Source organism: Dermochelys coriacea, chromosome 12 (assembly GCF_009764565.3).
Source record: "Dermochelys coriacea isolate rDerCor1 chromosome 12, rDerCor1.pri.v4, whole genome shotgun sequence".
NCBI classification, from domain to species: Eukaryota; Metazoa; Chordata; order Testudines; family Dermochelyidae; genus Dermochelys; species Dermochelys coriacea.
This window is the reverse complement of record NC_050079.1, coordinates 38,381,810-38,442,299: the sequence shown is the minus strand read 5'-3', so window position 1 is coordinate 38,442,299 and position 60,490 is coordinate 38,381,810. Positions and strand designations below refer to the sequence as shown.

Below are 60,490 nucleotides of genomic sequence, written 5' to 3'. Positions count from 1 at the left end.
TGTGGCTTTTATCTTGTTGATTTTTAATCACTTGATTAGCAACAGGCTCACTGTTTCACGTACCTGAAAGGAATCTGTTCAGCATTGCTACATAATTCTTAAATATCATTGGTACACACATTTCACAATAATTATGATGACTATTGGGCTAGCCAGTCTCTTGCTAAAGATCTCACATGCCACCCTTTGGTGAACTGCATGTATCTGGCCCACAGGATCCCTGTACAACTCTATGCACAACCTGTGCCCTCTGCCAGTTGGCAGGTCCCAGGGTCACATAACCTGTCTAAACTTACACAAGAAATACTTTGCATTCAAAACCTAGTGTTCAGTAAAGAAACGGCTCTATTTTTCCCAATGCCTACACAAGCTGGCTAATTTTAAATGCACTAGATCAGGGGTGTGCAAACTACGGCCCGGGGGCCACATCAAGCCCTTCAGCCATTTTAATTTGGCCCTCAAGCTCCTGCCGGGAAGCGGGGTCTGTGGTTTACCCAGCTCCACGTGTGCCATGGCTCCATGCAGCTCCCAGAAGCAGCATCCTGTTCCCCCTCTAGCTCCTATGTGTAGGCGCAGAGAGGGGGCTCCGCATGCTGCCTCTGCCACAAGCGCTGCCCCCACAGCTCCCATTGGCCAGCAGCCATGGACAATGGGAGCTGCAGGGGTGGTGCCTGCGGACGGGGCAGTGTGCAGAGCTGCCTGGCCACATCACTACATAGGAGCCGGAGAGGGTACATGCCTCTGCTTCCGGGAGATGCTTGAGGTAAGCACTGCCTGGAGCCTGCACCCTTGACCCCTTCAGTGCCCCAACCCCCTGCCCCAACCCTGATTCCCCTCCCACCCTCCAAACCCCTAGGTCCCACCCTTCTGCACCCCAGAGCCCACAACCCCAGCTGGAGCCCTCCCAGCTGCACCCCTGCCCCAGCCCAGAGCCCCCTCCAGCACCCTGAGCTCCTCATTTTTGCCCCCACCCCAGAGCCTGCACTCCCAGTCAGAACCATCACACCCTCCCGCACACAAACCCCAAATTTTCTGAACATTTATAGCCTGCCATACAATTACCATAGCAGATGTGGCCCTTAAGCCCAAAAGTTTGCCCACCTCTGCACTAGATAGAGCTATATTTCATTTAAAGGTGCAGGTCAATTCAGGTTTTGTTAAAAACAAATTTTTTACAAACAACATTAGTATGAATATCTTCACTCAATTGTTCAGTCCATTTTTATTAGAAATAATGTTTCTCTAGTATTTGCAATCCAATTTTTGCAGCATCCTACTTCTGCATGAAAACTAGAAAGTAAAAATGTTTGTCTTCTATGGTGACGGTAATACATACATAAAATTGTCTATAAACAAAACTAAAAACAGCAAATTTAATTTCATTGTCCAAGGATAATCAAGTGCAAAAATAAACAAACACCACAAATAGTGAAAAATAAATTTGATTTTAAAGTTCTTTGTTTAATAATCTAAGGAAACATTGGTCCAGATTTTTTCAACTGTTACTAAGATTTTCAAAAGTAGCTATTAAATACCTCATTTTTTGAGTAACCAACTTGAAAGAACCTGATTTTCAAAAGGTGATGTGCACCCTTTCACTGGAAATTGAGCCCATGTAAAGTGTTGCAGGTTGCACGTCCAAAATCAAGGCACCCAAAATCAAGTCACCTTTGAAAATCTTTGCCCTTCTTTTAAAAATAATTTGGTGTAACAGTTTTGTATACAGTCAGCAAGTTGGGTCTAACATGATCACTGTAATTTCACTGCAAATTGTGATAGGTGTGTATAAATTAAATGATTCCAGAAGTCTGGCTGGTTCAATGGTAATGTCTTTCTTTCTAATTTTTGTTCTAAATGTCCATAATCAGAGATGTGGGTAAATGCTTGTTTAAATAATTTAAACTTTTTAAAATACTCATATTTCAAAGACCACTAGATGGCACATTCTGATGATACAATATTTTGTTTCTTGTTCCCAGTGGAGATAAACGCTCTAAGAGAATGACGGGGGAAACCATAACACAATGTGAGGGAGAGATCTTGCAAACATTTTTGCAGGTGAGTAACTTGAAACATGTGAGTTGTCCCAATAACAGAAAGAAAAGGAGTACTTGTGGCACCTTAGAGACTAACAAATTTATTTGAGCATAAGCTTTCGTGAGCTACAGCTCACTTCATCGAATGCATTCCTGTAGCTCACGAAAGCTTATGCTCAAATAAATTTGTTAGTCTCTAAGGTGCCCCAAGTCCTCCTTTTCTTTTTGCCAATACAGACTAACACGGCTGCTACTCTGAAACCCAATAACAGAGTTACTCACCCGCACAAGTGTTGAGAGAGTCTGATGTTGAAAGTTGGAAGTTTTATTTAAAAATAAAAGTTAAATAACCTCTCCGGGAAGATGTAGACTTTAGTGGTAGCTAAACTTAGTATCTTACAAGCAAGCCCCTTGAGCATGCGTGTAACAGCACTCGTGAGCAGAGGGCTCTGCCAGGGATTAGGGTAGTGGGGAAACCAAGGTTCAATTCTGTGCTCTGCTAGACTTCTTGTGGGACCTTGGACAAGCTACTTCTCCTTTCTGGAAAAAGAAAAGGAGGACTTGTGGCACCTTAGAGACTAACAAATCTATTTGAGCATAAGCTTTCGTGAGCTACAGCTCACTTCATCGGATGCCATGGGCATTTGTTAGTCTCTAAGGTGCCACAAGTCCTCCTTTTCTTTTGGCGAAGACAGACTAACACGGCTGCTCCTCTGAAACGTCTCCTTTCTGGGTAGGTCTACACAGCCTGCAGCCCTGAAGCTGGTGCTAGCACTCTGAAAACAGCGCTGTAGACCGCTCCTTGAGGGGCTGAGGCTGGATTTTGAGTTCTGAAGCCCCCCCCCCCCCTTAGCTTGGGAGCCTGAGCTCCAACGGCCAAGCCCCCCTCTTTTTAGCGGGCGAGCAGAAGCCCCCCCCAGACGCAAGTCTGTCCCTCCCGGCTGTGGGTAGCTCAGGCTCCGCAGAGCGGTGTCCCTGCCTCAGGGAGGGGGGGGAGGATAAGTCTGGGACAGGTTGGGAGTTGCTCAGACGCTGGTGAGGGGGCCAAATAAGCTGGTAGGGCCACGTCCCGAGCGGGCCGAGGGAGTAAAGCCGGAGGGGTGGGATTAATGCTCGGGGAGCTGAGCAGGGGCCCGGGCCCACAGGAGGACGGGATGGAGCGAGGGGCTCGGCGTGGACACGCTGGAGGAGCAGGGCCGGGGTCGCTCACCTCACAGGGACGCTCTGCCGTGAGCGCAGGGGGCGGCACCGGTCCTTTTTAAGCCCGTGGGTGGGCGGACCGGGCGGCCGGCGGTGGGGTGTCTCCTCCATCCCGCGTCCCGGCGGCTGAGAAACGGGGGCCGCCAGCAGGGCTCGGCGGTTCCCCGGCCGCCCCTCGCGCCGCCCCGCCGCGGCGCCCCTGCCCTGCAGCCCCGCCCGGCCCGGCCCGGAAGTAGCACGTGCTCCCGCGAGCCACAGCGCCCCGGCCCCGCCCCCGCCGCGTGCCAGCCCGGCTCCTCCCGCCGCCTCCGACAAAACGGTGCCGGCGGCGCGCGGGGCGGCCAGTCGCGGGCACCAGCAGCCGCGGCGCGGCCTCGTCTCTCCAGCCCCGGCCTCCCTGCATCGGCCCCCGGCCGCGGGTCCGCCCCACGCGGTAGCGCGCTCCCCGCCTGGGCCGGGGTCCTCAGCCTCCTCCCGGCGGCAGGGGAAGGGGGGGCCCGGCAGCCAGCGCGCAGCGGCGCCCGCCGTCCCCGGCCATGTCGGGCAGCGGCGGGCTGAAGAAGCGGGGCTCGGCCGCCTCGGCGCAGGAGGAGGAGCGGCAGGCGCTGGAGAAGATGCTGGCGCCGGCGGGGCCCGGCGGCGGGGCCCACGAGAACGGCTGCCCCGGGGCGCTGGCCCCGGGCGCCCCGCCGGGCGGGGAGCTGGGCCCCCCGGGCGGCGGGGACGGCGTGGCGCTGAAGCGCTCCATCACCCTGCTCAACGGCGTGGCCATCATCATCGGCACCATCATCGGCTCGGGCATCTTCGTCAGCCCCACCGGGGTGCTGAAGGAGGCCGGCTCCCCGGGGCTCTCGCTGGTGGTGTGGGCCGTCTGCGGGCTCTTCTCCATCGTGGGCGCCCTGTGCTACGCCGAGCTGGGCACCACCATCTCCAAATCCGGGGGAGACTACGCCTACATGCTGGAGGTCTACGGCTCCCTGCCCGCCTTCCTCAAGCTCTGGATCGAGCTGCTCATCATCCGGCCTTCCTCCCAGTACATCGTGGCCCTGGTCTTCGCCACCTACCTGCTCAAGCCCCTCTTCCCCAGCTGCCCGGTGCCTGAGCAAGGGGCCAAGCTGGTGGCCTGCCTCTGCATCCGTGAGTATCCGCAGCGCTCCGGCCGGCTCCGTCGCCTCTGGCCGCAGATGCCCCCTCTAGCGCCGCCCCGAAGCTGCCCCCGTCCGCTAGCTGCCCTTGTATGCTGTGGCCCCATCGGGCTCCTCTCTCTGGCTAGCTCGCTGTCTGCAGCCCCGAGCTCTGTTACACGCCCATGTGGCTTCACCGCACTTAACTGGGTCTTCGGTTGCGTCTCGTTGCTCCCTGGGGGCCAAATTCATCCCAGCGCTCACTTGTGCTGTCTTCTCTTTTGGCACCCTGGCCACGTGCCCTGTCTCCGTTTTGTGGAGAGACACCAACCCCCAGTCTGGTTGGAGCAGAAGGCTCTAATCAAGAGGCTTAAACGGGAAAAGCCACCCCACAGGTCCCTTGGCTGCCTCCTTTCTGAAATGACTTCCAGAAATGGCCTTGGAGTGTGGCATGTAACAGGTGCAATGCACGTCCCATCTGTGCCTAGGGGTGAGAAGTTTTTGGTCTCATCTCGGAGCGTTGTGAGGATAAAATCCATTCATTATGGCAAGGCACTTGGATGCCCTGGGCAATAGAGTGATTTAAGTAAGCACTGAGATACTCTGTGCCAGGAGCATAGGAGTTGGGTGCAGCTGAACTGGTGCTGAAAGTGGTTTCGTGGCAGATGTAGCCAAGAGCAAACTGTTTTCAGCACTATTTCTGAAAGAGTGGTTAAACTCCTCCTTGGCTTCCAGTAGACCTCCCTCACCTGCACCTGATGCTGTCACAAAATGCTTTTTCCTCAGGTAGACAAGGCACATGGGGGGGTAAGGGTGATATCTAACATTCCCCTGCTAAATCTAGGGCCAGTGCTATTCACATTAAAAGCCTAAAGTTTGCCCTACTGCTGAAATCTAGACCATTTCCTCCCCCCCCCCCCATCTTGAAGTCTGCAGCTTTGCCAAAATCTAGGAACACTTCCCGTTGCTCCATTAAATGGGATGTTAACCTGATTTCCATACCTCTGAACTTGGGGCCATTTTCCTCCTTGGTTCCATTGCCACTTGATCAGAGTTTGACCCTCTAGTTCACTTCTAGATCCTCTCCTAATAGTAAGAGGAATATTTGGGTTTATTTTGGAGTAGGTTTTTCTTGCATGTGGGTTTTTTAGGTCTAATAATAGTACCTAGTTCTTATATGCAAAAAGAAAAGGAGTACTTGTGGCACCTTAGAGACTAACAAATTTATTTGAGCATAAGCTTTCGTGCATCCGATAAAGTGAACTGTAGCTCACAAAAGCTTATGCTCAAATAAATTTGTTAGTCTCTAAGGTGCCACAAGTACTCCTTTTCTTTTTTGCAAATACAGACTAACACAGCTGCTACTCTGAAACTAGTTCTTGTATCATGATTTTCATCTCTAGTTCTCAAAGCATTTTACAAATGAAGGTGAGTGACTGACTTTACAATTGGTTTACCTGTGTGGTTTTTTTAAGGGTTTTGGAGAGGATCCTAGTTATTTGGGGTGTCTAAATGGCCCATGTTTCTTCTAGACTTCTTCTAGACTCCTGTACCATTTGAGGATCGCTGGCCATTGAAAGGTGCAGCAGTTGGGCATTATGGGAGGGGACGGTCTCTGTGAATACATTCATGCACAAGCTGCCTTGTTGCTTCACAAGCACCTTGCAAAACTGGCTTGGCTGGCAAGCCAGGCTGTAGATTACGCAAATCAGTTTTTCATGTTGTCTGAACAACGTTTGATATTTCTCAGCTGGTGGCTAAATTGTTAAGAGTGTCGAGGTTAGTGGAAGCCATGGCCACATGCCCCCCTGTCTAATTTTGTAATAAACTAGATTGAAGTATGTACGTCATGGGCAATATAGGTAAAGTGTCACCTCCTTGAGAATGAGAAGCCTCAGACAACAGTTCTGTTGATTTCCTCAAACTTGCATCAGGCATCTTTTGCACTGGTGGCCTTGATGTCCATATGCAATATGTTTTATGCTGCAAATGATACATACCACCGAGAGTGTGTATATGTTGTGTTAAAATTATTTGCTTGCCATAAAATGACAAGCTTTAGAGTAACGTAAATACAGATTCCTTGATTACTTGTGCTGAATCAGTGCAGGGCTGAGAGTTGAGTGCTGAACGTGTACAGGGTTTATTTTTGTGGGGTTTATAATTTCATTTTGGGGGGGTTATTTTTAGCAATTTTTGATTTTTACATAACTGTCCCAAAAACTGAGGTTTTTCGAGACTTTCTCTTTATATATACTGTAATGCAGGGATCTCAAACTCGAATCACCAGGAGGGCTGCATGCGGGCTAGTACATTGGCCCGAGGGCTGCATCACTGACACCCTCTGCCCCCGGCCCCACTCCCACTCCACCCCTTCCCTGCTCTCTTCCAACTCCTTCCCCAAAGTCCATACCCCAACTCCGCCCCTCCCTGCCCCTATTCCAACCCCTTCTCCAAATCCCTGCCCCTGCCATGCCTCTTCTCCGCCTCCTCCCCTGAGCACAAGGCTCCCTTCTCCTCCCCCCTCCCTCCTGGAAAGCGCTAAGCTCCTGGAAGTAGGCAGAGGAGCAGGGGCATGGCACCCTGGGGAGAGCGGGGGGGAGGGGGAACATGGCGGGCTGCAGGAAATAACCCCGCGGGCCATATGTTTGAGATCCCTGCTGTAATGAGTAATCTCTTTGTAATGTTCCATAGTGTGCCAAACAGTACCATGTTAAAGTGCACTAGGGAACCTTTAATGCACACCAGTGGAGTCTGCATGGCTAATTAATGGGCAACACATTGGCGTGCTTTCAATTCATAGATTCCAGAGCCAGAAGGGACCACTGTGGTCTCTCGTCTGACCTCCTGTGTAGCACAGATCATAGAGCTTTCCCAAAATAATTTCTAGAGCAGGTCTTTTAAAACAAAAAAATCTGATCTTGATTTAGAAATCACACCCCCATAGTCCACATTACAGCTCCGTGTAGACTAGCCCTTAGATACTACTAGCCATGACGGGTGTTTTTCTGGTGTTTATTGGGTAAACATGGATTTTTGTGGGGATTTTTTTTTTTAATCGGAGTGAGGGGGTCGTCGTGTGTGTTGTTTAAAAATCTAAAATCAGAAGCCCTACTCGGGTAGTAATACTGCTTAATGTTTCTCATCTTCAAAGCCCTGTACACTAATTAGATCTCCCAGCTCCCTGTGAGCTAAGCTAATGATCCCTATTTTACAGATTGGGAAACAGATGCAAGGAGTGACTTGCCCAAGGCTGCAACCTGTGTTCAGTGACAGAGCGGGGATGGTAACATAGGCTCACCTGACTCCCAATCCTCTAGCCCAGTAGTTCTCAACCTTTCCAGATTACTGTATTCCTTTCAGGAGTCTGATTTGTCTTGTGTACTCATAACACAAGAACTAGGGGTCACCAAATGAAATGAATAGGCAGCAGATTTAAAACAAACAAAAGGAAGTATTTTTTTCCCCACACAACGCAGACAACCTGTGGAATGCCTTGCCTGAGGATGTTGTGAAGGCCAAGACTATAACGGGGTTCAAAAAAGAACTAGATAAATTCATGGAGGATAGGTCAATCAATGGCTATTAGCCAGGATGGGCAGGGATGGTGTCCCTAGCCTCTGTTTGCCAGAAGCTGGGAATGGGTGACAGGGGATGGATCAGCTGATGATTACTTGTTCTGTTCATTCCCTCTGGGCACCTGGCATTGGCCACTGTCGGAAGACAGGCTACTGGGCTAGATGGACCTTTGGTCTGACCCAGTATGGCTGTTCTTAAATACTCCAAGTTTCACCTCACTTAAGAACTACTTCCTTACAAAATCAGACATAAAAATACGCAAGTGTCACAGCACACTGTTACTGAAAAATTGCTGACTTTCTCATTTTTACGATATAATTATAAAATAAATCAATTGGAATAAATATTGTACATACATTTCAGTGGATAGTATATAGAGCAGTATAAACAAATCATTGTATGAAAGTTTAGGTTGTACTGACTTCACTACTGCTTTTTATGTAGCCTGTTGTAAATATTTAGATGAGGTGATGTACTCCCCAGAAGACCTCTGCGTACCCCTTGTTGGGACCCACTGCTCTAGCCTGCTTTGCTTCTCTGATGGGTAATATTAATGTGTTCTAACTGTTCTTACACAGTCATTAGAACTAATGGTTTCCCTGGAGCAGAGTTTGGTCTTGTACATCTAGTACGAAATGTCATGGGAAAGAACTTGCTAGTTTTACAGATCTGCGTTATTTCCATGTGTTCTTCGTTAAGCTTTATTTTCCCCTTAGGGTACTGTTCTGTTTATATGTTGGGTTAAATCCTTGCATATGTCTTTTTTTTTTTTTTTTCCTTTAAAAGATTACTTTGTCATCCAATGCATCGAGTAGCGAACTTTTCTCTCCTGCTAGTTTCTACACCTTTGATTTCTGGAATTGCTTGGTTGCTGTTAAGGTGCCAAAACCTGTAGGTATAACAGAAGGTGGGTTTTATAATTTTGATCTGAGGAATTAACAAGTGAGAGCTACTGTGTGATTTCCTAACAAGCCAGTTTGTTAAATGTTTGCATTGAGAGCTCGGTGTTGCAGTGAGAATTTTTTCAAGAGTTTAGGATATGAGAAATTTGGTCTTCGGACATGCATGTTGGAGATGTTAAAAATAGGTTGTCTTGGGAAGTAAGATAGGCATCCAGGTGCTTGTTCTGAAGTGGTAATGTCTTGCTGTGGAGCTGAAGCCTACTCGCTGGTCTTAAACTGCGTTGGCTCCGAAGACCTTAAACTCATTTTTCATAAAGGTTGCCTTTCAACAGGCAATGAAATTGGCCTTTCACATACTTGTGGCTGGAGGACCTTGATATACTGGTTCTGATCCCCCAGAATCTTCCCCAATCCGAATGTTAGTGGTGGTGAGTAAGGAAGCAGGTAAAACTGTGCTGGAAGGGGAGATGACTCAAGGAACAGTTTTAAATTGGGAGTTCGGTATGTTACTGTCAAGACACTAAACATGCTGTGTAAGGTAGTCACTTTACATATAACTTCACTCTAAATAGAAGAACCCTTGTTTCCCCTACAAACTCCATTCCCAGTTTATATAGCCTGCTGCATATGCTTTATATACTGCTGGTTGTATAAAACAACCTTTTTAACTTCCACTTAAACTATTTTCAACAAAATATTTGAAATTACAATTTTCTGCTCCACTTCTCTTTTGCTGCCGCTGCTTTTATACAGCTTTATTCTTGACCTTGCATGTCAAAACAGTGACTATTTCTTTGGCTTTTAAATTATTTTGTCACTCATTAATTGCCTATGTTAATCTCCTGCTAATAATCCCATGACAAACTCTGCTGCTGCCAAAACTGTAGCAGTCGTCATCTTATATGTAGACTTTTCAAACTCCCTTTCCTCCCCCTGTAAATAACACAGCAGGCATCCCTCATTCAAGCAATCACTGCGAGTTAAATGATCAATTACTTTTCATCTGTCTTTTTTCTGTAAAGAGTCTAATAGTTGAAGAATTTGCAGTAGTCCGTGCAGAGCTGCACTGCATGGGGTGACGCATGGAGTAGATGAGAGGTATGGACATTACTAGCGGCTGTCCTCACAGATGGGCTTAAGAATGAGCATTCTATTAAAAACCCTGTTTCAGCAAAAGATTTAAACACCCTGTTTGCTTTAAGTGCTATGCTGAGTCATGGTCCAAGCCTATAAGAAGGTGAATATTCAATGGCAGCATTTCAGCCGAAAACTATACTTGCTGTGGAACAGGTGTGTTTATATCATTCAAGTGTGATGCTTCGTTAACTTCACTGTAAACAGCAGACCAAATAACCATCTGCTGAATTGCAAACTCATTTGGTATTTGCAGTCAGTGGACAGGCACAAAATAAATATTCCGCTGGTCCATCTTGGGTGGGTATATTCTGCATCACTGATGTTCAGAATTAACCTGCCCCTGCAAGGATGGCTTGATGCTTTGAAGAGTAATATTAGCTACTGATAGCAACAGAGCTGAGACCAGACAGGGCTAGGTACAAAAATGGGAAGAGAGTAGCACCGCTTGCACTTGTTGGCACCTTTGTGACTTGGTTTCCACAAAAATATCCCATTCCATTTTATTGCATTTGAATGCTCTGTGTTTTCTGCAGAGTCCTTCAGGATTTTGATTTCTAAACTTCTCATGAATTGGAATGACTTTTCCAGAGAAACCCACCAGGATCCCTCTCAGCGACTTTAACTAGGGGATTTCAGACATTCCAAGAGTTCCATGGTCAAAATGAGCGTAATGAAGCAGACTGTTGCCAACTAGCATAGGGAGCTGATTCCTGGCTCTTTGCAAGGCAAGCTAAGTAGCATGATTCAGGCCAAAACCTGTTTGGAATTTTTCATAAAGTCCACGACCCTGAATTTGTTGCTTGATGCTACAGTGCAGCCACCTTCCCAAAGATTTCTGCTGAAAATGAGAAATAGCCCAATCTTGAAGATAAAGGTGGTTTTGTAGCTATGGAAATAAAACTGGTGCTTTTAAGAATGGGGTCAGAATGAGGGAAGCATTCAGTTTGAGTAAAACTTTATGAAAACCTGAAGTTTCTCATATCCGATAAAGTGAGCTGTAGCTCACGAAAGCTTATGCTCAAATAAATTTGTTAGTTGCTAAGGTGCCACAAGTACTCCTTTTCTTTTTTGCGAATACAGACTAACACGGCTGCTACTCTGAAGCCTGTCATTTGGTCTGGTTATTGTTTGTTGTCTCCCATCCCTCTTTCTTCTATCCAAACTTCACCTGGCTGAATTTCCAAGCCTGTCCAAAAATTCTTCTGCCATGAATGTACACATCGAAACAAATCAAAGAGGCATACGAGTGATATTTTTGTCTGAAATTGCAAAATGTTTATCTGCATCCAAAGCAGCTATCTTGAATTCCTAATGGCAATAGTGAAAATTGCATGCCAGATGAAACATAACTTTTTCTGGCACATCTGATGCTTCACCCACCTACTTGACGTTTGTTGAGGATCAGGAAGCTAATCCCAACAGAGCACTTTGTACATATAAAACCCTATTAACAATGCTAAGTTGTATTATCTGCCACTTAAACTTTCAAAAAAATTATTCATCTTTTAACTGAAATCAGATCTGCTTTTGTCAAGTTATGTGAGTGTGGAGGATTTTTTTTTCCCCCCCTCCCATCCTTTATGGGTCAGACTCTGCTTTAAGGATAGCCACCTCTTAATCACCTACCACCACCCACTGGAAAAATAAACAAAGTGATTCTCTAACCAGTGAGCCAAACTTTTACAAGGATCAATCAGCTCTAATATTATGCTTCTGTGATACTATATTGCTTTTGTTCTATTCCTAGATGTTACGACGATAGACATTTGTAAATGCACCTAAGATCAAATCTTCAGTTCTGCAAGTTTTGTTGTGTATATATACTGTAGAACTCTTGATCACATTTTTTTCTCTTCAGCAGCATGAACACTGACTGTTGCAGCATGAGCACTTGCTGTGCTGATTTGCCCAGCTCAGAAGATGCTGGAAATATTTTCTTCTTCTTTTCACATAATTATGAAATCCGTGAATGTCCTGAGAAATTATCAGCAGATATTTTCAGTTACACAGGGCATGTGTGTAATACGTGCTTGAATAGTGAGTGAGTACTTGCAGCATGCAGATTGGAAGGCAGCTGTCAGAGTTACTCTGTCCTCTGTTTTAGGATCCATCTCTTGTCAGTGCTGTTAGGTAGTGTGTATTTAAATATGAAGGTGTGACCTCTTTCCAATGTCTGAAGAGATGGAAAGAACGCTTTCAGGAGCTTCTTAACTGCCCCATCACAGCTGCAGATCCGCAGTGCCAGGAGAATGTGAAGAGTCCTGTCACTGCCCCTCAGTGTAATTCAGAAGATGTTACGGTTGAGGAAGTTTGATGTGCACCCTGTAGGATCAAGAATACCCATGCTGCTGGTATTTGTGGCATAGCTGCTGAGTTGATGAAGCATGGTGAGGATTCTGCTTGGAAGGCTGACCCATATTATCAACAAAGTATGGATTCATGAGAAACTACCGGTGATTGGTGCTGTGGGATTATTCTCCCACTTTGGAAAGGGAAGGGTGATGCCCTGGTGTGTTCCAGTCATCACAGCATCACTTTGCTTTCCATTCCAAGCAAACTGTTCATGCTGGCTCTTCTTGAGCATGTTAAGCCCGCCATAATGAATCTACACTGTCTATGGCAAGCCGGGTTTCTGCCCAGTCAATCAATCACAGAGCAGATTTTTACCATTAGATAAATTATTGGAAAAAGCCAAGGAGTTTTGGCACAGGAAGGATGAGGGGCGTATAGGTGTTAGTGATTTACAAACTGCATTTGACTCTGATCATTGTTCCCTTTGGTTCTGCTTGCAAGCTGCTAGTGAGCCTGGAAAAGTCCTCTGCCACCTTGTAGAAATGCACCACTGATGTGAGAACTGTGTCCGCTTACATACTAAGATGTCCAGTTGGTTGGAGTAAAACAGCATGTTGCCTTTTTTTAAAGAAAAACTGCATTTCTGTTTCTTTTAAATGCCTTGTCCTTCCCCCTTCATCTCAGTTTTGTGTCTAAACCAAAAATTTGAATCTTTCTGGTTTTAGGATGTATGTCTGTTGCCATTGCATTGAGTATGACATCACAAATCTGGTCCTGTGAATTCACAGCAGGAGGAGCAATTGGATGAGAGACAGAGGACTGTTTTAAACATCACTATGTTTAACAAGGAGATTAAATGGTGAAGAAAAGCCAGTGATCCATTTCTGATACAAGTGGATCATCTCTGAACTGAAGTATCTGAAAGTTGCTCTTTCCAGTGTACTATTCACTCAGTATTTGTCAATAATTTCCATAGGCTACCCCTGTTTGAATCTCCAGGAATCCATTTCTATTTAAATATCAGTCTGTTGGGACTCTGTTTCCATGGAAGCCATGTCAGTGCCATCTAGGGTGTAAAAACAGAACAAATTCCCTTTATTTACAATTAATGGAGGAGGAAAGAAAAATTAAACTGCATGAAGCCCACTGTTGATAGAATCACTTAACAGGGTGTCTTGTTTGTTTTGTTTGTTTTTTAAACAAGCACCTGTGCCCCACTGGCTGTAGTGCATGCAGTGCTGACCAGGTGAAAGAATAGATCTATTAAATGACAACGCTTTCTTCACCTCAAACTAAAACTCTTCACAGAGCAACAGACTGCTCTCCAGGAAATGAATCCAAGTGAGGACTTACTAGTGTCCATGTTTACCGGAGCTGGGTTTGACTTGGAGAGCAGGTTTCCCCATGTTTACAAAAAATGATGATCTGTATGAAACCATCTCCATTTGGCACTTTCACCTCACCCTAGGTTTGCCCTTCATGCCTGTGATTCCAATCTTGCCAGGTTCCCTCTGTGAATTTGAAGTGCTTGTGTCTGGGCAGCAACATAAGGAGCAGTCAGCATTTATTAGGGAGCATGCTTTCCCTTTTCCCGTTGTCCTCTTTAGCTAGCTCCAGGGATTCAATCCTATCACATCTCTTACCTCCCCCTGCAAGATTTAGCTTTGCTGAAGGCAGACTTTCTCATCTGTGACTAAGCAAGAGTCTTTGTTCCTGATTGGGAAAGTGGGGTGTCTCTATCTCTAACTGTGTGAGTTCTGGTCAAAGGTGCCGGCTTGCCTGCCCCAGAGACTGATTTTCTCTGCCTAAAGAAGGGTAAGAGGACAATCATTGCCAATTCTCTTACATAAGAATGGTCGCATTGGATCAGACCAATGGTCCATCTAGCCCAGAATCTTGTCTTCTGACAGTTGCCAGTGCCAGGTGCTTCAGAGGGAATGAACAAAACAGAGAAATTGAGTGATCCGTGCCCGTCATCCAGGCCAGTCAGTCCAATAAAATATATTACATCACCCACCTTGTCTCTCCAATCCCAGCTTCTGAGACCCAGGAGTTCAGGGACCAGCAGAATGTGAGGTTGCATTCCTGAGCATTTTGGCTAATAGCCACTGATGGACCTATTCTGCATGAACTTATCTAATTCTTTTTTGAACCCACATATACTTTTGGCCTTCATGATATCATCTGGCAACAAGTTCACAGCTGACTGTGTGTTGTGTGAAGAAGTACTTAATTTTGTTTGTTGTAAGCATGCTGCCTATTAATTTCATTGGGGTAACTCCTGGTTCTTGTGTGATGTGAAGGGGTCAAATAATGGTTCCCTGTTCACTTTCTGCACACGTCCTGTTGCTGCTTCATCTTCTCTGTTCTAAGATGAACAGTCCGTCTTTTTAATCTCTCCTCGTGCCCATGCTGTCCCACACCCCTCATTATTTTTGTTGCCCGTCTCATCGTTTCCAGTCCTCACACAGCTTTTTTGAGATGAGGTGACCAGAACAATACGCAGTATTCAAGATGTGAGCGTACCATGGATTTATATAGTGGCATTATGATATTTTCTATTATCTATCCTAATGGTTCCTAATATTAACTTTTTTGATGGCTGCTGCACATCGAACGGATGTTTTCAGAGAACTATCCACAATGATGCCAAGATCTTTTTCTTGCGTGGTAACAGCTAATTTAGACCCCATCATTTTATATGTATAGTTTGGATTATTTTTTTCCAATGTGCATTGCTTTGCGCTTATCAACATTGAATTTCATCTGGACATTTGGTTGTCCAGTTTTGTAATTCTTCAGTCAGCTTTGGACTTAACTATCTTGAGTAATTATCGTCTGCAAACTTTGCCACTTCACTGTTTCCAGATCACTTGTGTATATGTTGACAGCACAAGTCCTACTATAGATCCTTGGGGGACTGCATTATTTACCTCTTTCCATTGTGAAAACTGACCATTCCTACTCTTTGTCCCTTATCTTTTAATCAGTTACTGATTCATGAGAGGACCTTCCCTCTTATCCCATCACTGCATAGTTTGCTTAAGAGTCTTTGGTGAGGGACCTTATCAAAGGCTTTCTGAAAGTCCAAGTACACTATATTGATTGTATCATCCTTGTCCATGTGTTAGTTGACACCCTCAATGAAATCTAATAGATGGGTGAGGCATGATTTCCCTTTACAAAAGCTATGTTGACTCTTCCAAACGTATCGTATTCATCTGTGTGTCTGATAATTCTGTTCTTTACTGTAGTTTCAGCCAATTTGCTTGGCACTGAAGTTAGGCTTACCGCCCTATAACTGCCAGGATCACCTCTGGAGCCTTTTTAAAAAATCAGCATTACATTAGCTACCCTCCAGTCACCTGGTACAGTGTAGGTATGTCTTCTACTTTCCTATCCTGAGATAGCTTGCAGATCTCTGCTCTTTCTTTATTCGCGTTCCTTCTTACGACCCACTCTGACGGGGTATACTGGGCTGGAAGGAGTTAGACGGTACTGGGTCCAGGTACCTCCAGCGTGCTCTGCCTGAGGGATTAAAAGGCATTAGGAAGCTCGGGCAAAGTGTAGAGGACAGGCTGCAGCAGAGAGGAATCCTTCTCAGGAACCCAGACAGATGGTTGAGCCTGAGGGGTCCACAGGGCAGATAAGGCCCACAGGTAGTGTCTTCTCCACCCGCTACCTCCTCTGAGAACTCCTAGATCCAACAGGGCCCTGGGTTGGGACACAGGAAAAGGAGGGCCCGGGTTTCCCTACTATAGCTCCTTAAGGGCCTAGACCTAGATGTGGTTGGAATGCTGAAGATCCCCAGCTTAAGGTCAGAACATTGTACCTTTACCATCCTAACAGAGGGGTATGGGGCTGGAGGATTTGCGGGCTGGGAGCACACCCATCTCCCTATCGCACCTCCTGCCAAGAAATTATACCACCTTGCTGTGTGGTAGCCCTCACTTGAGTAATCTTATATTGGAGTTACCCCTGTCCTTCAGCTCCTGTTCTCCCCATTCTTTCCCTGCTGTCTTCTTTCATCGCTAGTCTTGTCTCTTCTTACACCAACCTTGTGTCATGCTCCTACCCCTAGCCGCGTAGTGTTAGACCCTACAAACAATTCGGTTGTGCAGTGCTGGAGGTGCTACCAGAAACAGACACTGGAGACTACCAGGGGTTACATTACTGTATAACCACACTACTAGTATCGGAGGTCAGAGAGTAGCTGCTCTTGTGTCTACTAGAGGGCTCAGCAGGGTGATGCATCATGTCGCCAAGGGGGTTAAACTTCATGTGGTGGGTCGCTATGTACCTAGGCCTGAGATGAACCCTGCAGGGGACAGCTGGTTGTTCTATCTTCAGTGGGTGGTTCTGCGACTGAGTGCTCTGTGGTTTAAACCACGTCATGCCCTGTGTTTAACAGGGTAATGTACTCCTCTGTTTGTCCCAAATGGAGTGGGGTAACGTAACCTCCCTTTCCATGTAGCAACTGTTTTCCTCCTGTTGGCTGCTTCATTCTTCATCTCCTGGTTCAACTTGTCTTATCTCACCTACGTATTTTGGAACGTGGGTGCGTCATCCCTTCCAGTAAAGCTGTTTTGGCCTCAATCAGCACTTTGTAACAGCAGGAGGAACAGCCTACACTGTAGGATGGGGCTGTGTATAAACACGTTGGAACTGTTTCAGGAGCAGTTGTAGCAAAGGATGAATATAGGCACCAGATGAGAATGACCAAGCGTGGCTTTCCAATTAATGCTCAGTACTTAAAAGCACATTTCCAACGTGAATCCTTGCAACACCTTTGCGTAGTGTTCCAGATGGGGGAGCTAAGGTAGAGAGGCTGTGATTTGCCCTAATTCACTCCCACATAAACCCAGAGTTGGCTCTTTCCTCCCCAAGGAGACCGTATGGTACTCCTGCCTGACCTGACAGATGTGTACATCTTGTTCCTGTGGTCCTGGATGGGTGAGGGGGATGGAGCAGGACGTTACTTTCTGTAGCTCTAAAATGGGGATATTTGGCCACCTCTCATGGAAGTGTAGGATTCATTTAGTTTACATCTTCAAAGCAATGTATGGCTCCTGAGCACAGTGTAAATGTAGGGTATTATGGTAACCACCACAGTCCAAAAACTGAGACTTGTACAACTAATGAAATGTTAGGAGGAAAGAAGTAGCTGGGGGGGGGGCTTCTTTCCTATAGCTCAGGGGTTCTCACACTGGGGGTCAGGACCTCTCAAGGGGTCATGAGGCTGTTACATGGGGGGGGTCGTGAGCTTTCAGCCTCCACCCCAAACCCTGCTTTGCCTCCAGCATTTACAATGGTGTTAAATATTTAAAAACGTGCTGTTAATTTATAAAGGGAGTTGCACTTGGAGGCTTGCTATGTGAAAGTGGTCACCAGTTTAAAAAAAAAAAAGTTTGAGAACGACTGCTATAGCTCCATACTGGGTTACCCATATAGTAAAACAGATGGTCAGTCATTATTTCCAGAGTTCAGCAGTGACTGGTGCACTCAGTGTCTAGTTTCTGTAAACTGTACGAGTCAGAGCAGGCCGGTGAGAATCGGGACTTTCTTTTCCCGCTCTCAGCTCTCCTATTGACTCACTGTGTAACTGTCACATCTGTTTTACATGCAGTTATAATATTTACATACTGGCCCAGGGTCTGGAGATTTTATTCATGTTTAAAAGAGCATTGATTTCCTGACACGAAAGGTGGGCATTAGCGCTTTATGCTTCATGTGCACATATTTAGCAAACCCCCTTCCCTTACAACATCTGTTCTGTGATGGCACATGATCAAATCTGATCTCTTCTCACCCCCCAACCCCATTCCTATGAACAGGGCTAGTATAACAGCCAAAGAGGGCTCTTGGTTTGCTGTTTGCTTGTTTGTGGTGGTGGTGTGTGTTTTGTTTTTTTTTTTAACAATTTTCCCTTGTGGTTGTCCTAACTGCTCTGGCTTTCTGGTCCATATCCAGTATCCATATGTGATGAAGCGGGACTGTTCATCATGTTTCCTCTGAATATTGTGGGGGTGCCTCAGTTTCCCCTATGTAGTTCTTAAGTATCTAGGTGGTGGGATAAGGGTGTATGATCACTGCAGAGCCCTAAGGGCAGGTGTGTGCAGGGGTCTGGACACAGAGAATGGCCGACACCCTGTTTTCTGGTAACTGATGGTGAGAGCTAAAGGGTTGGAGAATAAAGGATTCAGGTGACCTCCTACCCCGGGAAAGGGACAAAGCCCAGAGGAAGAGGGGCTGGAGAGAGTTTCACTTTGGGGCTGGCTGGGGACATGGAGTGAAGTGCAGACGGGGTTGTCTGGCTCACTGCCCCCCAAAATGGACCTGGCTGAGGGGTCCTGTTCTCTGTACCTACAAGCTGGTTTCGACGATGTTCCTGTCGTGTAATAAACCTTCTGTTTTACTGGCTGGCTGAGAGTCATGTCTGACTGCAAAGTTGGGGGGCAGGACCCTCTGGCTTCCCCCGGACCCTGCCTGGGCGGACTTGCTGTGGGAAGTGCACGGAGTGGCAGAGGATGCTGAATGGTCCGAGGTCAGACCCAGGAAAGCGGAAGTCATGTGAGCTTTTTGCCCTGCAGACAGTCTGCTCCCAGAAAGGAGACTTCCCCAGAGTCCTGACTGGCTTCGTAGGGAGCAGTTCCAGAGCATCACCCGGGGACTCTGTGACACCATAGTTCACTAGAATTTACTATGAATTTTCTTGGGTGTGACTGCATTCCTAAGGTGTTGTGTGGCGCTGTAGCTGCCGTGTGTTTGGGTCATGGTGTTTCTGATGCAATTGCCCTCATTTGCCTGCAAGCCAGTATAAGTAATGTCATGTTTGCTTTGGGCAGAGCAATACCTTTGCAGGTTGGACAGACGGACGGATTCTCTGCTCTACAAACACCCAGAGCCTGTGTCCATATGGGCTCTCCTATGCTGGCTGAGCACAGTAATACTCTTTTTAGGCCCTTTTTGAAGGGATTTATTCATGGTGCTGTCAGCTGGTGATCCTGTTTAAAATAAAATCCCTTTGGAATCTGTTTAAAGGAATTTGTTTATAAAAGCTAGTTCCCAGTGGTGGTCAGTTCTAAGTGCTTGTGGGGGTGGGGGGGGGGGAAGGCCCATCACTATATGGTATGGCACACATGAATGAATTTGTCCTCAGTCTCTCGTGTGAGGTTGGACAGTGCTATCCCCATTGTACAGCTGGATAACTGAGGCACAGATTAAGTGACTTGCCCAAGCTCATGCTACGAGACTGGAGCAGAACTGGGAATGTAATCCATAGCCCTTGACTCCCAATCCAATGCCTTAACCACAAGATCACCCTGTCTCTCCTTGAAAGCCTTGGGCTCTAGGGTGTTCCGCCTCTTGCCCTCCAGTTCGTTGTGGAATCTGCTGCCTTTAAAATCTCTTGAGGGGACAATGCAGGAACCTCGTGTTAAGGGCTGAAGAGGTGCATGAACCCTTGTGAGCAGACCCTCCTCTGAGGGGATTTTACAAGAAAATGTTTTCAGTTTGCTTTATCTCCTCTCTTGAGATCAGTGCAGCTTCTTGTTACCCTAGTTCTGTAAAGGTCTTGCAGCAAGACAGGACGGATCAGCTCACTATGTATGTTGAGCATGGGCTGAAATTCTTTCTCAGAATGACCGTGTCTGCTTTGCACCTGTTCCCATTAAAGCAGTGGTGAGCTAGGACTCTGTTTAATGGAGGGGCAACCGCCATGCCACTTGGTTCAGATAGTGATTATCTTAGGACTTGCTGAGTAGGAACTAAAGGGAATGGAAGTTTCCCTGGATAAATATCTTCCACTCAAACCCTGCTTCTAATGCATAGTGTCTCAGATCAAAGGAATAAACCTTTAGGCTTTAAAGAATCCTGTCCCTTTCCACTTGAGATCTCCTAAGAAATGGAATATCACTGAAATTTGTCCTCAAGACTCAGCGAAACTTGCCCAGGTGCTGTTTTATTTAGTATGTCTATACTACAGAAAAAACACCACAGTAGTGAGCCTCAGAGCCACCAGCACAACTGACTTGCTTGTGCTACGGGGCTAGAAATAGGAACGTGGATATGTCCACCTGGCCTGTGCAACCCGGTGAGGGGGGAGAACCTCGAGGCCAGGCTCCAGCCCCAACGGGAATGTCTACATTACTATTTTAGCCCTATAGCATTAGCACTCTGAGCCTGAGTCAGCTGAGCAGGCTCGAAGAGATTCTGCCATGGGGGTGGGTTTTTTTTAGTGTAGACACACCCTTAGGTCTATGATGTATCCATCTCTCTAGTAGATGAGACAATATTACTTAACGCTTTGAATAGCACTTCGAACATTGAAAGCACTTTACATACGTTAAGTTTGCAGCATCCCTGTGCGGTAGGCAAGTATTATTATTCCCGTTTCACAGATGGGGAAACAGAGGCATAAAGAAGTCATGACTTGCCCCAGCCCATAAAATGTGTGAGCCTGGCATAGATTGTAGGATTTCTCAGCCCTGTGAACTGATGCAAGTCATTTCTTTATTAATGCACAGAGTGGTATTTAATATCACAGGGTGGTACTTAAGGTGAATTAAAAAAATGAGATGAATACAAACACTTCCACAACATTTTATGTTTAAGACCAGTGAAGGGTTTTTAGGCAGCCCCTTCCAGTGTCTGTAGCACAACCTTGCTGGTTGGGGTGCAACCAGAGATGCAGAGGGGCCAGAAAGAGATCAGTATTTCGTGTGCAGGCCAAAGGGAATGTCGCAAAGGAAACAAAATGGCTAAATGAATAAAAGTAAATGAATGTTAACACTCCAAGAGCCTGTCTACACTAGGAGAGAAAGGGTGTTTAACTCATGTTTTGAAATCCACATGTAAACAGGGTTAGTTGTTGTATTTTAACACATTTGCTAGCTGAGGTGAATGCTAGGTTCTCCCCAGAATTCACCACAGAGTTGTGTTTTTAAAAGGTGGAAGCTATTGTGTGTTAATGATCATGTTTAAACGCACCTTTTTCCCTAGTGTAGACCTACCCTAAGGTTGCCTTACATACCCAGGTAGGTTTCAGAGTAGCAGCCGTGTTAGTCTGTATTCGCAAAAAGAAAAGGAGTACTTGTGGCACCTTAGAGACTAACAAATTTATTAGAGCATAAGCTTTCGTGAGCTACAGCTCACTACCCAGGTAGGGAGCCATTTTATAGAACAGCAAACTTGACAGTGCCCCTTCTAAGAAAGCATATTGATGTAGATGCTGTGTGTTCACTTGTTACACAATGATAGGTGCTCTGTCTCTTGGCCGTGCTCCTTTTGAGCTGTGATAGTGCTGCCTGCTTCTTTTCTTGCTGAATAACCTCAAAGTCAGACTACTCGGTAGTGTTGTAATGAGCCACGGAGATATGTCTTATCTCCCTTGACCAATATGTAGCAAAGGAGCCATGTTCTATGGGTTTTAATTGCCGTGGAGGGGTGGGGGGAAGGGTTTTTCAGCTTGCCACAGCGCCTTCAGTTCCCAATCCTATGCTCTCTCCTATACATTTGTCATAAATATAAAGGGAAGGGTAACCACCTTTCTGTATACAGTGCTATAAAATCCCTCCTGGCCGGAGGCAAAATCCTTTCAACTGTAAAGGGTTAAGAAGCTAAGGTAACCTTGCTGCGCCTGACCCAAATGGCCAATGAAGGGACAAGATTCTTTCAAATCTGGAGGGGGGGGAAAGGCTTTTGTCTCTGTCTGTCTGTGAGATACCTTTGCTGGAAATAGATCAAGGATGCCAGCTCTGCAACTCCTGTAGAGTTAGTTAGTAATCTAGCTAGAAAATGCTTTAGGTTTTCTTTATGTTTTGGCTTGTAAATTTGCTGGAGGGAATGTGTATTCCTCTTTTTGTGTCTTTTTGTAACTTAAGGTTTTGCCTAGATGGATTCTCTGTTTTGAATCTGATTACCCTGTTAAATATTTACCATCCTGATTTTACAGAGGGGATTCTTTTACCTTTTCTTTAAATAAAATTCTTCTTTTAAGAACCTGATTTTTCATTGTTCTTAAGATCCAAGGGTTTGGGTCTGTGTTCACCTGTACCAATTAGTGAGGATTCTTAACAAGCCTTCCCCAGGAAAGGGGGTGTAGGGCTTGGGGGGATATTTTGGGGGAAGACATCTCCAAGTGGGCTCTTTTCCCTGTTCTTTGTTTAAATCGCTTGGTGGTGGCCGCGTATCAGGTTTTTAACCTAAGCTGGTTCCCAAGGCAAGAAAGAAATCTGTGCCTTGGGGAAGCTTTAACCTAAGCTGGTAAGAATAAGCTTAGGTTTTTTTCATGCAGGTCCCCACATCTGTACCCTAGAGTTCAGAGTAGGGAAGGAACCTTAACAACCTCTGCCAAAGCACAGCCCATGCAGGATGCAGCGCAGAACTACATCTGACCTGAAAGGAACCATGTGGGGAGACTTTAGGTCCTGCATGGAGCAGCTCTGGGTCAGGATGAAGCGTTTGTGTTGTAAACCCCCAACATTCAAACTTATAGGTTGTGTCCCCCTACAACCACCAGATTGGGCTTAAAATTTGATATATACCAGCAGTAGGCAACCTATGGCCCACGTGCCAAAGGAGGCACGCAAGCTGATTTTCAGTGGCACTCACACTGCCCGGGTCCTGGCAACTAGTCCCGGGGGCTCTGCATTTTAATTTAATTTTAAATGAAGCTTCTTAAATATTTTAAAAACCTTATTTACTTTACATACAACAATAGTTTAGTTATATATTATAGACTTACAGAAAGAGACCTAAAAACATTAAAATGTATTACTGGCACGTGAAACCTTAAATTAGAGTGAATAAATGAAGATTCGGCACACCGCTTCTGAAAGGTTGCTGACCCCTGATATATACAAACGTTTGGGGTTCTTTTGGTTTTGAGCCTTTTAGGCTACATTGGGTCACGCTTTCATGCTTTTCTCTACAACCATGAGGGCCAGAATTCTTTTTTTTAAATGAACGCTGAAATTCTCACATGGTTTCAGGAACAGGAGCTTTAAAAGAAACCCCTCTAATCATCAAGAGAGTTGCAATAACGAGCATTTCATTTTAGTACCCATTGTTTTTCGTAGATTCTCAGGCCAGGAGGAAACGTTGTGGTCATCTCCTGCATAACACAGGCCAGAAAGCTGCCACTGAATAATTCCTAGAGCAGAGCTTTTAGAAACACATCCGGTCTTGATTTAAAATGGCCAGTGATGGCGAATCCACCATGGCCCTTGGTAGAAAGTTGGACGGTGGTGGCTGTGATCTGCTCTGTTATATACAAATTTGGGTCAGCCTTGAAGCTGCTGCCAAGTTTCTGTTGCAGTCCTTGGGTGAGCAGAGCTTGGGCATTAGAACAACCAGCATCCTTACCATGCTGTATGCTACAATGAGTTCTTCATACTGTCTGAATGAATGATGCAATCATGGTTCCGTTTTGCTCAGGTGTGCTGAGTCACCAGGAGATCCACTCACTGTGATGATTCATTCAAGCACTAAGGGCAACACTAACCATTCATGTCAGATCCACACATGCATAGTATATCCTTGCACCCTCAAATGTACAGGAAACAGCAGTCAGGTACTGAGCAGCCTTAGGCAAGCACATCCACGTTCACACTGCACTACAGGCGATATTCTCAGCTGTGGAAGCATGGTAGTCAGGTAGCTCCCTGAACTTGCCTTCCACTGGGTATTTCTTCTGACTATGATGTTCCCAGGAAGAGTAAGGCAAAGCTTTATCAGATGTTTAGACCCCATCAGATGCAAGTCGGGAACTAACAAATTAGAACATTTAAAAGCAAAATATTAAGTGTGTGTGTGTGTGTGTGTGTGTGTGTGTGTGTTTTCCACTCCCTCCTCTACCCCACCTAGATTTTCAGCTTTTCTTCTCTTTATTGCTTTATAGGGCAGCTGTGAGGCTTAGTTAACTGTTGGAGACCTTTGGATGCAAGTCCATAGGTGGAGGAAAGTTACTACTGGCTGGCTTATAGAATATCAACTAATACAGTTTGGAGGTTTCTCGGGTGTGATTCTGCCAGTTTGGGGTACATCAATGCTGAGGTTCAGGTTTTCAGCATTGTTCAAATTCTGCATGGCATGCCCGATTGCACCGTCTAAGTCACTGCCTGCATAAATGTGTCTAGCAATTTGTGCAATCTAAGCAGTTTCCACATGCCTAAACTTTCTGCACAGCTCTCCCTGGGGTGGCAGTTTCAAATGGCCAGAGGAGAAAAAACAACTTTTTAATCACTCAGTGTTCAGGCTGGAAGTCCATGGGTGACTATACTATTCAAGATCTCAGCCCCTGTGTTCCTCCTCCTACCCCCCTCAAAGAAAAGGAAATGAGCCCCCCACCAATATTTGAAAATAGAAAATCCCCTCCAACGCATGCAAGCATCACACCCATGCTATGTCTGCTCTACCTGGAATGTAAACTCTGACCTGTTATGGATAGAAGGCTTGGTAAGGCTCTTCACAGCCCTGCACAAACAGCTGTTTGAAGAAGGGATCATCTTTTCTTAATATCTACAATAGTGATATTAGCACATTGGGGCTCAGTTCCCTTCTTGGGGTGCCTAGGCACTATTGTGATACAGAGATAAAGCAGTTCAGCTGCTGGTAGTGCTGAATAGGACCGTGCCTCTCGGTGCTCTTGGACTCCAGCTCCTGTGGATTTCTCTGGCCAGGCTGAGTGCAGAGAGCTGAGAGGGGTTACTGACTAGCTTGGGGGAGGTGGGCGGAATACTTACTTAAGAGAATAATCACATCTTTCTTTAAAAATTCTGTGGAAAGTACCACCTGGCTTGGGGGTTTCCCATCTGCAAATCAACTCTCCCCACCTCTGAAACAGAACCCTTTGCTGCACCCCATCAGTGGGTGGGTGGAAGGAGAAGAGCTGGTTGGCAAGATGTCGAGTTGGAGGGGTAGGACCATCTTAGCCCTCCCAGACCCTGGGGAAGACTTTGTGCGTGGTCGGGTGCGTTGCCTTGATTTCATCACAACAAAGTGGAAAGAGATAAAAATGTGACTGTCTCATCCCTGCCTGTGGATAGCAGAATATAATAATTCTCCTTGGTAGTATGACTGCACGGCTCTGTGCCATCCACCCTATCTGTGCATAGGCATGTCCCCCGTTAACTCCTTCCAGGACAGTCAGCTGGGTACACTTGATACCATGTTGCCCCTCCCCTACTTTCCATAGCAAAAACCAATGAGTTCAGTCCGGGCCAGGACTGTCACATGGTGCTGACAGCGACTCCTGTTTGTTTTCTCTTTTTCTTTCTGATCAGACTCCGGCGAAGCTGGTGTGTGTGAATCTGTAGCACATTCTCACTCTCTTCTGCCCCCCAGCCTCCAAAATCACACAGTCCTACCCACAGCATGAAAGGTGTAACTGGGAAGTGAATGAATGACTTGTATATTACATATCTTGGAGAAGTGTTTCTGTGTTTGTGTCACCATACCCATGTAAGGGGGCATGTCCTTGCTCCAGAGAGTTGTAATCTGTAGAGACCATCTGAAGACAAGAAATAGGAAGCGGGAGGGATTCATCCCAAAACAACTATATCTTAAATACTTACTTTTAGTCCCTCACCCGTAATTTTGACTATACAGAATAATATACTCCAGGGAGTATGTAGACCCAGTGTCAGATAAGTATTCTCAGGGACTAGAGATCTCTGACTTTGTGGATAATATGGAGGGATTCTACTACATTAAATAACATAGGTTAACTACTTAATATAATATACTCTAATAATAATAATATAGAGAAGAGGTGGGCAAACTACGGCCCACAGGCCACATCCGGCCCGCGGGACCGTCCTGCCCAGTCCTTGAGCTCCCGGCCGGGGAGGCTCACTCCCGGGCCCTCCCCCACTGTCCCACCTCCCCTGCAGCCTTGCACCTGCCCACCTCCCAGGCTTTCCAATAAGCGTGTCCCTCCGCTCTGAGCAGCATGGTAAGGGGGCGGGAAGCGGGGGAGGGGGGGTTAGATAAGAGGCAGGGGATCCCGGGGGGCAGTCAGGGAGCAGGGGGCGGTTGGATGGGCGGAGGTTCGGGGGGTCGGTCGGGGGGAGGGAGGGAGTAGGGAGTGGTTTGATAGGCATGGGAGTCCTGGGGGGCCTGTCAGGGGGCAGTTGGATGGGGTGGAGGTTCTGGGAGGTGGGGGCATCGGTCAGGGAGCAGGGGGCGGTTGGATAGGTGTTGGAGTCCTGGGGGGCCTGTCGGGGTGGGGGGTAGTTGCATGGGGTGGAGATTCTCGGGGGGAGGTGGTCAGGGCACAGGGAGCTGGGGTGGTGGTTAGGGGCAGGGAATGCTGGGAGAGGGCGGTCAAGGAACAGGGGGGTTGGTTGGGTTGGAGGTTCTTAGGGGCAGTCAAGGGGCAGGAAGTGGGAGGGGACAAATAGGGGCGAGGGCCAGCCTGTTTCGGGAGGCACAACCTTCCCTACCGGGCCTCCATACAGTTTCGCAATTCCGAAGTGGCCCTCGGCCCAAAAAATTTGCCCACCCCAATACAGAGATTTTCTGCCAAGTCTTTAGAAAGCAGGAAAGTCCTAAGATGGATGCAGTTGTGAGCTCTGTTCTTTCGTTCGTTCGTTCGTTCTTTTGAAGCAATTGTGTTTACTAAATTTTAACAGAAAGTAAAGGCCGATGAGAAGTCCCATTGTGTTCTAAAGACTTGTTGCAGTGGAAACTGATTTGTCTCTCCTTATGTCTTTGTCTTTAGTGTTTCTCACAGCGGTGAATTGTTACAGCGTGAAAGCTGCCACCCGTGTCCAGGATGCTTTTGCAGCGGCGAAACTGCTGGCTCTTGCTTTGATCATCATCCTTGGTTTTGTGCAGCTTGGGAAGGGTGAGTATGTCTCCTGTTTTTGCTGAGGGAGAGAGTGCAGGTTGGTGGTTAGAGCCAGGGACTGGAAGTTCAGACTCCTGGATTCTCCTAGCCCTGCTACTTATTTCTTGTGTGATCTTGGTGGGTTTTTTTGTCAATAAATGTAATCAGTAATGCACATAAAACTCTTTTTTGAGACAAATAATTACCTGCTATGTTGCTACCTTAACTGAATTCCTTCCACTATCTTTAAAAACAAACACCAACTCCAAGCTAGTGCACATACTAAGCAGTAATACCTTCACACCTGGATTTATAGATGATATGGATAGGTTATTTCCTCCTCTCCATCGTTCTCAATATGACTGAATTAGTTTTCTTGTCAAATAACTGACAGTGGAGCCACTTATGCCTCTCACCTTGGGAAAGATCAGGGGTTGATTCTCTGCCAACGGTGGAACAAAATTTTTGTCCTGTCGTTGCATCATGAAATTGCAGGTACCATATTGTCTCAACACAACACATCCTGATTACTGAGTTTAGCCTTTTTCTGATGCTAAAAATAAATTCAGGATTTTTTTCATTGATCTGAGGGTCAGGCTTGTAGGCTGCAAGGCTGTCTCGCAAATTTCAGGATGTATCTAGGCAGTACAATAATAAAAATAAATTAATAGTAATAACAATATCATAATCCAGTCTAATTCCCCTTCCCCTCTGCCTCTCAGGGTATTGTAGCTACACAGCTTTCAGAATGTGCTGTCACCTCCAGAATATTTTTGTGTTTTTAAAAATCATAATAGACTAAAGTGACCTTCAGATGGGTCCGAAATATGAATTGCTCTAGAGAATCTGTCCCCAGAAAAAATTATACAAAGGTGCATTCAGAAGCTATCATAAATGCATTACAAGAGTCTGCTCTCTTTTCCACTGCATGCATCCGATGAGGTGAGCTGTGGCTCACAAAAGCTTATGCTCAAATAAATTTGTTAGTCTAAGGTGTCACAAGTACTCCTTTTCTTTTTGTGTTCTCTTCCTGTGAGCTTAAGTGACATTTCCAGCAGTCCTTTTAAAAAGGCAGGTGAGTGTGTGATGGGGTGTGTATGGGTTTGTTTATGGATAAGCTGCCATATTTTGCATCTGTAAAGGGATTGCTGGAATTTATATTAATGGTACACAAAGTATTCCACCATGCAAGGTATCTTCCACTTAATTCAGCCATTGGTTAATTTGGTTTCCTGTTTAATTTGATCAAAACCTAAGGGCCCAAATAACATTTTTTAAATAACAGGGTGTCCATCTTCTTATCTTGATCTCTTTAGCCTGATGTTATTGGGTAACCTGATCACTGCCTGCAGAAAGTTGTCTTTTAATAAAAAGGGAAGGCTGTAACTCTGAATGAAATCAGAGAGCCCGGGGAGAGTCTCCATGATAAGATTGGTACATCTAAAGGAGACTAATATTTCTGACATGTTAGACAGGGTGTGAGAGGGATCCTAGTGATCATGTGGATAATTGACCCACTGCTTTAATTCCATGCAAGTAATAAGAAGAGACTTTATTGGAATAAGAGGAATAGAAAATCCTGGTTAATTTACAACTCTTATTCAAAATGGGCACTCCTGTCTGAGCAGGGACCTGCTGTCGGTCAATGTTGCACCAAGTGCCAACTTTCTGTCACCAAGACTTTTTTAAAAATATATATTCAAATATTTAAAAACCCCCCAGTGCTTGTGTGGAGTCTGCTATTTCCCAGATACATGTTTAGCTCACGAGAGAACAGAAATTCGCTTAAACGGGCTATACAACTCTCACAGTTTCAGGTTAACTGCACCTTTGAACCCCTCCTTGCCTTCTGCAAGTACATCCACTTAAGACCAGGAGTTCAGGCTTGCAGTCCCTTTACACCTCTCTGTGATTTCCCTATCAGGATCTAGCACCTGTGGTTATCTTTCTCCAGGGCTCACAGCAGCGTACACCACTTACCAACCAGCCTCCACAAAGCAAAATACATTTATTTGAAAGGTAAAAGCATTACAGAGAAGACGTACAAAAACCAATAAATGTTCCTGCATGCATGCTAAAAGCTCACCAGGTGTCGCCCATCAATCTTATGGAGTCCTAATAGGCCAAAGTCTTTCAAATCCTTCCACCTGGGTTGGTGTCCCCCCCCCCCCCCCGTTGGACAGCTGGTCCTGTCCGTTTGCTGGGTCAGAAAGAAGGCCCTGAGTCAGTTTAAAGTCAGGCTTTTTATGTCAACAGCCCTTAGGTTGTCTGTTGGTCTCTGGAAAATCCAGTTTGAACCAGTATAGGCAAGCCTTCTCAGGGCGTGGTACCTTTCTGGAGGTGTTTACAACCCCAGTGATTTGCCTTAGTTGCCTTCCACTGTGTTTAGTTCTTTGCAGAGGCTGTGGCAAGTCACTGGGGTTGTAAACACCCTCCCCTCCCCCCCCCCCCCGAGGTATCACATCCAATGAAGTGAGCTGTAGCTCACGAAAGCTTATGCGCAAATAAATTTGTTAGTCTCTAAGGTGCCACAAGTACTGCTTTTCTTTTAGGGCCTACTAGGATTCCATAAGATTGATGGGTGACACCTGGTGATCTTTTAGCATGCGTGCAGGAACATTTATTGATTTCAGGCTCCCAGTCGTCACCTCTCTCGGGCAGAGACATCTCTCCCCCTCCAGACCGGGAATTTAGCCTTGCAGTTCCTTTACACCTCTCTGTGATTTTCCTGTCAGGGTCCAGCATCTGGGGTTATCCTTTCTCCAGGGCTCACAGCAGTGTACACCACCTATCAACCAGCCTCCAAAAAGCAAAATACATTTATTTGTAAGGTAAAAGCATTACAGAGAAGATAGTGCATGAGGTTGCAATATCTGTCCCAATGATGACCTGAGCACACCACTCCTTCGGCAGCCAAGACACAGTTTCCAACAGGGTCATATTCATTCATGAAGAACTAATCAAAGCCCTTATCTTTGTTTGCTGTTGGCTGTCGGTCACACACTGCACATTGCAGTGGTAAATGTGAACTGCAGGCTTTGTGCGGAGACCTAAGGTGCCCCAGTTGTCTATTGACAATCGTCCATCAGTCTGTGTATTCAGCATCCATGAGGTATGCAGGACAGAAATGGGATACCCCTTACAATGCTGGCTTCTGCAGGTCTTCACGAACATAGACGGACAATTGTAACTGATCAGATTGTGCCCTCTACTGATGGCTGAAAGCAAACCAGAGGGTGAGCAGATGGGACCAGAGCTTTCCCAGGGCCTGAAGCACAGCCACGTTGCTCACAAGATTGAGGGAGCACTGACTACTGGAAGAGAAGTGTAGGGCTACTTTTCCCAAAGAAGCTGAGCATGTTGCTGCTGCAGTACACTTGAACCATGCTACAGAGAGCAAAGAGCCAGGCATCCAATCCCAACGTAGTACAGAGAGTTACTGTTCAGCCAGGTGCCCAGCTTTTTGTTCCCGGTGCTTGTATACAGTTTGCCTGCTTCCTGGAGAATCAAAAATCAAATAGATTTTTTTGGCAGGGTTATAACATATGTGTCAGCAGGAGGGATCAGGCAACTCTGTTCATTGATGCTGGATATGTGGCCTGTCACTTCTAGGTTACCAGGTTGAAACCAGCCAAGATCTGCAGTGATTGAGAATTGCTATGCCATGATTCTTTTCTGTCCTTTATGTAACTGGTTCATGGGTTCCCGTCCGTTTCCTAGTAGCCTGCATCAGCAGAAACACCCCCATAATTGTCATTATCTTCCCAGAACTGTCTGTGCACTTTTCTCTACATCATCCCTCTTGTATGGAACATCCTCCCTGGACTAGTCTATAAGGCCACTCCCGTATCATCCTTCATATCCCTCCCCAAGACCCATTTCTAGTGTGATGACTATAAGAAATTGACCAACTAATAATAGGTAGGCACAATTGGGGGTAGTTGATACTGATTTTTAAAAATGCTCAAGCTGTATGTGTTTTAATTCACTTGCCCACCTGCCCCCTTTCATGGGTTGCTAGTGTGCTCAGATTGTAAACTCATCCTGGCTGGGATTGCATCTTCCTGTGTGCATGGAAAGTGCCTAGCGCACAGTGGGCACTACTGTAATACTATTAGTAACAGCCCTTTTATTGGCAGTCTTTGCAGAGAAGGTAAGGATTAAATGGGGCACGGAATATCATGTCACCCCAGAGATGGCTTTTCCAGGACTGGGTTGAGGGTATGTTGGCTGGTCAGTGGAGGGATAAGCGGCACTGGTGCTAATTTACTGAATTATCAGAGGATTTTAGTCTCCAGTGTAATCAGCTGACACTAGCACTAAACTCTCTATCAATTGAAATTTTTAAAAAAATCAGCTTTAAAAAACAAGATTTCTCTTTGAGAAGACAAAGGAAGTATTCTGCTTATTTTCCTTTGTTCCCTTGTATAGTTACTGTGAACTTAAAACTTTCTCAAAGATAGGAAAATGCTTTATCTCAGATTTGATTAGCGAGCAAGCTTACCCTTATAAAAAGCGGATTTCAGAGTAGCAGCGTGTTAGTCTGAATTTGCAAAAAGAAAAGGAGTACTTGTGGCACCATAGAGACTAACAAATTTATTTGAGCATAAGCTTTCGTGAGCTACAGCTCACTTCATCGGATGCATTCAGTGGAAAATGCGTTATAAAAAGCGTTTCCATAGAATAGATAAAAGTGGATGAGAATTTTGAAATCTGGGTTTTATGAAAAGAAACCTCTTTCAGGGAGCTATACAGGCACTTTTTTTGTTCAATAACATATTTATAAATTGTCCCTCCTAGCTTCAAATTCACTCTTCCTCCCCCGCCTTTTAAATTCTTGCCTGACCTTTGGGAGACACTGCTGTCTTTGCAGAATTCCTTGGTTTTTCAGAGGATTTTATTCCCCTTTCAACTCGGTGCCTACAGCTTTAGAAGAACATTGTTCAAGGCTTTGTTGCAAAATATATTTCCCTCCCCTTTCCTGCTTTGCTGAACTTTATCACCTTTAGAAGAAGGAAAAAATACAAACAAACCCTCCTCCAATTTCCCAGTAATTACCCTGGACCAAGTGAAATCTTTGTTTTTTATTTTCTGTTTATTATCGTAATAACAATACTGCTGTACATCTTTGGAGCACTTTTACTCCCCACAAAGCTTACTCTCAGGTCTTTTGCAGAGTATGAGTCAAATTTGGCTCCCAGTTACATAGGTGTAAAATCCACATGAACTCTACTGACACACAGTTGTAACCAAGAGTAGAATTTAGCCCTGTTCATGTAGCAACCGTCCTATATCTTCCTTATCACCTCTCTACTGTGTCTCTTTTGCAATCTTGCTTGATAACCTCCCTTCTTCCTTTTCTCTGTGCCTCTTCATTTTTCTCCCCAGCATTAGTGCATACTTGTGTTAACAAGCAATATTTCTGCCAACATATGACGGGTGGCTTATATCTCAGTCCGTTTAGCAAAGTCTTCTTGATTGGAGCTAGATGCTCCTTTTTTTCACCGCTTTAACAGGTGCCTGTGAGATGCACAACAGGGTGTAGGGGTCAGAGGTTGATTGGATTATAAACACTGTTTGTTTGTTCTCTCATGAAAATGGAGGTTTGCTAATATAAGTGTATATTGAGTAATATTTATCTCTGTAAATACATTTTGGGATGTGGTTTGCATGGAAGATGTTAAATGTGGATTTCCAGTTTTTGGTGGGTTGATCTTCCCACATCCTGCAAAATCCCAGACATGTCAAGATCTGTTCCATGGGATCTTGCATTTCTAAGGCACTTCACAGGCCACTCTGATGTGGAACACAGTGCACGTTTAACAGCTCTTGCTGAAGTACATTTAGGACAGAAAGTGAAGAGTAATGCAATTAGAATCAATAGGACAATAAGCCCTTTAGGGCAGAGACCATGTCTTCCTTTGTGTTCATACAGCACCCAGTACAATAGGGCCCCAATCAGGACTGGAACCTTTGGCTGTTACCACTGTGCAAATAATTAATAATTAAGCTATCCAATTGAAACTCATGGTGGGGTTTGGGCAGGAGAATCTCATTACTCACATGGGGGGTTAGGTAGAACTGCAAATGACTTTTTCTCTAGGCAGCTTTGTTTAGAGTCTCTTGGTCTAAACTAGATAACTCTCACAATCATTCCATGTCTACAAGCTGGCCTAACTGAAGAGGACCTACACTTCTTGCTTGTTTAGTGTTTTTTTTTTTTTTAACAAAATGCAAGGTAGAGAAATCTTCCTTGTCTAATACTTACTTTCACCAGCCTCACAATGGAAGAGGCAAGTGGTCTGTCTCACTGATCGTCTGCTAGATTCACTTATTCCTCTCATGTGCCCTTTCTTATCCTCCATTCATATTTTAGTTTCCACCTTCCCAAAGCTAGCACTTCTCCTTGAATCTCACCACAGAGCTCTAAGCCTGCTACAGTAACAATACAGCAAGGGGACTATTTTTCTTCTTTCTCCAGTAACAGAAGTATGCTAGTATCACACAAGGTTGCACAACATCTAGTCGCTGGATCTCTTGCAGGCTAATGTCAATAGGCCTTCTGTATAAAGTGCTGGCTCTTTAATTTTTATAGGTATTATTTAATAGGTAATTTTTCTCAAAGCCTGTTAAATTCTGAGTAGGTGGGTGACAATAAATCCTATTTCCAAGGGACATACATTTTTATTCTGTGTCCCTGTTTTCTTTTAGACCAGTCACTATACTCTTTGGACAAAATGAACTCTTAGCACTACGAGCTCCGTGAATTTGATCCTTGGCTGGCAATTGTTCTGGCAAAGTACACATAGAGTTCAAAATATTTTTTGCAGCAACTTGGCTGGCTCTGAGGTCTGGGAGGTAGAAGGGTTGGTATGTTCCCATGACATTTCATTTTTTGTCTGAATGGAGTTAATTATTTTTCATTAGTATTTTTCCTGCGACTGTTTTATATTTACATGATCAGTAAACAGTGGAAAATAACACTATTGTAGTCTCGTATTCAAATGTGGAAACTTTGGAGACTTTATAGTCTGTCTGTCTGCAATTCCCCCCCAGTCCTTGGCTCTGTCTTTTCTCTGTTGTGAAGTGTTTTCTTTACTTTCAGAACAGCAATATAATTTTATGGCAAAGAAAACATGTGACCATATTACCCTTTGCAAAATAGCATTTTCTTGTGAGCTTTCCGTTTACATCTCTAACGCCAGATCCAATAGGAGAGCAGAAGTCCATTCCTACACCTAGGACCTGGTTTACACTTTAAAGTTGTCCCAGTTTTACTATTATAGGACAGAAAGGGATGAGATTTTTTTTTTTTGTTTTTTTAAATCTGGATAGTTATACTGGTAATAGCCTTAATGTGGATGCATTTGTGATGCATTGCCCCCCGGGGTGCCACTTGGAACTGGGGTACTACTGAGCCCACCTGACCTGCCGGCCTGGGCTCCCTTTCGCACTATGGTGCTGTGATAAGTTGCCAAGCTCTCCAAGCTTGCGTGCGCGCACTCACTCTCTCTCTCTCTCTCTCTCTCTCTCTCTCTCTCTCTCTCTCTCTCTCTCTCTCTCTCTCTCTCTCTGAGATCAGCTCTGCATGGGAAGGCTCAGCTAAGGCACCTCCCCCCATCCCCAGTGTAAACCCAAAATTATACCATCTTCTGCTGCACAGGGAACTGTACAGCGTAAACTCATGAAATTCGCCCCCTCCCTCAGTGTGGAGGAAGATATGCAATAGCTTTCTGCTCCAAATAGGATTTCTACACACTGGTTTTAGACTGTTTATTAACAAGTTTATTAACTACAAAAGATAGATTTTTTTTTTTTAAGTGATCGCAAACAGATCAAGGTAGATTACCTTGGTAAATAAACAAAACCGCAGACTGAGTTTAACAGACTAGATAGGTAGGAAATGAATTGGCAAATTCTCATCCAGAGTGATAAACAGGCTGGCAGATTCTTACCAGCTGTCTTGGTATTGATTGCTGGGGCTGCCATCAGGGGTTGTGCCCTGTCCCCCCGGAGACAACTGCTGTAGGAGCAGGCAGGCAGTGAGTTCCCCACCTTTCCAGAGGCAGTTGGGCTCAGGCTTTAGGCTTGAGCCCTGGGTTGGTGGGGCGGCAGGCCCCGTCTGCACAACTTCAAGCTCCATCCCCAGGCCATGTCCTCCGGCCACTAGGCTTCAGGCTCCAGCCCCCTCGCTGCCTCTCATCCTGGGTTTGCCAGGGCTGAGTAAGTCTGTTGTGAAAAGTGATATTAACAAATATACAAGTATCACTTTTCACAACAGACTTACCAGCTAGCAATAAATAAATTACAATGATTTGGATATGTATTATATGAATATTTAATTTTTTCCTAAAGCTAATTAAGTATTTTAGGGGAAAATGAGAGAGCAGCCACCAGCAAGGATTGGTGGCCACACTCTGAGGCCACCAAAATATTTGTCCTGAGAACACTTGCTCTAAGTCAGGAATCTCGAACTCAAATCACCACAAGGGCCACATGAGGACTAGTACATTGGCCCGAGGGCCGCATAACTGACAGCTTTTCATATAAAGATACAAAAGCCCCCACCTGCTCCCATCCCCGCCCCCACTCCATTCCTTCCATGAGGCCCTGCCCCGGCCCTGCCTCTTCTCACCCCTTCCCCGCCCCCCTTCCAACTCCTTCCCCAAATCCCCGCCCCTGCCCCACCTCCTCCCCGGGCATACGGCTCCCCACTCCTTCCCCTCCCTCCTGGAAAGCGCTAAGCACCACCAAACAGCTGTTTGGTGGCGGGAAGCTCCTGGAGGTAGGCAGAGGAGCAGGGATGCGGCACGCTGTGGGAGGGGGTGAGGGGAGCTTGGCGGCCACAGGAAATAACTCCAGGGGGGTGGGGACGGGGAGCTTGGTGGCCTGCAGCAAATAACTCTGCGGGCCACATGCGGCCAGTGGGCCGCATGTTTGAGACCCCTGCTCTAAGCCATGTCTCACTGTCTATACTGCTATTTATACCTGCGCTAGCTGGGCATGCAGTGTCTGCACTCTGCATGCTGCCACAAGTGTAGATGTAGCTACAGAAACGTGATGTACAAACACCCTTTTTAAGAATCACTGTTACCTTTTCATACTAGTACACAAAAAAAAATATAAACAATGAGGTGGTAAAGTTTGCAGATGATATCTATTAGAATTCTCTGAGGGTGTCAACAAATGTGGACAAGGCGATCCAGTGGATATTCTGGCAGATTCTTAAGGCACAAGCTTCATTGGCTTTCCCAGGTTTTCATACACAGGCTAAAAATCCCTCTAACCAGGGACCATCACTTCCCCAGTTCAGTCCTTGCCCCTCAGGTGTTTCCAGGTCTGTTGTGGTGAGGAGAGTGAGGTACCATCATGATATCATTATCCCCCTTTTAGATCTTCTTCCCACTTGCTGGAAAGCTCTTTTGCTGTGACCTGAGTCAAACAGTTCCCATTGTGTAGTGCTATTTCTGAGAGGTTTCTGTTCTACATAGTTCCTGGGGTAATCCTGGTGCTTGTGTGCATTTCCTCAATAAGCCATTCACATTGTTTGGCCTTTTTACTGTTGTACCTGAAAGGCTGCTTGTGGGTGTGTTCAACCTCAGAACAGGTTTCAGTAACACCTACATAGCCAGACTTCATAACTTCACATACGATGATAACACATACAATTCAATGAGAGATTAATGTCTAGCAGATCAAGACTTTTAGAATGATACCTCACAAGGCATACTTCGTACGAAACATATCCTAATGACAGTGGTGAATATTGGGGAGCCACGGTGTCACAGCACTTACGCCAGTATAAGGGTACCTTATGTTACTATAGTTATTCTGCTTCCTGTACATGAATAGGTCACAACTGCATTCACACTGGGGGTGGGTTGTACCAGTTTAAACTATATAAATATAGTTAGAAGGAGAGAACGTTCTAATATAGATATGACCCCTGTTTGTTCTCTCTTCTAGTGATATGCTAATGTTTACTTAGTACCTTCTGTCCAAGCATGTCTAAGCGCTTTTTGGCTAGGTATTGCCTAGTGAAGAGGCAATGTGATCTAGCAATTAGAACAGGTGCTGGGAGTCTGAACACCTGGGGCTAGGGTCTGCATCTCAATTTGTTTGGCTGGAAGACTGCCTAGTCATTCATGGGGCTCAGGGATTTGACCATACGGAACCAGTTGCAGCAGCTGGTTCTTGGATTATGTTCCCGGGTCTACCTCTGATTTGTTATGGTTTCAATTAAAATTAGTATATGGATGATGAGTATTTTGGAGCAAAATTAAAGGGAGAAACCAAGAGGATTGGGGTGGCCTTGACTACCTGGCAATATTCTGATCTTGGATTTGGATCTGATCTGATAGAGCCATTAAGTTTTCCGATGAAGCGAGCCACATAAACTGCGTCATGATTATTCCCATTGCAGTTCTGCAGCTGTTGCATTTAGACCCATAGCTCTATTGAAGGCCTGCTTAAAAAAAATCAGACTGTAAGGATTTGTTTAAAGAAAAAATATAATAGCTTCACTGGGACAGTTTTAAAGCTGGCACCTTTAATCTGTGGCACCACCATAGGTATATTTAGATGTGGAAAACATGAAATGGACATTCTAAAGTCAAAAACCAGATTTTAATTTTTTTTTTAAATTTTGTAATTAAAACTGAACGTTCTTAAAATCCTAACTTCCTTTTTTCTATTGATGCTGGGTGATTTAATTCAATGTGTGTTTAAAAAAAAGTGGTCAGTGAAAACAGTCAAGTTCAATTTCTGGTTCTTGTACCCAATGCTGCAATATTTGGTTACAGACACTGCTGTGGCATGCTTAAACCCAAACCAAAAACTTGTTCTCACCAACTTTTTTGGATGGGTGCTTATATGAAGGGGAGTAATTAAATTCAGATTTCTGTTAGGTCACAACTTTTAAAAAATTCTTGAATTCTGGTTTTAAATCATTTGCCTGTGAGCCTCAAAGTGACTGCCTTAAATCCATTGTGGAGGCAATACTGAGAGTTAAGGCTTCCGTTCTGTCCTTAACTCGCTTCACTGTGTTCTCAGAGAGCTGCAGCTTTTGAACAGACACTGGGTGAATTAAGGACAGACGTAGGGTGGCTGAATTTCAAACATTTGCCATGGAGGGTTTAGATTAGCCCCCAAACCTCGTTTTTTCCTTTAATTATATGCAAACTATATAATCCTGTCCTCTTGGGTCCCCCACCTCATGGACTGGTTCATTGTTCAGGGTAAAACGGTCTTTAAAAGAACGATTGTGCCTGGCAAACTTCCCATTGTACGTGGGACTCTTTTTAAAATAAGAGGCACTGAAGATCCAAACCTTCAGAGACTAACAAAGCAGCAAAGAATAAATCCATAAAAACCCAATAGAAATATTATCTACCTACTCCGGTTGCAAGGCAACATCTTGGCTTTGTGTTTGTGTATGTATCTTTATTTTTAATTGAATCTCTTTCCCTTGTGCTAGGAAGTTCCCTTTTGATCTACCTCCTTCAATGAGGTTCATTTTGCTAATTCCATGGCAGGAGAAAAAGAAAATTGCCTTGTTTGTGACAAATCCCCTGATTAGAACAGATCTGAGGGAGGGAAAGTTTACTCTCTTCCACTCTCCTGGCAATAATGGCAGTTGAATCCGCTGAAAAAGCCTGTCAGGACAAATTTGTAATGAGACCAAGGGACGGAGTGAAGAAGCCTTTGTTAATAGCAAAGATTGGTCAGGTTATAGAGGTCTGGTTTGTTCTGGAGTCCCATGAAAGAGAAGCTAAGAAATATTCTGTTGAATTGACAGGGACATTTGCAGTGCTTGGCTGGTCATTAACAAAATCTCAGCTTGAAGGATCTCAGAACATAAACTGCGGACAGATACTGACAATACATAGGGCCACAGATGGAACAAGTGTTTTCATTGTCCATGTTCCCTGCTCTCCATACCCAGAGTTAATCATTCAGAGAGCAGCAGACAATTAGCATTAGATTTTTCTTCTAATGCCTGCTGGCTGGCTGGCTTGGGAACCAGTAATGGGGTGTAGACCTTGGACATGAAGCTCACTTATTCCGCTCTAAGGGTGGCAAACTCCTGATTGTTTGGAATGAGTTCGGGGATCAGAGTACAAATACCTAGTGGACAGGTGCCCACATGGCAACACCCATCGCCACATCTTCCTCCTGCTTTCCCCCCACTTTCTGATCTTTAGCAGAGAGGCCAAGGGCTATGGAAACCGAACTTCCCTCTCATCTTTTGAATTTGGCCCTGCAGATCACGACTGAAGCATGTACGGGAATGGGGGTGAGGAAAGCTTGCCCTGTCGTTGCCCATGCTATTCCTGTTGTGTGGGTATGATGAGAAGAGAGGCTGTTTCCATGGCTGTCAATCCGTCACCTTCTACCAGCACGTGAGGTTTCAAGGAAAACTGCTGTTACGAGATCAACTTCAGTGTTCCTCTTTGTTGTGTGTGTGAGGGTATCAAAATGGGAGAGTGCATGGAGAGTCTGGAAAAGCGGACAATATTCTACACAGCTCTAAATCATATCGAGCTGGCCACAGGTTGAAGACTTAATCAGGTATTTCACACTGGAGGTGAATAACACAATTATGCAGGATTGCTCTATTGGCTTGTTGCTCTCTAACCACCAATTTAATCTCCAAGCAAAGATGGATGCTAATGTCTGAGGCCAAGTGGGCATAGATGGTGCAGGCACATGCCAATTGCCTGAGGTCAGGTGGGCATGGCAGGTTAATGTGTTGCACAGTTTGCATGCTCCAGTTTGAAAGGAGGCATAATTAGTTTTTACCCAGCCAGTTTGTTCTTGCCAGCTGCTGTGTTAAAGCTCTTGATGACCAAGGGCAGGATTAGTGACCCCCCTAGACTTTGTACATGTGCAGTTGCGGGTGCAACGAAATTATCGTGCTTAAAAATACAGGCACAATTGCTGTGATTTCTCTTCCAATCATAGGGTCTGTATGGTCAAATGCCGATTTGCGTGTGTGGTGATTGCAGTTATGCATGGTGCACATGGAAGACTGTCCTGCAATGGGGGTGTAGGCGATGACTCAACATTTTAATATTGCTTGAAGGGAGCGATCATAGGCAGTGTAGTACACCCTGTCTATCCATTGTCACCACCACGTGGCTACAGCATGTTTGCAAGCCCTAAATGAGTAAAACACTTGTCGCTGTGGCTGTATACCTCTGCAGGCTTATCATCCATCTGTCTATATTTGAGAAGCTGAGTGGTGCTCATGTGCAGGTACCCAAAATGTACTACCTCTCCTAGCTGCATCAGAGTTGGTGTTTAAGCTCTGGGACCCACCAGTTCATTGCAAACTGGCCAAGGAAAAATTACTTTTGGCCACTAGGGTAGATTCAAAACAGCAAATCAGATTAAAGGTTCCATTTTAAAAATACAGCCGTGCTAATGCTGTTAACTGTGTGGGCACTAAAAACTTGCATATTTTGCTCTTTTTTCCTCCGCATCGACCCTCATAGTTTCCTGTCTACCTCCAAACAGCCTTTGACTGTAACAGTAGCAGGTCACACCACTGATGGATCAATGCAATTGATAGCTTTTCTTGGTTTACGCTATACTTTCCCCACAGCTTCTTACTGAAATGGGGCTATGATTAAAGGCTGTGGCCTCTGATAATTGCAATCCTGGAAACTGAGTACAAGCAACAGATAGGTGGCTATGCCGTCCCCAAGTGTCGTTGGTTCTGTTACAGAATAAGCTGGTTGGCTTTAAATCAGTCCCTATTCAGGACCTTAGTTGGCTGGCTTCCCTCCACACTCCACCCCCTTCTCAGCTACAAGTTTCTATGGATGTGGATTAAACCTGCTGTGCTCAATAAAATAAGCTAGTGGGAAATGGCTGGGAATGCATTAGACTGTTTGGAGTTTGCATTTTGCCATTAGCCTGACCTAATGGGAAAGGGGTGGGAGTTATTTGTGAAGTACCCCATCTGCACCTAAGATAAAAATGGAAGTAACTTGATACATTCCCTAAAATCTCTAACCACCACCTTTGCTTTTCTAATTCCCAAAGGAAGCTTGCCCTGTGACACCCAGCCTACATGGCCACATAAGTGTAGAGCCAATAGTTCTGTATTTTTTAAGAGCAACTTCCACACTGGTGGATACAAAAGTTGCAAGAAATCAGGAGCAGGTTGCACAGGGAAAGGGGTTGATTATGCTTCCTTGGTAGCAACAAAATGCAAAGGAGACAAACAGTAGAGCAAAGCTGTGTGTGCACAGTGGTGTGTGCAATGGTGGTGTATGGAAGATGCTGTTGAGATGGATTCTTTGGGCTTTGCAGCTTTCAATAACCTATCAAGAAAGTTGTTTTCTGAGGCTAAGAGAATATCATTTTGGTCCTGATCTAGCAGGAGTCACTCTCAGATGAGTGGTTTGATGCAGTGGTTAGGAAAGCAGATTGTAGGCAACCTTTGCCCCTTGTAGTTTTTGAGCCTACAGAGGAGCAGAGTTGGAGTGGACAAGTAGTTCTTTCCTACTCTGGACTCCTCTGAGAACCCAGGGCTCTGTGATGAAGATAATGGTGCACTTAGAGGGGAAGGAATTTGGCAACCAGAATGCCCTTTGGGCCTCCAGGTCTTGATTATGATGATGGTTATTATTATTATTAATAATAATAATAATTAATAGCACTTTATGAACATTAGCTAACTAACCCTCCCAGCGCTCTGGGGAGGGAAGTGTTGTTATATTTTACAGAAGGGGGAGCTGAGATGCAGAAATGTGCTCTGACTTGCCCCAGGCCATGCCAATCGGTGGCAGGCACTGTGAATGGAACCCAGGAGTCCTGATTCCCGAGCAGCGAGGTGGCTCTGCCTCTTGCTGAAATCCCCAGCGCATGCCTTCAGAGCCAGAAACAGAGTCTCTCAAGCTCAGTCACCCCTCAGGAGAAGAGATGAGCATCCTTCACTTGCAGTGGTCATACAAAGAGCAGGCAAGGCTAGACATATGGCAGCAGCACTAGGAATAGGCCAATTGTAGAAATGAGAAGGTGGCAACACCCGTGTGAGTCTCATCTAAACCATTGCCTTGCGGGGGCAAGTATAGAACGGCTTTCCCTACAATAGGCCCACTAGTGCTTCAGCCTGTCTTGTTTTAAATGACTCAGCTGAAGGGCTCCCACCACGGCCCCAACTGAGTAGCTCTCGTCACTGGGAGCTTTCCCGACCATCCAGTGTATATTTCCCTTTGCTCGGTTTCAGGACTGAGTTAGACCCACTTGGAAAATCATGCTCCTGCTCCTCTTCGACTTCGATGGCTGCATTCCCCTCTCGTTGCCAGTTAGCCCAGGTATACAGGTTTAATTACAATGAATTGCCTAAACTCAATAGAAGAGCCTACATTATTAAATCAGGAATGGACATGACCTGATGCGATTATGAGGGCTTTCAAGAAAAGGTCTGAACATGCAGCACATGGAATGAAAGATTCCTTCTGCACGAAGGCCCCAGGTGGCAGAGAGGTTGCAGGTACAATTATAGGCATCTTGTCGGCTGGCAAGAGCTGCAAATAGGGATTGTGTCGGAACTCGTTACCATAACGTGGTTAATTTGCGATCAGAGTGTAATTGTACAACCCAGTTAAACCAGGATGCAGGGTGAAGCCTTTATAGCACTTGTTGCTATGAGGTGAGGCCAGTGTTCTTAACGGACAGTATTTTGAGTAGGGGGTATCAACTGGAAGGAAGGGCAGGTGGGTATAAACAGAGCACTGTAGCTGGTGTTCTACACCTGTATAGTAACATCCTGCTCCATGGGAGTATTGGACACCATTGAGCATGTGTGGGCCCTGGAAGTCTGAGCTGCGAACAGGTACCTTTGCACAGATTCCAGAGCACGTGCAGCAGGTTTAACTGTGAGCTGTGCGGTAAAAGGGTGGGAGATGCTATGTTTGTCTGTGTCAAACAGAATTCCCTGAATCTCCAGCTTACATGCCGGCCCCTTTTCAGCGAACGCTGTTCGGCTCTGTATGGAGATGGGCAGATGAAGTCAGACAGGCTCATCAGTGAGACTTCTAGGGCTTGGCCCATGGGGGAGAAATAACTTGCAGACCTTTCTGGATGGACTGACTGGGTGTGACCTTTATTGTCCCACAATGTGTAAAGTATTGGCTGCCACGTCTGTATAAATATGGCTTTACTGGTGCAGTTAAGCATGTCCCTAAGGATGTGCTGCTGCTGCCTGATATGGGGAGATGGAACTTTTGGTGCAGGGTTGGAAGATGATGTCTGCTCTGGTGGGATGTGTCCTCCAGGACACGTGTGCTACTGAATGGGAAGGCAGGCTCTGTCATTAAACCACTCAGGGCACGTCTACACAGCCTGCGGAATCGAGCCTTCCAGCCCAATCGACAGACTTGCACTCCCGCTACCGCACTAAACATAACTGTGTAGACCAGTGGTTGGTCCCTGTGGCCCATCGCTTCCCGCAGCTCCCGTTGTACGGGAATGGCGAACCGCAACCACTGGGAGCTACGGAGGGCCGTGCCTGCAGACGGTCAACATAAACAAAATGGCTCACGGCCCGCAATCAGATTACCCTGGTCGGCTGCATGCAGGCCGCAGGTTGCCCACCACTGGTGTAGACGGCGCTTTGAAGTTGTGGATCAGCCTTGAGCTTGGGCTCTGAAGCCCACCCCGCTCCCTAGGCTTCAGAGCCTGAGCTCCAGCCCACGCCGCAACGTCTACACAGCTATTGTTTGACTCCATTCCTACTGACTAGCAGCTCGGTGCTGGAAAGGCATGGGCTAGGTACATGCTATGGCAAGTGCAGGGGTGTGTGCGTGTGTGTGTGTTATGTCCTATCCATTCACCCCCCCCCACCCCATCCCCCCCACACACAGCCCAACCAAGGAGTAATGAAAAGTTATGCTTTATTTTTCCTGTTATGCTTAAACACTGCTTCTGTAGCACATGTTCTGTGGCTCATTTCACTTCTGTTTGATCATGTGCCCTGAAGGGGCAGCCAGTCTCCTTGACACCAAGCCAAGGCATCTGTGAAGTGCAGCACGGCACCAAATCCAGATTAAAACTAAACAGACCCTCTTTGCACAGAAGCTATAGAGTTCCCAGCTGGGGGATATTTCCTGCATTGGCAGCATGGATTTCTGGCTGGCGACTCAGGGATTCTGTGCTCCTGGCCACTACCTTGTGAGTTGCAGCTCTGCTTGGCCTTGGTAACAGACAGTTACTGTTTGCTGCAGCCGAGGGAAAGGCAGAGCGAGATCTATGGACTGTTGGGGAATAAAGAAGTGCTAGAGCCCTGAACAGTCTGTTACCAGTATAACAGTCCTTCCGCGGTAATCAACTCAGTGTCCTTGGCAAGGTTCTGGGGTGTAAAGAAACATGCACTTGAGTAGATTGCAGTGTAGCCTGATCTATCAATTATGTATGTATTCTGTTAATTGCTTAAAAATTTCCAGTTATCACTTTGAGGGTTAACAAGTTCTTGTCCCAAGATCAGGCCCAGGGTTATTTGATTTCTTTCATGCCTAGAGATCTCGTTGTTCTGTGTACTCTCACTATGCAAGCAACCACGCGCCTTTCAAAAGGAAGAATCTGCTTAGCTGGTGGCAATTCTGAATTGTGTGGGTATCTGATAGAGAGCCACTTGGCTCTAGCTTCCTTAGCCAACTCTGACTCCCTCATGTGATTCAGAGGAACACGTAATGGTAAGCACAGCATGCAGGAGGTGTCCCGATCAGAACACAGGTCTCAGCAGGAGCAGACTCAGGGAATGGAGGGGACCACTTGCTGCTGGCACTAGGGGCCTGCAAAAGGCTTAATTGGTTTAAACCAACTGAAGGTGAAGGAGCAGTGGCAGCAGGGCAGAGACAGACAGTGAAGGAGAGACCATGGGGGATGAAAGGCATTGGGTCAGGTGGAAGGGACGAGTATCAAAACAGGCCATTAAGGTGGGTAACTCCCATTGGCTCTTACTTAGAACCCACCCCAGCAAACCAGCTCAGACTCATCATATTGCAGGGGAAAGTTGCCCTTTCTCATTGGTAGAAAGTGCTACTGGATGAAAATGTGCTTGATTTTAGCAGTCTCCTTGTCACCCGACTTTATTTTGTGTGTTCCTTTTCTAGCCAGCCTGGGTAAACGTGATGCTGCTGAGAGCCCGCTGGTGCGGGGGAGCTGAAATTTTGCAGCGCAAGCAAAAAATGGTGCCTTGGCTTTTAATACCCCTTTTCTTTCTTCTCTGATACGAATCTGTGGAATGTAGCCTTCCAAAGAGAGAATGGTTAACCCAGAGCGCTGCTGATTGCCATGTGATAACAGTTGCTTGTGTGATTAGTGCAGATCCCTGCTGTAAGAGGAATCACATGGGTGGCAACCCAGCTGGTCAGATGCTAAGGTGCCTCACCAAATCCTGTGCTGCTCCTCTGTCTTCCTCCCTCACAAAGGAGAGCACTTGTTTCATTGAAAGAGAGGTGGCTGGATTTAGGCTCCAGATCAAACAGCATGAAACAAAACAACCTCAGAGAGATTTAAAGCAAAACAAATAACCCCTGTGGGTGTGCTGGAAAGGTTTTCAGTAAATTTACAATCAAATCCTCTTTTTATGGCTTTTTAATTCAATAGTGGATAAATAACAGGAACTTTTGATATTTAGACCCTAAGGTAGCTGACTTCCCTTCCCACAATTCAAAGGGGATACCATAACCTGCTGCTTTGAGTCACTGGTGGAACTAGAAGAAATCCTAGGTCTTTATCGAGAAAAAGCAGCCTTTGGTGGAAGGATGATGTAATAGCAGTCTTTTGAGCCTCTTTCAGCCGGAAGGATCCCAAAGCATTTTGCAAGCTGCATAATGCAGGAATCATTCCACCCACTGCTAAAATGCATCTAGCGCTGGGATGGAAGGAGCAGCTGTTTAACAGCCACCCAGCATTGCTGCACAACCATTCAGGACAGGGAATAAGCGAGGATCCCCTATTCGGTTGAAACGGCTGGGGAGCTTTAGGGAGGCAGGATAGAATTGTTCCCCTTGGAATTTAGCCAATGGCATCAAGGCCCCAACCTCTGTTATTGGCACATAAAGTGTCTTAGGGCAGGTCTACACTACCGCTTAAGTCAATCTAATTTACGTCGCTCAGGGGTGTGAAAAAGATGCAAGTTACAGCGACCTACACGCTGGCCAACCAGCGCTATGTAGGCAGGAGATGCTCTCCCGTCAGCATAGAACGTCTTCGCCAGATGTAGTACAGCATCGGTGAAGCTGCGCCTCTGTAGTGCTTGTAGTGTAGCCCATGTTTCAGCAGTGGTGAGTCCAGGAGAAACAGCATGTGGGCTTTGGTGTTGGGGATTAGGTGCTCAGAGGTGCCCTCTGGAAAGCTGGCTGCTTTCTTGGGGCTTTCATCTCCTGACTTCTGCTTGCTAACTTGCATCAAAAGAAGCTAAAAATACATTAGCTCCTTCATGTTACTTTCCTATGTAAGCAATCGTTGCCGTTGCCAGATGGGATGTTGTGCAGCTATGAATGGGAGGAGAGGTGTCTAGGAGGTGTTCTCTGTTTGCATGATCCACGCTGTGGGAAAGTTGTGAGAACTCTTGCTGTAGTTAGTTGTTAATTTCACTTATCCTAGTTTTACTGCAGTGGAATCACACAGTGTGAAACTGGAGTGACGCAGGAGGAGATGAGTCCAATAGAAACCTGTCTACACCTTTTCTAACACAAACGCAGCCTGCTTTGCATCAACACAACTAATGCCCTTTCGGCAGATTTTTTGTCCCCAGGTGTTGCCAGACCATTTCCCTGCCTAACTCCTGTCTGTGTCAACCTGCAACAGTCTCTGGAATTCAGCCTTTGTCTGCTTCTCACATCTTAATATTCTGTCCTGGTTTGTTTGTTGTCCCTATGTAGGTGATGTGTCAAACCTGAGCCCTGAACACTCCTTCGAAGGCACAAATGTTGATGTGGGGAACATCGTTCTGGCTTTGTATAGCGGTCTCTTTGCCTATGGAGGCTGGTAAGATGCTGGCATATTACTCATTGCAGTGATAGTGTAGTTTAGTTCTTTGTCTTGAGCTCTTTGAGAGAGTTGGCAGGGAGGGCATGGCCCAGAACTTCTAGTCTAGCTCTACTCGTCACCAAGGTAACAGTGCAATCGCTTCATTTTTGTCTAGTGTGTTTCATGCTCAATCCTTACAGCCCCTCCCCAGTCCCTATGTGCAAGTACAAGCAAGTGGTGTCAGTTGCAATATTTAAAACAGGGAGAAAGTATAGGGGCAACCTGGTAAAATGGCCAGGTTGTACGGTGAGCGAACTCCAGGGAAACCAAGAGACACTAAATAAGGTGGGATTGTCTGGGTGGGCCAAAATCGTCACAGACGGAGAAGAATATTTGAAGAGTCGGGACAATTAGATGCAGCAAGACAGCAAGGCTATTCCAGTTAACCAAGGCAGCATGGGAGAAAGGATTCATCACATGCTCTGGGCTTGAGAAGGCTCCATCCCTCATTTTGGGCAGGAACTCAGAGGTAATATGCCTTATATGGGCCATTGGTTCAAACTGGCTGGATTTTGGTAAGACAGTGCCAGTGCCTGTGTCTTGTGTAGGAGCAAAGGTCAAAGTAGAGGTTGTGGGCCCAGCAGCTGTGACCAGCAGCTGTCAGTACTGACACATCAGTCTTCCAATTGACAATTCCAAGCCAAAGCTCCTACAGGTTTCTTCATTAATCCCTTCACTCTCTCACATATGCTCCCAGAAACCTGAGCTCTTTTTATCTGCAATAAAAATAGAGGCAGATTGTGGCCCTCCTCTGGCAATACAGAGGCGCTGCTCGCTGACCATAAGTCTCTGCATGCAGTGATCCGTCTTATTCCAGGCAAGCTGGCTGCATTGCATGCTGGGACCTGCAGAGAACACCTTTGTTTGAAGGTTTTTTAGGTAGCCTCAGCCCTTGTGCCATAGATTTGAGACATTGCCACCCTCGGTTTTGCGGAGTATGCTTTGGTTTGTCTGTCTCTAGTGGGGCTTGCGTATGCATGCTGAGGTAAGGGTTAGGCTGTTGGATTCTTTGTCTAACTTCATTGATCTCTGTAACTAGAATTGCCATTGTCTTTTAAATTGCAGGAATTACTTGAATTTTGTCACTGAGGAGATGATAAACCCCTACAGGTATGTGCACCACATGGTGAGCTCTTGGCTAGAGAGGGAAACTCACCAGCTGTTCACCCTCTAAATGCCACTTCCATCCATTAACGAGCCATCCTTTGTGTGTAGCAGGTGTTGTCACTAGCCATCCCAGGGAATGTAAAACAAACTCTCGTTTTGGGGGCAAACAAAACCTCTGCTGAGGGCGATGCAAGCTAGATAATGAGGCTGCTCTTCGTTAGGAAAGGATGTGGTTTTCTGCAGGGAGGGGGAAAAGAAAATCTCTGTCTAAGAGAAGCCCTTGTTAAACCTCCTTCCCCCTCTGGTCTCTTTTGAAAGTCCCATTTCCTTGGCCTGGCTCAGCAGCTGCTCCTTCGCAGTTGTGACTTGCTGGCAGAAGCAGTTTTCTTTGTTGCTATTTCATAATCATATCTAATATATATTTTCACCAAAATGCCAGGAGGCTTGCCAGGATGTAGTTTTACTGTTTGCCACACACACTTGACCTCTGCGTTTTTTTCCTCCCAAAGCATTGGCCTTTCTGTCTGTAGCTTGTCTATGTCAGGGTTATATGAGGGGATCTGGTAACATGGGCTTGATCTTGCCAGAGCAGAACATCTCTGGCAAATCCCTGATGCCTGCAAGGAAGGTGCAAACCGTGCGTGTTTGCCTGCGGCACCACTGGCTGCACTTTAGGCCAATTCCTGACCCCTGTGGTGATCAGCATGCTGCGAAGCATTAGATTTATTTACCCTTTCCTTGATGTGTAATTACATGTGTTTTTGTGGACTGTAATTGTCCACTCCCTTTCCTAATGCAGCCAGTCTGTTGACTCCCTGACCTCCTGCAGCTTTGAGCTCCACAGACGGATTGTCTGCTGCATTAAGAAGGATTTCCTTTTTAAATTAGTGTTCATAAACTAAATTAGCCTATCAGGAAGGGCAAATCTGCCTTCACACCAGCTTCTCTTTGAGGATTTGTTTAGGTTACAGCTGAACGTGGTTCCCATGGGCTGCAGGGGCCCAGCCAGCTTTCTGGTAACTGCCAGCTATAGCCCTGATCTTCCAGTCTCCTTTCTAGACAAGCACAAGTGCTTATTCTCTGGCCAGCAGACTATTGTGCGTGTTCTAACACTGATATCTGCCAAGAGGCCCATGTGAGCTCTTTTTAAATGAAAGTCTGTGCATTGAACCCAAGAACCATTTGCTCAGCCAGAGTCCACTCTCAAACTGTCTTCTCCCCAAGAGTCCATCTCCCGCTGCCTCCCAGCCCCCATGCTGGGCTACATTTATTTTTGGAATTTTCTCCCCAACTTCTCCAAGGAGGATGGGGTCCAGATTGGACCCTCTGCAAGACCAAAGAAAAACGGAATAAATTGTGCAGTCTTTAAGCCAATGCAAAAGCCTATTCAGAAAGGCTGGTCTCTGTAACAGCAGCATCTCTCCCTAGCATGCAGTTTCTTGAATTATGTCTCCAACTGATCTTCAGAGCCCCAGATCCTAATACGTTATGATTTCCCTCTTCCTCCCAGAAACCTGCCTCTAGCCATCATCATTTCACTGCCTATAGTCACCTTAGTTTACGTGTTGACGAACTTGGCTTACTTCACTACCCTGTCAACAGAACAAATGCTGTCGTCTGAAGCCGTGGCCGTGGTAAGATGAGTCACATCAAAAACGCTCTTATCTGTTTCTCTACGCTGTCTGAATCCGTCTTGCTATCTCTAGTTGGATCTCCCCATTCATTCAACACTGACCTTGGCTGCTTACAAGAATCTGATGTTTGACAGTAGGGGGAGGTGGGGAAGGGTTGTCCCCACATGACACTGAGCTGGATTAATCGGAGCGATAAGCAAGGCTGGGAGAGGGAAATAAATGGCATTGTTGTTCATAAATAACACTAGCTACCGGCCGTGTAACTGTCCGATCAGTTAGCAGAGTGTGACGTTTATGGGAAAAGGTCACTCCATCAATATTGAACCGGGCTAATCTCTCCAAGGGTCAGTCTGCACTTGATTTTTTAAAAAAAAAAAAAAAAAAAAAAAAAAAAAAAACAAGCATTATTCTAATAGTTAAAATTAAAGCACACACACAAATCCTGCTCGCTGGCCCTATGGATAGTATGCACCTTTGTGTGAGCTTGGAAGCTAAGCAAGACCTGGTGTAGTCAGTATTGGAGGGGAACCCTCCAACCCTGCATAAATTGGTGTTGGCAGTTCAGCAGGCAGCACTCTCTCCTGCGAGTAACGTTGAACCCAGACACCAGCACGGTGCTATGTGGTGCTGTGCTGCTAGAGATACCAACTCTGGTTGCATTACTCCAGGTTTATTCTGACGTGACTCTACTGAAATAGCGGAATTGCACTGGCATAAAATTGGAGCAATATTGGGATGAATCAGACTGAGATGTAAAACTGAGACTCATTAAAGAGAACATGGCACTTCCTGCCAAAACAGGGGTGTCTGCTCCAGTGTCCTGGACCAAATTGACATTTTGCATATCTGAATCTTCCTGCCGTTGCAGTTGGATCCAGTATTTTCCCAGACTTTCTGTCCTAAACCATTATGTGGTATTGCTAAAGCTGTTCTAATGGATGTCATGTTCTGCCCCAGAGATGCCTGCATGTCAGGGAAGTGCCTTCTGTCTATAGTGTAATTCCGTAAAATGTTTTGGGCATGTGAAAAAAGCAGTATGAAAAATCTTCAGTAGTCTGTGTGTGTATAGTCAACCTGAATGGGGCATTTTATATATTAAAAACTTGTCTGGGTAAATAGATACAAGTCCCTGTAGGCAAGTTGCTGATGGAATGTTGCTTCCTTCTAGGACTTTGGGAACTATCACCTTGGCATGATGTCTTGGATCATACCCATCTTCGTTGGCTTATCATGTTTTGGGTCTGTCAATGGATCCCTCTTCACTTCTTCTCGGTACGTTTGTTGCTCAGTACTGCAGATCCCATTTACAGGCACCATGCCTAACCTGTCTTCGTTTGGAGCTGTCCTCACGGAGTGGGGTCTCTGAGGTTCTGCCGCTGGACAGATGCAGAGAGGGAAGGGTCCGTGCACTATGTAAGGAGGGAGAGTGATCATTTTTTTTTGTAAGGCCTTAAATCAGTGATACTCAGACCTCAGTGCCTGCGTTGGAGCCAAATTAACGAACCACATTACCCCAAAGAGCCACAGTCATGTGAATTCAGTGTTTCATTTAAAATATATAATATATCTATCTATATCTACACTCCTGTGAGGACAGCTCCAAATGAAGACAGGTTAGGCACGCTGCCTGTAAAAATAAATAAATAAATGTAATTCTCACAGCAAAATGACTGACCAAGTATTAATTTATCAGATGCGGTTGATTAATAACTCAGTAAAAGTATCCTGATTGGCTAATAACTTAGATTGGTTAACTTAGATCACACAGTGTTTTAATATCATGTGCTGCAGAGGGTTGCAGGGGACACATTAAAGAGCCACTTGCGGCTCGTGAGCGGAGTATCATTGCCTTAAATAGTATCCAAAGGCCAAATCCTAAGTCCTTGCAGAGGCCTTAGTCTCACTGTCTTTGGACAAAATCCTGTTTGAAGTTATTGGGTGTCTTCAGCGGCAGACTAAATAAATAGTAGGGTGACCAGATGTCCCGATGATATAGGGACAGTCCCAATATTCGGTGCCTATTACCTCCCACCCCATCCCGATTGTTCACACTTGCTGTCAGGTCACCCTAATAAATACAGACTTGGACTTTAACAGCAGTGCTCAAGAAAGCATTTTTAATCTAAACCCAGATGCTTATAAAGCCTCAAAAACAAAGGCTGAGGATTCCCCAAAAAGAGGAGAGAGGATGGGAATGGACTGACACCCAGGAGAGCCAGGTTCAGGTCTTGGCTCTGCCACAGAGTCCCTGTGTGACCTGGAGTAAGGCACTTAATTGCTCTGATTTGGTTCCCTGTCTGTAAAATGGAGATAATACTTTCTTCCTCCCACCCTCTGCCTTCTCTGTGTAGAGGGCAAGCTGCATGTGTGCAGAAGTCAGCATGTTGAGGCCCTGATCTCAACTGGTGCCACTCTAACGCAAATAATTAATAGCAGTAATGGGGAGCTCAAGTGACACAAAATTGCCACTTGGAATAGCAGTGCATCACTAGTGTGAAAATACCTACATACTAGAGGTTGGTTCAGAGTGTCATTTCAGCCTGGCTCACTCCAAAATGCCTATGCTTCTGTCTCGCTGTTGTACTGTGTTTTGTACTGAATGCAAACCTGGACTGAGTGAGTGACTCCCAAGCACTTGTGCCAGGTGGACTAACTGCTCTGTTGCCCTCAGGCTGTTCTTCGTGGGATCCCGGGAGGGTCACCTGCCCTCTGTCCTGTCCATGATTCACCCCAAGCTTCTCACTCCGGTGCCATCTCTCATCTTCACAGTAAGTGTCCTGTGGACTTTCAGATTAAGGTGGTGCGTGGCAGAGAGAACACAACCAGTCAAGAAGGTGGAGCAAGCCAAAATCCATCAATGCCTGCCCCTCCTGGGACTGCAGGAAAATGACTGTGGGCTACTCCACTGAACCCAAATAAGCAATTACTGTTTGTTGTCCCAGTGGAAGGTGAACCTCCTCGTTCTCCTTTTGCCAGTCCCCAAAGTGTCTGCCAGTATGCCATAGGGAGTAGTCCTCCCTGGCCCCACATGCCTTCTAGGTTTAATCAAGTGCATGGGGTGAGGATATCCTAGTGAGACTGCAGTACTACACAGGAAGCTGAAATGCCAGACGACATTGATGAGACTATATGCTGTTTCTTAGCATGTAAATTAATGTCAGCTGTTACCACTGTACCTTAAGTCACAGTTCTAGGAACTTGCAGGAGGGGAGAAGTTTTGCAGCAGAGAATCCAGACTACCACCAGCCCCAGTAAATTGAAAAGTCATGGGTGGCCCCTGGGGAAAATGTGTGTCACTTCGGTGCCACAATCTTCCTCTGGCTGATCTGCATTCTCCGGATGTTCCCTGACGTTCTCAGAGCACCCGCAGCTGTAGAACAGTGACTGTAGTTACAGTCTTTGTGGGCATCTCTGCACTTCAAAATAAAAATCTTTGGGAAGAAGCGTGGCGGGGTGAAAGAGGAAGTGAAGGGCAGATAGAATATCATGTGGTCACAGATTCAGTTAGTTTAGTGGAAATCCCTGCTGAATCATCCAGTCCATGTTTCAGCTCAATCCCACCTCACGCATCCTTTTCAGACTGACTGCACTTCAAATTCTGTCTACAATGGGAATAGCTGGGGGGAGGAGCAGGGGATGTCGTGTCTGGGGGCCCCCACAGAGCACATGCCAAGACAGAAAGAGCAGCTGGTGCTGCAGGACCGGATTTGGGGGCACTGGTACAGCTGTGGCAGGGATCAAGGACTGCAAGAGCACTTTGCCCTGCTGGTCGTGATTGAAATGCATTGGGTGAGCGGCATAGAGGGCACTCAGGCCGGGAATACAGGGGGTAGCACGTGTCAGAATGGAGGTGCATTCAGAAGAGCTATGTGGGGGCAATGTTCCATAGGTCCTTCTTGTTCCTAATGTGACTGATTCTGTCTGACTCGTTCAGACCCTTGGTTTCGTAAGCACTAAGAAAGTTCCCCTCCTTTTCGTCCTCAAAAAACCCGCCCTTCTTTTTTTCTGTGTGTGTTTATATGACCCTCATCCTCATAGTAGACCCCTGAATTGCAAGTTTCACTTTGAAATAATTCCATGCAGTGATCAGACTTCGTTAAATTAGTAAAAATTAAGCCACCTCTTCTGCGTATGCCTGGAATCCTTCACTGCTCTTGGATGCTAGGCGATTGTTCTCAGACACTTGTCTTTAGCAGCGTGTGGTGTTCTCCCCTGCCTGTCCCTTTGCTCATGACTTTTGTTTCTGGCCGCAGTGCCTCATGACCCTGCTCTACGCCTTCTCCAATGACATCTTCTCCGTCATCAACTTCTTCAGCTTCTTCAACTGGCTCTGCGTGGCTCTGGCCATCATCGGCATGATATGGCTCCGCTACAAGAAGCCAGAGCTGGAAAGGCCCATCAAGGTGAGGATGGTGCTGGCAGCGTAACGGGGAGCCCTGCAGACACAGAGCTTCCCCCTCGGTGCTCAGGGTTCTGTGATGCTAGTGGGATTGGAGGCTTTATGGCGGCACTTCCGGGAAAGGGGCAGTTCTTTTGTGTTCTAGAATGTGACTTCCATGTATAGAAATTTCCCCCTCAGCAGTAAGGGTGAGAAACTCTGTGTAGGGAGGAGTGGAATATCCAGCTGCTTTACTGTGCAGAGGTGCAACTTTAGAGCAAGCCAAGTTTGATGTGAACGAATAGAGGCCTGTGTGAAATGAGTGGCTGGTGTCAGACTGGTTCCTGGTAGGCGGGAATCCACATTGCACAAAACTCCATCTCATTGGCTCCCTCATTGGTATAGAGGCTCAGGGCTGAGACACCCAGGTCATGGAAATTCCCTCCATGTCAGGGGTGAGGTACCTTGTCAGGGTAGCGCATGGGAAAGCTCTCTGTGCTCAACCTGCTCTGGGGATTATTAGTAAAGGACGTTAGCCCATGTGGCTCTCAATCGAATGCTTTGTACCAGCGTGAAATTGACTTAAAAATATTTGTTTAAAAAACAAACTACAGGGAAGAGAACTTCTTCTATTTGATTTGTCCTCAGTCGCCCTGGGAGCACAATGGGCCCATCTGGTTCGAGGCCAAGATCATGTCAAGCACTGGAGTTAGTCAGGCCTTCTCAAAGGCATTCTCTGCCATCATCTTCTGAGTGCACTCAAATCCCCACCAAAAGCCAAAAAGCAACAGACGTTCCAGATCTTCCTAGATCAATGCTCCCAAGATGGCTCTTAGCAAGCGGCTTCCCTGCTGAAAGCTGGGGTCTGCTCCCTTATTTTAAGAGTCCTGTGGTTTTCTAAAGCAACGACCTAAATCACTACAGCTCACATTAATCATACTGCTGCGTTCGGGACTGTTAGTTGAGGTACACTATAGTTTTATATATAATGGATGGACTGAGCATGGGACTGGGAGCCAAGAACTCCTGGGTTCCAGTTCCAGGTATGTCGGGGATTTTCATGTGTGGCTTTAGGCAAGTCTTTTCACCTCTCTGTGATGGAGCAGAGAAATGTCACACCAGCATTAAAGGATTAATGAGATCCTGTGGGACCTGCTAGCCTCATGCATCTGTACCTGCAGCCAGCTCCAGGACTGGAGGGGGAAGGAAAGGAGAGAGGCTGGCTCATTTCAGGGCCACTGGCGAAGAGGCAGGAGGTAGCTCTGGAACAGCCGCCAGGGAGCAGCACTGTGTCCCTGACCGAGAGAGACCATTGAGAGACTGGCAAGCACCCAGCACTGAGTAAACTGTACTATTTGACTGGAAGGACATTGTGAGGCTAGACCCCTTCTACACTTACATCTGCCCACGCCCAGAGGGACCTGAGGCCATGGTAGGATGCCACTAATGGCCTGGGCACTACTCCAGATGAGTCACTACAGATTGGACAATAGGGGCCACACCTCAGACTGAAGGGACATCGTTAGGAAGTAGCCCAGAGCAGTGGACTTACTCTGCCAGAGTAACCTGCCAGTTACTGTAACCTGCCAGTTCATAGAGGGTCCTGGGCTGGGATCAGATGGAGAGGGTGAGCCCAGGTCCCTCTACCATACCCCCTAAGGGCTGAGACTCAGATGTGAGTGGAGTCCAGAAAGTTTCTCATCTAAGGTTAGAAACCAGGCACCTCTGCCAAGGAAAAAAGGGGCCAGAAGTCAGGTATGCTAACCACTAGGCCAGCCAGCCCTCCAAGTGCCCTATTTATGTCCTCTGTAAAACAGGGGTGTTAATACTTCTAGCTAGGGTGTTGCCACAATTGATGGATGAAGAGCGTCCTGTCTTCCCACAGGAAACTAAAAATCCACAACCTCTCATTCACAGTTGTGATCTGTCAGGGGTATGATCTGCACAGGGTCTGTCTCAGAATCCAAACACTTCCCCTCCCAGGTCAAAACCAGGCACACACATTGTAGGGACATAAACTTCAATTGTGAGTAACTGGCCTCTGTTTCCAATTCTCCTTGACTAACTTCCCACCCCTTTCTTGTTTCCTGTGTCCAGGTTAACCTCTTGCTGCCCATCTTCTTCATCCTGGCCTGCTTATTCCTGATCGTGGTCTCCTTCTGGATGACGCCAGTGGAATGTGCTATCGGCTTTGCTATCATCCTCAGTGGGATCCCCATTTACTTCTTTGGGGTTTGGTGGAAAAACAAACCCAAGTGGATCCTCCAAAGCATCTGTAAGTTATAGCCACAGCCTTTGCAGGGTGCACCTTTGCCTTTGGCTCCGTAGATGACGTTTCACTTATTACTAAGCATGCTAAGGCAGGTAGCATTGGCTGTAATTCATATTTCAAAGGCCTATAATAGGTTTCTGTTAAACAATCCAGCTGGTAATGGGCTGGTCAGCTTGTGTGCCAGGCACCCAGAATGATAGTCCACCTGTTGCAATGGCAAATCACAGACCAAACACAGGAAGCTTCTCTTCCCCCCCACCCCCCCCCCCCGCAAACAGGGAAATGATGGGTTGGGACATAAATCCCCAGCGAGCTGTGGAGGCTGCCTTTCTTATGCCACCCGAAGAGCTGCAGTGTCGTATCTTTATTAGCAGAGGAAAATATCCTGCTGGATGAGCTGGGAAGGGGGATGGAGATACAGTGTAAAAATCTGAGTGTAGATTCTCTTGGGAGCTTTATTTGTAAGGTGTTCATATAAGATAGGTGTGTCTCAGTTGTCATTGTCTACACCATAGTGAGTGTTCAGGGAGGGAGAGCTCTCTGCCTGGCACCACCTAATCTTTCTGTCTGAACAACTGATTCAAGAAAGTCAAGCTGTGTTGTCTAAGTAACTAAACTCCACCATCTGTCTGAGACTCTAATACAGCTGGCTGACCTAGAAAAGCAGACAAGCAGAAATGCCAGACTTTATCTATGTGCTTTTTATTAACAAGAAAAGTACTTTTTAACAGTGCTCAGGACTTTATTTATTTATTTTTATTTATTTTTATTTAATTCTAAGTATCAGGCTTAGTTCTTGGTAAAGCTGTTTCCACAGCGACTGAGTTGCAAATTAGCATATTAATTATATTCCACCAGGACAGGCTTTTAAGCAGAGAATAGAGAAGAGAGTCCAAGAACACAAAATAAGAAATCTGACAAGTGTCTAATAAGGCATACATGAGCCTTATGCCCACATATGTATTAATATACCATAGATAATCAGATCAGATCCAGCTAAAGAGAATCCCTATTAATTGTATCTGCCAAGATTGTCTCATGTGCAGGCAACACTCAGTGTAGTAGTGAGGGCACAGAACCATTTGAAACACACTTTAAAAAGACACTGTCAAGGTAACTTAGGATTTAAAAAAAAACCTTACAATTTATACCCCCCCCCTCATAAATTTGCAGTTGAAATATTTCCTAATTAAATTTCCTCCCCGCTCCATTGTGCATGTGCCCCCCTCTTTTGTTGTTGCAAAGTTGTGCATAAGCACTGGACTGCACATTCTGATTTGCCCTTGTGTTGGTTGCTTGTGACAGTGCAACATTGCTATGTTCTTAAGGAAAATGCATGTACAGGATCAGATACTCAGAACTGTGCAAGCAAAAATGCTGTCTCACAACGTGTAGGCACCATTTCTCTGACTCCGCAGTAACTGCATGTACAGTTCTGAAAACTGGGTCTTAATTATATGCACATGTGTTATATGGCATGTGCACATATGTTCAGTAATAACTGATAATTCCCATGAGTGTGCAGTTAATAAGACTGGATTTAGAAATGTACACATAATCAATACACATACTCTGATACCAACACTGGGTTAATTTTTACCCTTATTCTATGCACAAACTCTTGCTGTTACAGATGGAAGTCGTGGGTAAGGACTGAGGCAGCGTATGGCCTTGCTACAGTAACTCCTCACTTAACGTCGTCCCGGTTAATGTTGTTTCGTTATGTCGCTGATCAATTAGGGAACATGCTCGTTTAAAGTTGTGCAGCGCTCCCTTATAATGCTGTTTGGCCTGCTTTGTCCACTGCTTGCAGAAAGAGCAGCCTGTTAGAGCGAGCTGGTGGGGGCTTGGAACCAGAGTGGACTGGCAGCTCCCCCTAAGTTCCCTGTGCACCCGCCCAGCAGGCTATCAATTGCCAGGCAGTTCAGCTGTCCCTCCCCCCACTGCCATGTGCTGCTCCTGCCCTCTGCCTTGGAGCTGCTCCCGGGGGCCTCCTGCTTGCTGTGCAGAGAGGGGGGGAAAGAGGGATGCTGATGTCAGGGTGTCCCCCTTCCCCCTGCTCCTGTACCCCATCTCCACAGAGCGGGGGGGGGAGGGGACATGACAGGGCTGAGGACGGAGCTTGCTGGCAGCAGCTGCTGTCTCAACTTGCTGATCTACTTAAAATGGCAATGTACTCAGTGGGGTCATCCTACTTAAAGGGGCAATGCGACACACACACACACACACACACACACACACAGAGTGTTCCGTCTCTCTCTGCCATGCTGTTTCCTCCCTCCATTTGTGCTGTCTTGTAGAGTGTGAGGCTACATTAACAACAATGTGTTAATCCTTGAGGGCTCAGCCAAGTGCTAGTTCATCATTTAGTAGTAAGGCATTCCCCGGGAAATATTCCACCCTCTGACTCCACCACCTGAACCTAGCTTCACAATCATTACTGGTGTGTACAGTATTAAATTGTTTAAAACTTATAACATGTATAAGCTTAAAGTAGCATTTTTCAGGAACGTAACTACATCGTTAAGCGAGGACTTACTGTATTTGATTTGCAGTGAAGACCTATGTAGTATTTAGACAGACTCCTTTGAAAGAAGGAAGTTGGACGGCTGCCCTGTCAGGCCATTTGAGGCAGAGGATCATGAAACAAGCTACCAGTCTCCAGGGTAAAATAAGTAAAACTTGCATTCTGGTGCCTTTAACTCACTCTTGTTTCCTCCCATTCAGTTTCCGTGACAGTCCTGTGCCAGAAGCTGATGGAAGTGGTTCCTCAAGAGTCTTAAGGAGGAAAAGCAAAGACATTCGGCTCGGGGAAATGCACAATATTATTTTAAAAGAATGCAAAAGAAAACCTTTCTGATCCCTCATAAATCTAGATACCCTGAGTACCTTGGTAGAGCTGCTGCATCTCTGAGACCCCACTCCCTGATGTGCCCTGCTTTCCCCTCCCTGGCCTCCTCATCGCCAACAAACCAGACTGCTGAGCAACACTTTGAAGAAGAGTTCTTGGGGTACGAATTTAGTCTAGGAAGAGGAGTTTCTACTGGTAACCTCAAGAGGCTCCAGCATGTCTGGTTAGAGGGAAACTGATCAGGCACTCTCTCTCTGTGTCTGTGTGCGTGTGTGATTGATGATTGGACTTCAGTTGTGTTTGTGCTTATTTGTTGTCTTGTTTTAATTTAAGGTTAGCATTTAGTTTCTCCATCACAGAGGCTGCAGCTGGATCCGCTCAAGGAAACAGAAATTCTAATGCCGGCAACGTTACCCATGTGCCTGTGCAAGGGACTGGGATTTCACACTGCCACAGGGCTGCGGAGCGGTCCCCCAAGTCATTTTCTTTCAAATGCAACAAACCCAGCCAGCTTACCAAGCGAGATCTTCGAAAGGCTAAACACTCCTGGCCACAAGTAGACAAAACAAATGGACTGAGACAGACACGCTGCTGGTATGAAACAAGGACTTGCACTGATTTTAACTGGATCCCTGGCACTTCTTTGCTGCCCCCCATGAATTGTTTTTATTATTTTTAGTGATACTAAAATTGTAATCCATTGGATATATGTGTATATATACACACACACACATATATAGTTTTGGGTTTTTCCCCCCACCTCAGGGACTCCAAATGTTTCTGCTTTTTACTGACTTAAAATAAATATTAGCAAATTCTTAGAGATGTTTGCAAAGCAAAGATTGTTCAAGAGGCGTTGTTTGATAATTGGCACCCGCATGCGCACACACACTCACACAAATATATTCTCCTGGATGCTTTGGAGTTGCCAGTGAGGTGCCATGACAGTGATCTGCAAAAGCCCAGGATGAAGCAGAATGAATGTCTGAGAGCATGGGGCATGTACATGTATTTTGATTTCATTCTGATGCTGAAAAGAGCAATCTGGATCACGCTCAGTTGCCTGTTTTCTGCTGTTCAGTCTTACCCTTCTCTTGAT

The 60,490-nt window shown here is 45.9% G+C and overlaps 1 protein-coding gene across 1 annotated transcript; it reads left to right on the top strand.

Moving 5' to 3' along the window:
- The first annotated feature begins 3,566 nt into the window (after positions 1 to 3,566).
- On the top strand, positions 3,567 to 60,231 carry SLC7A5 (solute carrier family 7 member 5). Its single transcript, XM_038367900.2, has 10 exons — positions 3,567 to 4,373; positions 26,993 to 27,118; positions 47,002 to 47,107; positions 48,215 to 48,259; positions 49,767 to 49,890; positions 51,059 to 51,162; positions 52,562 to 52,658; positions 54,144 to 54,293; positions 56,366 to 56,543; positions 59,268 to 60,231. Exons 1-10 carry the CDS (start codon positions 3,773 to 3,775, stop codon positions 59,321 to 59,323), a joined length of 1,587 nt encoding a protein of 528 aa, XP_038223828.1. The 5' UTR covers positions 3,567 to 3,772; the 3' UTR covers positions 59,324 to 60,231.
- Positions 60,232 to 60,490: the final 259 nt, after the last annotated feature.

Bases quoted from the DNA above. Each gene is read 5' to 3' on its own strand.
- SLC7A5 (XM_038367900.2), top strand. From the start codon at position 3,773: ATGTCGGGCAGCGGCGGGCTGAAGAAGCGGGGCTCGGCCGCCTCGGCG. The intron at 4,374-26,992 runs GTGAGTATCCGC...CTTTGTCTTTAG, and splicing joins GGTGGCCTGCCTCTGCATCC to TGTTTCTCACAGCGGTGAAT. The intron at 47,108-48,214 runs GTAAGATGCTGG...TTTAAATTGCAG, and splicing joins CTCTTTGCCTATGGAGGCTG to GAATTACTTGAATTTTGTCA.